Genomic DNA, 72,089 nt, shown 5'->3' with positions numbered 1-72,089 from the left:
GATTTGAAAAAATCTTTCAGTGTTAGATAACCCATTTATCGAGAAAGGATATAACTATATTTTATCACGCTATAACTAATAGGAGCGAAGGAATAGAGGAAAATGTGGAAAAAACGGGGGGAAATTATTTGAAAGGGCTTACCTCACGATCTACTGGAGCAATTTTTCGGTTATTTGGCACAGATAAGAAGCCACGTGAAGGATCATAGGATATTTTTTGTGGGCTAATTTGTACATGTGAAATATCTGTTTTACGCGGGCGAAGCCGCGCGAAACGTCTAATATCTAATATGACTATGTTCACGCACAAGATAGGATAATATATCTTCTATCCTGGTCTAGCTGACGTATTACGCCTGCAGCATTGGTCGTCTATCACGCGGTAAATGCACCGATACATTCACCATCCATCTTAAATATGCATTATTGCCCTCAATGTTCTCTCTAAAAATTCGCAAAATATTGTAAAGATTTTAGATCAATATACGCAAGAAGTCGAGCCTGCTGTTTTTCTTCACTCCTCAAGTAAAAGGCCAAAAACAAAATACGCAAATCAGCAAAAACTCTTGCAAACAGACGGCTTCGAGCAGGTACCCAGTATCACTTACAATATTTGCTTGTGGCTGACATTAATCTTAATATTATTATTTATTATCTGAAGCTTAAAAAACTTAGCTTCTACGAGTATGAGAACTCTACAGCATGCCAATAAAAGTACATGGAATACACAGTACATAATGATACAATTAAATGTACAACATACATACACCTGAAAAGCATAACACTCCTGACGCAGTCGGGTAATAAGACGTACAATATTATTACCGTATCAAACTCGGATCGTGCTGAACTAATGGTAATGACCAGCAATACTGAGCGACCATTTAGGCAGAGATTACTTACCAGTACGCTAACGCCTCCAATGTTGTTAGTCCAAATCTCATTGATGACAAGTCTTGTTAAAGATGACCTACAAACTTCAGTTGTGAAATCCTTTGACTTTCTGACGTGCTCGACTAGATAAATAATAATGGGTCACAGAAAATCAGAGACAAATAAGGTTGTGTTTCGTTATGTGTCTATACAGTAGTAACGGAGTCAGCACAATAAGCGTTGGCATAAAACAAGTCACATATAAATATAATCGTTAATATAAGCTAAAATAGAAAAGGTAAAGCTAAATAGATAGAGCAAAAATAGATTAATGATTGTCCCCTAGAGCTAGAAACTTAAAGATATGGGACACGTAATCCTTTTATACTACAGTCTACAGACTTGATTTTTTTTAAATTTTTAAAAATCATAATATCAAGAATATCAGGAGCACAGAAAATTCTAGTGTCTAATAACATTCACGATACTCGTACATACTAATGACTAAACGATAACTCAGTCGTAAAATTCATACCAGGGTCGCATAAAACGAGCTAACGAGCTCGGCTGTCCACGGGCAAATATGATTTTTCTGTAATTAAACCGTTTGCGCGATTTACAAAGTAACTACCACCCTTTTAATTTGTAAGGGAGTTGGGTTTTTCGAGTGCGGTTTCGCTCTCAATTAACAGTGTTTTACAGTCGTTTCATTGGATAGTTAATTAAAAAGCTTCGTTTGAATGTTTGCTATATTTTCTTACTGAGAAACTAGTTGACTAGTGACTACATAACTCTTAAAGTTTATTATATGACAAGTTGATATTTACGTTGCAGAAAAATTCATTTATTGCCTGGGAGCACACATTTTTCCACAAATAGCCACCCTTTCCGGGGTCTACTCTAGTCTCTATAGTCTATACTCTATATCATTGCCAAATTAGTAATTATTTACATAAAAATCCAGTAGTTCGTGAAATCAGTGCGTTGACATAAACAAAGATAGACGTACTCATCAGTTTTATAATATAAAGATTTAAGTAGGTACTAGTTAATGCCCGCAACTTGGTTGTGCCAAAATTTGTTTATGGTGCTGGAACCGTAAATTTTTTCGAGATAAAAAGTATATATTACACAGTGTGTAACAAAAATAAGTGATAATACTTTAGGGTGTGTACGTGTTCCTTGTAGAGAGTTCACTGTGAAAGTAAGTTTTTGTCGGGGGTTAAAAAGTATCTTAATATGTCCTTTAACGGGAATCAAAGTATCTCCATACCAAATTTCAGTTAAATCGGTTCAGCGTGAAGAGGTAACAGGCAGACAGACAGATACTTTGGCATTTATAATATTTAGGGCCTGTTTCACCACTTTCTGATAAAGTGCCGAATAGGCTATTCACCACTTGTCAAGTTAAGTGGTGAATAGCCTATTCGGCACTTTATCAGAAAGTGGTGAAACAGGCCCTAAATATTATAAATGCCAAAGTATCTGTCTGTCTGCCAGTACTCAAGATGAGTACTAACTATTTATACGGGACCTAGAGCTGCTTTACCATCTATAATATCATGTTATTATTTAAAGGCTTTCAACATTCGCAATTACTAGCACCTATTTGCGTTTAAACACCCACGTATCGATTCGTAACGGAACCCACGCCCAGAACTAACGAACAGAATCAAGGTATTGTAAAAATAAATAAACCTGCGATGAATTTATTGACTGTCCACGGCAATTGTGCATGTAGATTGTAGGTGCTTGACTTAGCAATTGAGAGTGAAAAAAATTATAACCTGACTATGCAGTACGCACATTATAATCATCTATCTCAATCCTGGACTACATCAGTAAGAAGACATCCCTCCGCCTGAGGGTCGAACGTCTGCAGTCTCGCCACAAGGTCAACTTCAGTTCCTTTGTGGTGAGAGTACCGACGCACCTTCTGTCGACTTTTGAAGCGGAGGAATTCTGGCCGACTGATGCGGTTTACCGAAGGTTCCGGGGTAGACTCCGGAATGAAGCGAGCGTCACGTCGCCGTTAATTCGTGATAAAGTGTAGTTATTAAGATTATAATTAATATGTATGTTAGACTTTAAGGTATATATTGTATGATCCTACGTAGCCTGATTTAAATAAATAAATAAATAAAAATATAATCATATCATATGTATCGAGGGTACAAGGGTGTGCTTTCCCACTTTCTTAATTGAGACTTTAGCAAGTACAAAAAGGAGAGGAACTGTTGCAAACACACTCTACATAAATATTCTGCATTTCTTTACTCTATGAAACCGCTTATGAGCAGTAAATATACTGCTGTCTGCTGTATAGACGCTTCTGTAATAGCCTTTTCACATTGGCCCAATGGCCAATGCTAATGTTGGACAACGATCGTACATGCTACAGAGAGCTTCATGTTGGCTATCAAGATTATCCATTATGGTTCAACGTGAAGAGGGACCAATTACGTGGAAAAGCCATGCTTCGGCACGAATGGTTCGGCTCTACCGGAGAAATACCAGGTTCCCACAGAAAACCGGCGTGAAGCAGCGCTTGCGCTGTGTTTCGCCGAGTGAGTGAGTTTACCGAAGGCCCGATTCCCTACCCTATTCCTTTCCCTATCCTCCCCTATTACACTATTCCCTCTTCTATTCCCTCCAGGCCGGCAACGCACCTGTAGCTCTTCTGATGCTGCGAGTGTCCATGGGCGACGGAAGTTGCTTTCCATCAGGTGACCCGTTTGCTCGTTTGCCCCCTTATTTCATAAAAAAAATGTTATAGGCAAAAATCATTAGCAAAACTAAAATCAATAATTTCCTGTGGGTAAAAAATGAATTGTCTGTCATTTTTTAAATTTACGCTTTTATAATATTATGTTATTAGACCTTCACTACATAGAGCAAAGTTTTTCGAGCCACTCTGACATTGGCAACTCACCGTGTCAGCCATTTTTAAAAGAAGAAGAAGAATATTATGTCTACAATTCTCGCAACAAATATTCCAAATGTGGATTAAACATACTTGTAAAATGTAACATGACATGACAATAGCTTATTAACACGCAAATCCACAGTTTAAAAGAGACAAATACAATGATATGTAAATATTTTGGAATACCTCCTCTAACATTCCATGTATAAATGACTGTTTTACTGTTCTTTCTCGTGACCCGACATAATAAAAAGGGTATTCAACGCGTATATGATAAAATAAAATGTGTGTGGGAATTAACACTATATTTCACTGACATAGAAATATTTTAAAATTTTGACCTGAGGGGTTAGTGCGAGTTTTATTCGATCATACGCATCGAGCGCGTAAACGCGAATTTATATGGGATCAAAGCAGTATCCATGTTAGCCAGTAGATGGCGCTGCTTTGATCCCATATAAATTCGCGTTTACGTGCTCCATGCGTATGATCGAATAAAACTCGCACTAACCCCTCAGCATAGCTAGCACAAGCACGTAGACAAACGAAAGAAACTAAATTTTGACAGTTTTACCGGAAAAACATTGGAGTAAAAGTTTCTTTCCTATCTCGATATCTTTCGCTTTTGAAAATCTATAAGTCAAGCATGACGATACGCTTTTGACATTTAGTTTCTTGATTCTGTTTTTATTTTTATTATGGCACTTGGCTATAAAACCATGGCCAGTGTCGAGTAAATGGCGGCAAATTCAAAAAATGTCTATAGCCGGAATTATAGTTTTGATCTACAAACTACGAATAATAAAGTTCCTTAGTTTTTATTATTCGTATTTCGTAGATCAAAACTATAATTCTGGCTATAGACAAGGTTGCTACACGTCGATTTTTTTAATTTGCCGCCATTTACTCGACACTGGCCATGGTTTTATAGCCGAGGTGCCATAATTAAAAAAAAAGAACCAAGAAACTAAATGTCAAAAAAAAATAATTGCCGTTGCTTTAATGGTTGCTATGGAAAGAGTTTCTTGTCTTTGTCCACTGAAACTCAAGTCGATGGGTGGTGCCATGCTCGGGAATAAGATATGTAGACATGGGAAAGAAACTGCCATTACTTTCTTCCGAAGAATCGACTGGGAAACCCCGTGCTAGCTACGCTGGGCTGCAGGAGTGGATTGGACTACATTATGTAACATTATTCCTTATATTAGTTATTATAGTTTTAACCAAAGGAACTATTGACTGAAATGGAAACATAATATTATGTATTGTATTCTTGATTCCAAGTCAATAGGAATATATTTATATAATATTTTTAACTGACAACTTTGCAATATTTAAAGTAATAACATCATCAAACTGTTTAAAAACTATTCCTGTTTTTGTTTCTATGACTGACATAGACATATTAGATAAAATCTACAATATCTGCGAGCAAAATAAAAGGTCAGAAATGAAGGGTGTATGCGCAAAACATAATATATACATTTTCGTCGTACAGTAACCCTTCCTGTAGATAAGTATTTTATTCTGTGACGTTAGGCAACCTGCCAGCCACACAGAACTCGAATCTTCATATTGCAATTTTCATCCTACATAATATTTAAGAGGAGTCCACACCGCCCTTTTTTCCATACAAACGTTGTCCCCTGTTTCCTCCCTGGATAATGCTAGTAGAGTTATAATTTTTTTCCTGAATATCTACGACCACTAATACAATGTAGGGACATTGTATGTTTTCTTTGTTTTCATAATTTAATTATTAAATAAGATATGAACGTTCAAAAACCCAAAATACTGGCCAGATTTTACGCTGTGTTCAAACGTCCAGAAAACAGATTTGGCTAGATTATACAAAAAAAGCAAAACATAGGAACACAGCTCAAGCCTTTTTTTAATCTTTAATGAAAAAAGTACTTAGATCGGTTAAGTTTTGGAGAAGGAATCAGGGGACAACGAATCGTTGATTTTCTGGATTTTCTGCAGTTGTCTCTATCGCGTTCTGCGGTAGAGGCTCGAGGTAAGGGAGCTATAGATATTACACGTACTTTTTTTTCATTTCTCTAGCCCCTGGTGTATCCTCTTAAGGGAAAACCTCGTGTATAGGTAGCCCGTACCTACTATACTCGTATACGAGAACGCATTATTATGGTATGTTAACGCTTAATAAAATCCACCCAACACTTTTTTCTACTTAAACTTATATATATTAACTAGCTGTCCCGGCAAACTTTGTTTTGCCATATAAAGTATTTCGCCCGTATTATTTTCTTGAAGTGACTAAATAAGTATGTCACCATGGCAACGTCCATCGCTATCCCGTCGCACAAACAATGGTCGCCGTCAGTCTCGAGTTGTAATAATTAACTGTTATATTTTATTCAACGAATGCACTTCTCAATATAATAAGTATTAAGTATCCAGTAGCCGATTCACAGACCCACTGAATATGCATATAAAAATATTTGGTTAAGTATAATCAGTAAAGCCATTTCGGAGGAGTACGCTATCCAACATTGTGACACGAGAATTTTATATATTAGAGACAGATTTCCCAACTATCACTGGTCTGTGCATCTATCAATACATACTTTTCCTATAAAGAGACACATAGATATCTTATATCTTCAAACGAGTTTTATGAAATTTAGTATATAGGGGGTTTCGGGGGCGATAAATCGATGTAGCTAGGAATCTTTTTTAGAAAATGTCATTTTATTCGTGTTTTATCGAATACCGAGCAAAGTTCGATCAAATAGCTAGTTATACTAAAAACGCGACAAATACCGATTGGTTTCCCCATAAGTATAAAATTTTAATTAAGTAATTACTAATGCACACGACCCGATTACAAATATTGAACTGTCGGGAAAGCAGATGACAGCGACAGACCAGAGTTATAATTTGTTTAGGTAATTTTAAGTCTATGTTAGTCGTGATCCATAGGCCGGGCTTGAGTCTCGACTCTCGACATAAACCGAACGAATTAAAGTAAAAAAAACTTCAAAAAGACGAAGATTACTTATTATATTAAACTGTATAATAACCACAAAATTCATCAACCGTTATTTAATAGTTCCATTAATCAGTAAAAACTTCATCAATAGATTCATTAGTGCCGTCCCAAGTTTTATCGATAAACCATCAGCTGTTGATACAGTTAAAATAAAAAATGACTTGTGAGTTTTAGAAACGCATTTAATACTTGATAAGGGTAACAAATTGTATAAAGATAGCGCAAGATCGTAAGTGCATCGTTTTTATAAAAGTAGTAAGGTGGATACGACTTAAGGCTCGCATTGGGCTGATCAATATCACTTTTTTATTACACAAAATTCCAACAAAATAATAAATAAAAACCTAAATATCTAACTTTATTTTTTTATTAAATAAGTTTTTTCAAAATAATAAATAAAAACCTAAATATCTAACTTTATTTTTTTATTAAATAAGTTTTTTCATTAATTGTGGAGGGTGGATTTTATGTAAGTAGTTTGTAAAATATGTGCTACCTCCAAACTATACTCTTTCTTATTTTATATAATATATTTATATAATATAAATTTTTCGCAGCGTATAACTATTCAAGGTTCGGTGTCATCATCCGTCATATGACTTTTCCAAAGTGCCAGACTAAGGCAAGCCGACTGTGTAATAGCTATTTGCTGAGTAAATAACATTTTTGTTTGGGCTGGATATACACCAAGTATAAAAATTAATTAAAACATTGCGCAAGCGCTTAACGAATTTAACTCAAGTTTTTTAGTATTAATAAATACAATTTTATTATCCACGTTCTTCTTTCGTATGTCCTTTACATAAGTATCATTGATGCTTGTAATCTCGTGATGTCAAGGGCATTTAATTTGAATATCAGGTTTTATCTCTTCCATAATTTAATTTTATCGATAACACGGCATCTTAAAGTAAGGTAACATCGATAAAGTAACGTCGATAAAACGAAATCCCTATTTTACTTTAAGTAAATTCAATCAACGCTTGTAGTACATGCTATTAAATTTATCGATGTCTAGTGATGTGACTTTTAATTAATTGTGGTGTGGTATTTGTTTAATGTGATATATTCCGACTAATAGGTTGAATAACTAAGTAATAGGTTGGATAGCCACCTGCTTAGTAGGTTTAAATGTCAGGTGATAGTAAAATATAATGATACGTAAAATATTATATTTTATTATAACGCAAACCGCACACAAAATATTTCTACACAATAGAAATATAATCTTTAGATAGAGCCGCACAAAACATCTCAATACAGTACAGTCACACTCAGATAAATTACCCGAGTTCCATACAAATATCTAGATAAGTGAGGCTAAGAGTTATTTATTTTGTATGAATAGAGGCCATACATCAAGGCATTAAGCGATACTCGCACCTAGGGCTACTAATGTCCCATTGTTAAGTGCGATGGTTATCGGACTATCTTGCGACCGTTCGATCATTTTATTTTTCAAAGAAACCCTTACTTTTGCGTCTATATTTTTATCCGACTAGGGGAAAACAAAAAGAAGGGATTTTGAAAGTCTATGCAGGTATGTATGTGTCCTCGTAACAACTAAACTCATACTGACAGAATATGAGATCTTTTCACGTGAGAACTTTCCGACGATCGTGCATCGGGGGGCAGTTCCAAATTTAAAAATTGAGATGTTAAAAATTTGTAACGATACCGCGGATTAGAATTTGAACATACTATAGTACTACATCTACTAAATATATTTTACTTTGTTACACAAAACATTTTCCCTAAAACGAAAATTTAATGAAAACACAACAATACATAATTTTATGGGATTCGTATTGTATTCTTTATATTTTGTGAGATAGCGTGTTTGTATGGCTTTTGAAACAATCATCGTCTAGTATTGTCACTAAAGTGCTTCAGCACGAAAGAGCTGACTCGATGGGAGTAATATTGCTTACATTTTAATCATAAAAATACCAAACTGTTTATTAGTTTGTACAAAAGACATAAGTATAGGAAAATTTTAAAATGGTTTTGGCAATCTTTTTGTCGGTGTTTGAAAATCAACTGTCCTGTCATCAGATGATTTGTCCGATCGTTTGCCTGACAAAGCTCTGAAAATAAGTTTTAGGCTGCGTTTCCACCAGAGATGTGTTGCGAGGAATGTGTTTTTAAGATCCAATAGCATCGCCGCGCTGAGCGATCTCATGGCAAGCTCACGTCAATGAAGCGATTCTATTGGTTCTTAAAACACATTCCTCGCAAGATCTTGATATATGTCTGTGCTCGCATAACATCTCTGTTGGAAACGACCAGTTAGGCAAACGAATAATTATTCATTTCAGATCTTCCGCTAGACTTCATACTGCTTTAACTGAAATAACTACAATGTCTGCTTTTCTTAGGGCCTGTTTCACTACTTCCTGATAAGGCTATCCACCAATTAACTTGACAGATCAAGTATGGGGAATCTGTCAAAAAAGTTGTGAATAGCCTATTAGTCACTTTATCAGAAAATGGTGAAACAGGCCCTTAGTCTGGCATATTGGAGTGTTACAGAACCATAAAGTTAATATACCTAGCGGAATAGAGAAACAAAGCGAGCTGAGCAAGCGAGATGTCACTATCAGTAACACTGCGTGGTAAAAAGAGACGTGGGATACATGACAGCAGCACTCTTTTTTTGACGTCCAGCCGGCACGTGCCGCACGTTGACAATTTAATCTCATAGAAATCATGTTCAATCATGCTTGTGTAAGTGTATACGTACACATATTTTTACACACAGATGAAACCAATTTCGGTTTCGTTTGACAGCTCGAGATTGTTGCTCTATTCCGCTAGGTATATTAACTTTATGGGCATATTGGAGTGTCACAGAACCGACAAAGACTGAAGCTTTAGCTCTGAAAAGCTAACGCTACGCGTTATATTTTTTGCTTACAGCATAATATTCACCTACATATTATGCGAGACGACCTCTGTGGCTCAGTGGGTGGGCTGTCGGTAGCTCAAGCCGGGGGTCGCGGATTCGAATCCCGCCGACGGAACAAAAAGTTTTCAAAGTTCCTGGGTCATGGATGTGTATCATACGAGTATAATAAAAATCTTAAATATATGTATAGTATAAAAAGTATTAAATATATTTCCTTTGTCTGGTACCCGTAACGCAAGTCCTTCAGGTACTTACCACGGGGCCAGACTGACGTGGTGTGTAGCGTCCATAGATATTATTATATACATAGATATTATTATATGCATTTAGTTTGGACGCATTTGCTCTACGACGCTTCTATATTTTCGTAACAAAATTTTGTTTAAATAATAGAACAATAATTGAGATATATAATAGAGATGAATATGCTTTGGCGAAAATCATGACGCGTCGCGTCGACTTCGTTGCAGTGTGAGTTGAGCCTAAGAATATACATAAAATATACCAAGACAGACAATAAATTTCATGTGACTATCTCCCAACTAATAAGTAAGGTATAAACTACGACATACGTTTAATCAAACGCAGATAAGTCGAGGAAAGTCGTAAAAAAGATACTAGGTCATGTCATATGGAAAATATCTTATTTTTCTTAGGCAAAAGTTATATATAGTTATTTCTAATCAACAATTTTCGTTCTCGGTTTTGTTACAACTCTTCGATATATCGATATGTTGTTATTCACATATTGTATTTCATATATATTTTTTTTAATGAAATAGGGGGGCAAATGAGCAAACGGGTCCCCTGATGGAAAGCAACTTCCGTCGCCCATGGACACTCGCAGCATCAGAAGAGCTGCAGGTGCGTTGCCGGCCTTTTAAGAGGGAAAGGGGAGGGTAGGGAAGTGAAGGGAATAGGGGAGGGTAGGGAAGGGAATAGGGTAGGGGACCTCCGGTAAACTCACTCACTCGGTGAAACACAGCGCAAACGTGGTATTTCTCCGGTCGAGCCGGCCCATTCGTGCCGAAGCATGGCTCTCCTACGTGTAAACCTCATGTTTTTAGTAAAAACTAGATTTTGTCTTTTAAATACTATTATTTATTAGAGCTGCAATTTTCACGATGAACGTAGCCAATGTGCATAATATCTTAAACTCAAATGAAATCATTTGTTTAGTAGGTATCCATCCATCCAGTATCTTTATCCATCCTTTGTCAAATACTTTCTCATATGTTTTAGTGTTATGCTAAGTACTCACATACGGTTTTGCTCGATCGAGCAATAACGTCGAGCAAAACCCGCGGATCGGGATTTTGTCCACACATTCAGTATTGCTTGGTAGTTTTATTCTAAATCGATACATGCCGGCATCGAGCCTTTGAGCTGTGAGATTTGCGGTCCACACAGTAATTATTACTCGATTTGGAATAAAACTATCGAGCAAAACCGCATGTGAGTACTTAGCATAAGGTAGTCTTCTTTTAGGTGACATAAGAAAACGTCTGGCCGTTATTATCTATGTGCATCCCATAAAGTTAATATACCTAGCGGAATAGAGCAACAATCTCGAGCTGTCAAACGAAACCGAAATTGGTTTCATCTGTGTGTAAAAATATGTATACACTTACACAACTGATAAATGATTGAACATGATTTCTATGAAATTAAATTGTCAACGTGCGGCACGTGTCGACTGGACGTCAAAAAAAGAGTGCTGCTGTCTGATACAAGAGTATCACACGTCTCTTTTTACCACGCAGTGTTACTGATAGTGACATCTCTCTTGCTCAGGCCTTTGTTTCTCTATTCCGCTAGGTATATTAACTTTATGGTGCATCCCTACTGGCTATTATTCCAAGACCTATTACACTTACAAAATAAATACATGAATACCATTTTCGAATGTCACATTAAAAGTCGATAAAAAATCATCGACAAAAAATTCACGGTGAAACCGAATACTAAAATATCTAAAAAATAATGGATATAGCCGTCATTATGTCGCACCCAGTCACTTTACACCAGAATCACACTTTCCACCTCACTTAGCATCACTTCCGCCGTAATCGTATATTTTCATCCAAAAATCAAGTGTCACTTTGTCACTTTGACATTCGAAACTGACGTGTAGATGAAACCATACGACGTTGGGTATATTTTTGTCTATGTACTTTGGGTAAATATCACGCACCCTACCTTAGTGGTTATTTAATACTAGTTTAATATACTTATTAACCGCGACAAAACAGAACGGTATTATTTGGATATGGCTGTATCCGAAAATATGGGTAAATAGGGATAAAATTAAAGGAGATGTTGAATTGAAGACAACCCAAATACAAAACCCTCCTTCTACCACCTTCTGGGAAAATATGAAAGTTATTGATAGTTTTCGCCTTGCTGTCTGCTGCTTCCTTGCTCTGAAAAAACTTTTAGTAGGATTATTGTAATTTAAAATATTGGCTTATTGTTACTCGTTAAGTACACATTACAATATTTAAACAGTTTTTTTTAAATAGACACAGAAACTGAAACTAATGAATAAAACATATCATCAAAGAATCATGAAATAATTTTTAACGTGGGAGAGCCATGCTTCGGCACGAATGGGCCGGCTCGACCGGAGAAATACCACGTTCTCACAAAAAACCGGCGTGAAACAGCGCTTACGCTGTGTTTCGCCGAGTGAGTGAGTTTACCGGAGGCCCAATCCCTTACCCTATTCCCTTCCCTACCCTCCCCTATTCCCTTCCCTACCCTCCCCTATTCCTTTCCCTTCCCATCCCTACCCTCCCCTATTACCCTGTTCCCTCGTAAAAGTCCGGCAACGCACCTGCAGCTCTTCTGATGCTGCGAGTGTCCATGGGCGACGGAAGTTGCTTTCCATCAGGTGACCCGTTTGCTCGTTTGCCCCCTTATTCCATAAAAAAAAAAAAACAACGTAATCGAATTCATGCAATCGTGGTCATACTCAGTAATAAACTCAATAATATTTTAATCCAATCAACATATTGTAACCTTTGTAACCGTTACAGATACAGATTTTTGTGTATAACTCATAAAAGGCACAGGTAAAGATTTTTTTGAGTCTAACACACAACATTTTTAGTTAAAAAACTTGAATATTTATTAGATTTTTTTTTTATGAAATAAGGGGGCAAACGAGCAAACGGGTCACCTGATGGAAAGCAACTTCCGTCGCCCATGGACACTCGCAGCATCAGAACAGCTGCAAGTGCGTTGCCGGCCTTTTAAGAGGGCATAGGGTTAATAGGAGAGGGTAGGGAAGGGAAGGGAAGGGAATAGGGGAGGGTAGGGAAGGGAATGGGGTAGGGGATTGGGCCTCCGGGGAACTCACTCACTCGGCGAAACACAGCGCAAGCGCTGTTTCACGCCGGTTTTCTATGAGAACGTGGTATTTCTCCGGTCGAGCCGGCCCATTCGTGCCGAAGCATGGCTCTCCCACAAACCCTTTAAATCACAAATTATTGTGATAATCTTCCAATAAAGATTTGTATAATGATTGACTTATATTATCTGTTTAAGTAAATACTTAATATGAAATTCATATACATGCTAATCCATTGTAAACTGTCTGATCTTAGTTTCTTAACCTTAAGAATAAAGGAAAAATTTAAATGGAATTTTGTTTATTTCTTGCCAGGAAAAAGGACATAATAATATAATCTTTATTGCTATAAATTTATAGGTACAACGTAAAACATTTTGGGTACAAGGAAATTGCTGGAAATATCTAGTAAATGACATAAATCCTCGAATTTGACACCAAATCAAAAATTTAAACACTCTACTTTAACTTTATAGCCTACTAGATGACGCCTGCAACTCTGTTGCGCCAAAATTCGTTTATTGCGTGGAAACCGTACATTTTTACGCGATAAAAAGTATCCTATGTCCTTTCCCAGGACTCAAAGTATCGCCATACCAAATTTCAGCAAAATCAGTTCAGCGGTTTGGGCATGAAGAGGTAACAGGCAGACAGACTGACAGATTGACAGACAGACACACTTTCGCATTTATAATGTTAGTAAGTATATCCTTTTCGCCTAAACTTTTCCCAATCGCTTGGCTAGCGCCAGTCTCGATTGCATCTAATACCATAAAATGAACATTAGCTGTAAATTATAATAGTTCCAGAAGTGGAACTGGCAAGAGCGATGGCACAATTGGCAATCGCTGGCAAAATTGGCAATCGCTGGCATTTGGCAAGCTTCACTGGCAACAGTCGTCTCTTAGGAAGTGATTTTTCTGGACATAAACACTTTTCACTGTGTCAAAACTGCTATTTATCTATTGTTATACTTATCATATTACTCTGTAAGTAAATTTCAATGACTATTAAAATATCAGTAGCTTTCGACTTAAGAATTATGCTTTTATTCCATTCTACATCTTAAGCTTAGAGTCTAGGCTCTAGGACCTAGATAATAAGTAAATCGAGCATTATATTGACATAAATAAAATGCATATATTATGTTAATTGTTACCGTTAATGTGCATAAGCAAGTTAGATTGCCGATTATTAAGGTATTCTGCAGATTATCTGGGTGAATGAGTTAAAGTGCAAAAAGTTTATTCTATTCTCATTAAATTATATAAAACAGGTTCTTGTTTGAATAAAACATATAGTTATTTAGTTGTAGAGAATTATTTAATATAATTTTGTGGACATAAACAAATTAGTCATAAATTATTAAATTTTAAGTAAAACTGCACTAATAAAATATAACAGTCAACAGATCGTATCAACTAGAAAAAAAAACGAATAAAACCAACAACAGTATAAGCCAAGCGTATGTGAAGTTCGTTCGTACTCTAGCATCAACCTAATAAACCCCAACATAAAGTGAAAACTAAAAGCAATAATTAAATTCGAATACGTCGTTTTGTAGTTTTGTTAATATACTATTACTGTTGTGGTGAAACTTTACTAATAAATAAACCTTATTCTCTGAAACGCCCCTGTAGTAGGGGTATGTTTTTGTGAACATAACTTTGTCCCTTCTCTATGAGTACGGTCAGACATATGTACTTATAATCGTAGTCTAATTAAGTTTTAAAACGTTAGGGTAACACGAGTGACGTACAAAATGTTTAGATGATAGAGTTTGTTCGTAGAGCGACTCTACATTTCATTCATCTACAATTCAAGGCTTAATATATTCTTTTAGGGGTAAACTGTAACTTCATAATACATAATTATTAGAGTTGTTCTACTCGTAAATGTGCAGGTTTTATAAATGATTCTTAAACTAAAACATGTAAACATTGTATAATAATAATACCCCCTACACCGGTTTAGGTGACGGTGGCCGGTTTCATTAAACCAGGCCGCAGGAGTAATTTATAGTGCCCAAGTGTGTGCGCAGTACACACGAGAACTCTCTATTTCTTTACTCTCATAACCCAGTGGGATGGCAGACCGACACGACTGGCGACTTTTTATATGTCCATCCGACGCATGGATCATCTTACTTGTCAGACAATCAAGTGATCAGCCTGCATTGTCCTAATCAAACTTGGAAATAACATGTGTGTTAACACAACGCAGGAATCGAACCCACGACCTCTGAATCAAGAGCCACGCTCTTAACCACTGGACCACGGAGGCGTAAACATTGTAAAGTATGTATGTTTAACATACTAATATTGTAGTGTGTTATAAAAAAAATACTCATATAAAACACAATAAAGTAAGTCAGTCTGTCAATCCGTTGTGGTTTTACACTTTTCTATTCGATTGCGATAATAAGAATTTCACCTTCTTCAAAGTTTTATTTTTCTTAGACTTTGTTACATGTTTTCGTAAGTCCTAAACTCTATTGAGATAATGGTATGACCATACTCAAAAGATTATTCCACTTTATACAATAAAATTCAAATTTAATATACAATGTGGGGTATGAATAGAATAGAAATTGATTTGAAGTATCACATCCCAGTAGGTGTTCTATGAGCTTTTTCCATAAACAGCCACAAATTATGTCTAATTAAGCAGTGAATAAGAATTTAGTCAATTCAATCACACTCAAATATACATTTAGATGCAACCAATTTGTTTTAAAATAATTAAGAAACCATAAAATCTTTATTGAAACTATTAGGTAATATTATTTAATTTAAAATGTTGATATCTTTAGGAATGTATTATCTATTGAGCTGATTCGAATACCTTTCGAGGAAGGCAGCGGCCATTTATGACTTATCGTGAATTAAATTAGATAATTTTAAATTAAGGAATTAAAAACCCCTGCAATTTTCTTGCAGCTAGCAAACTAACTATGACAAAATATGGTTATAAGAACAGGCTAATTCATGCGAGTGTTTTAACGAAAAAATAAATCAAAATCGATGCACACAGACGGACAGACAGTCAAACTTTTTTTTTTAAATTAATTTTGGGCCGTCTATGGGCTCTGCGCCCATATCCTTTTTTTGCTATCTTTGTATTGTTTGTTGCACCAAGGATAATTGAAATAATATTATTAATTGTAATAATTGTAGTCAAATTCACAGTCAAACAGTTTATAACACCCTTCCTTTTGTCAGGGGTTAAAAATGGGGGTTTATAAAGTGCACGCAATTTGTGTAGCAAGATTTAGTAGTTCTCTTTAGGTACCTAACTTTCTAGAAACTTTTTTTTCTAGAAGGTTACAAAACATTGCAGCGAATATTTAGTTCCTATGAAATAGGGCATCTAATTGACCTCACTTTTCACGGCGATATTCATAAGGATCAACTCTTACAACTTGTTACACTATCAATTACAGTTAGTTTAACTTAACTATAAACAACCATTAATATCAGTTAGTGGTATCGTTTAGGTAAACTATTTTATGGGTTATGTGGTTAAGGGGTTTAAATGTGGGTGTTTAATTTTACAATTAACTTGATGATTTTTTAATTTAAATTTATTGTAAGTTGTTACGTTATGATTTACAATTCACGGTTAATTATAAGAAATGATTTAAATATTGTAAGAAGATATTTCGTTATTGAATTTGTTATAATACGGTTATTGTATGCTTCTAAATCTGAAAAAGTTTTTAAAATATCACTGTGCGTTCTCCGTGTACTCCATATTTGTGCCAAATTACAAAACAATCGACCCAGTAGTTCGTGAGATTAGCGCCTTCAAACAAACTCTTCAGTTAAAAATATTAAGAGGGCGACTAGCCCGAAAAATCAAATATCGTCCTTTCCTCTTCATACTCACGCCCGTCTTTCAAATGCCAGGTGAAAAAGGACGATGCGGAATCATCGCCAAGTTAGTTTTCTCTTAATGACTCAATAAATATACAACATTTAAAAAATCCGCCAGGTCAGTGTCCCAATGATAGAATTTTATTGAAATTACATGCATTTTTGTGATTTTTTTTCTATCGAGAAAAATTTAAGATATAGTGTTTTCGCTTAGATCAAATTCTTAGAAATATAATGTAGTACGTATCTATGTTTAGAAAATGAAACAATTCAGGGCTTGTTTTCAAGTATAAAAATGAATTATAAAATCGACAATTTTGGGTTAGTCGCCCCCTTAAGAGGATACACCAGGGGCGAGAGAAATTGAAAATAGGTATTTGAAAATGTATTGCTGTCTCACCAATCTCAAGTCTTCCAGCGCAGAGCGCGATAGAGACAACACGACAAAAGTTCTAATAACAAACAGAAAATCTTTGATTCGTTGTCCGCTGATTCCTTCTCCAAAACTTAACCGATTTAAGTAATTTTTTCATTAAGAATTAAAGCAAGGCTTGAGTTGTGTTTCTATGTTTTATTTTTTTTTTGTATATTCTAGCCAGTTTTGTTTTCTGGGTGTTTGAACACAGAGGAAAATCTGGCCATTTTTTTTTGGGTTTTTGGACGTTCTTATCTTTTTTAATAATTAAATTATGAAAAAAAAGAAAACATAGGGACATGCTAATAGTGGCCATAGATATTCAGAAAAAAAATCATAACTCTACCGGCATTATCCAGGGAGGAAACAGGGGACAGCGTTTGTATGGAAAAACGGCGGTGTGGACTCCTCTTAATATTGATTAAATTATGTCAAAAACCATCTGCTAAGCAATGAATAGGTATCCCAGAGCATAATATATTATGTTATTTTTTATTCCAACATACTAATAATTCAACGGTTTTGTATGTAAATATTATAAACATTATAATATGATTTTATAAATCATGAATTTGAAAAGAATAAATAGTTGAGGAGATACGGGGACAGTCACACTGACAATTCGAATGTGTATCAATAGGAGTTTCGCCCATATCATCATCATAATAATATATATCTACTTGATATAAAATAAAAGATCAACGTACTCATTACAATATATTGGGGGAAATAGTGTATCATAGTCTGATTGTTTTGCTTGACTTAACGGATAGAGTATGGAGCATGTGTCAAATAAGTTGTGGATAGCCTATCCGGCACCTTATCAGGAAGTGGTGAAAGGAACTTTTCTAAGTAACAATTTTTAAATTACTTTGAAATGATAGTCATAGTTGATGGTATTAGGTATATGATAAGTTTGTATAAAAAGCGTTCCCCTTGGGGACTCTAATAACTAAATTAGCCTAGGCCCCGCAGGTAGTATATTTTAGACTTTATTTTTATTTATTTGTATATTTTAGACTCAGATACTTAGGTAACTCATTTAGGAAAATCGCGACCAAAAACTAAATTTTTACATACGAATTAACATTAGATATCATTTTTGACACAATTTTGACTAAAAAATACAATTTTAACAAAACCTTCTAATTAAAAAAAATGCGAAACGATTTAGTGAATATAAAATATACTTAATGTTAAGTCTGGGTTAAAATATCGATGTGATCCACATAAAAGGGCGGAATGCACTGCATTACCATATCGACGGCATTGTCGCTACGATCTTCGATTAGTTTTTGTGATTACTATCTTTAAAAAAAAACTAACATCGGGACATTTAACAGCGAGACGTAAAATAGACTTTAACGTCTAAGTAACAAAGTTAACATTCTTTTATATTAGTATTTCCTTGGTGAGTCACTCTTTGAACTTAAGAAGTTGCATATAAAAGTCAATGATGTGTGAACGATAGTATGTAATAGTCGGAGGGTTTTTAAGTTTCATTAGGGAGGTTTGATTGTCCGCTATAACCAGTAAAAGTCCTAAATAAATGGTCGATTTGCATGATTCCAATTCAGTTATTGAATGAACTGGAAATGCACTGGTATACAATTCAGATTTTAACTGACTTCCTAAGAGGAGGCGTTTATTTTTTCGGGGTTTATTTTGCTTTTACTACTTTAAATGGCACATCCGAAGTTCTAATCAGACTGTAATTTTTTGTTGATTTTAGTCTTTTATTTTGCCTCTATCTCCTTATAGGGATATAATATGCCAAAGTTGGAGCAGAGGGTGCTAAAGGCTACTAGCACAATATACAGAAAAATATAATTCAACCAAAATCTGAGATGTTGCACACGTCATATCAGAATCAGAGTAATGAGAAAACCGTTGTCAAACGTCGAACAAAACTTTCTGTTTACTGTCTATGCTGGAGCACCAGCACCAGCTAGAGGTAGCAATTGCATTGCATTAAAATTAGAATTGGCGAAGTATTACCCCCAAAGGTAATTCCCAATTTTCTTCCGCATAAAGATTTCAAGCACAGTTATCATTAAAGAAAATTGAACTCTATTTGGTAAACACTTAAGAAAAGTGCTTCTTAACGTTTAGCAAAACAACCGGATTCGGTAAAACAAACTCACAATGAAAGTTAACTGCTGCTATTATCGTTATCATCTAGGTAACTGCAGTTTGAGTCCCTTAGCTTGCCTTACCTAATTGCCGTACATATATTACCATTTCGTAATTGGCACGAGTGGAAAATTTCATATAATTAGTTAATTTTTAAGCCTTTATTTGTTTAAACTTTAAACACATTAAATAATTGCCTTTATGTTATAGGTTATCAATATTATATTAATGTTATGTAAGCATTAGTTCGACTCATGGGAGGAAGTTTGAAAACATTTTTTTTTTTTTTAAAAACGACTTCAAATAGTATGGAACCACCTCTGAAATGTCCCCTTTCTAACAAAAACAGAATAATCAAAATCAGTTCATAAACGACGAAAGTTATCCACGAACAAACAAAAAAAACATATTATTATTGTGATACTTACTGCCGAATTCAGAAAACTCTTCTGTTTTTGAAGTCGGTTAGATGATCAATTTTTTGTTTGGTTATTAATTTCATAAGTAAAAAAACCCTTGATTATATCAAAAAAATATATATTCCAACTTCGAAACGGTCATCGAAACTGAGGCAGACCCAAGAAAAGGTGGCGCGACAAGCTAGACGCTTCAGACGAAGAGTGGCCAAATACAGCGAAAAATAGAGACACCTGGAAAGAGGCAGGGGAGGCCTTTGCCCAGCAGCACTAACGGCTCCTAATAATAATAAATCCTTTCTTACCTCTCAATAATACTATGCTTATTGCTTAGCAATATATTTCCACTAAAAAGCTAACTTAAAATATACAGGTTACCTAATCCATTCTTGATAAAAATATATTGCGCATAGAAGCATTCAATAAAAGTTTTTTTTCCTTAAAGCCATACAAAGAAATATTCATTTGGTGACAAGGAAATCTCGACCTTATACTCACTTGTTCAGCTTCTATTTTCGATCATGAATAATAAATTGTCGTGAACCTGCAAGCCTAAGTAACTGAATCAGAACCAACGCCCCAAACTCTACGATACAAACTTTCGATTTGCAAGATTTGCGAAAACGCTAGCGGCTCAGTCGTAAGGCTGAGTACATAATATTAGAAACAAAGTGTCGTGTTTTCGTTCGTAAAAATTTAAAGCTATCAAAAATTGACAAACATTTCTAAAACACTTAAAAAGGAGCAATATTTGGATGTACATTTTATAATGTTAATATTATAATGGACGTTACATGATAAAATTTACATTTTTAACAAAACACAATTTATGACAAAAAGTTATCAAACCTTATGTTTGATAACTATTATTAGCAGGTAAAATAAAATACAAAATATAACAGATGAAAAGTAATTACCATTATAAAACAGCGACAATGCTGCTTACAAAATAAACAACACCATACACTTTCTTAATGCTAATCTTAATTTAATTAAAGTGTTCATATTATAATTTCAGAAACATTACACAGATAAAGTACGCATGGCGAAACAGATTGCCTAAAGTAATTAGAATTTGTTTAATTTTAAACACTTTTGTTCATTTATCTTCGTTTTATTTTTATTTCTTTTAATCAACGCATTCAAATTACGAGACACAAACGCATAAAAAAGTTCAACCATAAAATAAACCATTAGTTCCAAACGATAATTACATAAATTGACCTTAAACAAGGACTTTTCGGGTAATTTTAGATAACAAGGCATAAAATTATTAATTGAAATTTGTAAATACCCACTTTAAGTTGGACGTGGTGATCAAAAAATGATGGTCCATAAATACATTTTATTAATGATGGCAAAAAATATTTATCAATCAATATAAAATGATTATTTCCATTTATACCAACAGCAATAAAACGGCATAATATGGCATAATGAGAGTGAGATAACATATTATTATTACAACACTAAATGACGAAGAATTTTTCTTTTCTTTCCAAAATCCGTTTATCGCACGGGAACCGTACATTTTTCCAGGATAAAAAATATCCTATGTCCTTACCCGGGAAGTATCTCCAAATTTTAGCAAAATCAGTTTAGCGGTTTGAGCGTGAAGAGGTAACAGACGGACACACTTTCGCATTTATTATATTAGTATGGATTATTATTTTTAAGACAATAAAATTATTATGTTATGAATTAAAATAAAAGTTAGATATCGTGTAACCGCCTTTATAATACGACACCTTTTTTGTGGGGCTTTCAAAGTAGATTTAGAAATACCTCCTCATGCTTTATGTTTTAAACTACTATGTCGCGTTCAAAATAAATTACTTCCTTTCAAACATTATGCATACAGTATACAAGATTCTTACTGGGAAAAGCTTTCAATGATACATCTTATAATACTTATTATTTTATATAAATTGGTCTAATATATCACAACTTGAAATTGACAATGTGTGACCTTTAGAAATGTGTGACCTTTAGAATTGTAGAATAGATGGTATAAGACAAAGACTTAGTATAATAATTATTATCTTTGGAACTTGTGAAAATAATAATTTTAAATTGATAAAAAAACTACAACATAATATTATTTTCCAACTTTTGTGAATGTCAGCAAGTCAGTGGAAGAACGAATCAAACAAATCCATACCAATATTATACATATGAAAGTGTATCTGTCTGTCTGTTTAACCTCTTCACGCCCAAACTACTGAACCGATTTTGCTGAAATTTGGTATGGAGATACTTTGAATCCCCTGAAAGGACAAGGGATACATTTTATCCAAAAAAAAAATGCGGTTCCCGCGCTATAAATGGAAATCGGAGAGGTGTCAAGGGACACCCGAATGGAACGAAGTTATTTGTTATGTTCAAAAAAACCTGTATACTGAACTTCGGTCTAATAGTAAAAAATATATCTACTCGAACAATGCAATAAAATCCAAGTCTCTATAAATAAAGTAACTGTATTTACATACAAAGAACATACGGTTCTAGACGAGAGCACATTTGGGCGGAAAGCTTTAAAAATGGGGTGGAGACTGCCACACCTTATTTCCATAAATTATTATTTAATATCCATCAAAATGAGATTCTGAGGACGATAAAAATTATAGTATTTGTAACGGAAATATTAAAGGCTAATTGATTTACATTTGAAGTGGTGACGAAATCCAGAAAAATTCTAAGAAGTCTTGTGTTGTTAAATTATGAATTATGAAATTATTTTAATTCTTCAACTTATAACAAAATGTTTCCTTCCAGATGTGACTTATCATCTTATATTCATTGAAAATTTCTACTTTATTCACACGACCGTAATGACTCACAAAATACGCTCGTTTAGCTTCACTCTAAGAGACAAAGAGTACTTCATCTCCGTATTTATTGAACCTCCATGATCGCTTAAACTAAGGAAATAAAACGAGGTCGGGATTAATAACTGTCGATATTGAAAATAAATTATGCTTTTATTGTCGTCGGTATTTAAAGTAATCTCCGATGAGTTCGGTATCGCACGACCCGCTCGCGCTGAGCACGATCCACAAACAGGAGTTTTATAGAGATCTCCTGATTGTGAGTTTTATTGGTATACTTGCGATTGTTTTTGCGGAGAACGGATTATGAAGGATTTTTAAGAGATTGGGGGTATGCAGATCACTTGATGGAAAACGTCACCTATGTGCAACATCTGAGGTGCTGCTTAAACTATTAGAGAAATAGATGTTTGACTGGGGGTAGACCAACGTAATTTTTTCAACTGTGTCAACCCTGACGGACCGATTTTTTACCCTAAAATACCCTGAAGTACAATTTGAAATGACATAGGTCCGTCTTCTACCTACGGACTAAGGGAAAAACGCTTTACCTAATATTTGATTAACATAATATTGTTATAAATAAATTTTAAAACTTGGCACCCATCATCAAATTTCTTTTGTCTCCGATTGAACTTGGCTCTTGTTTTTAATGGTATTAACCAGGGACTGAAAGCAGTACCGTTATAAAGGGTATATACCGGTATAAAATTACGGTATTGCTTTGATTTAAAGGTTGAGTCAGAACGGTTGAACTTCACCATTGCGGTACCGCAAAATAATGAAATATAACTTTATTTTTACGGTACCGATATATCTCTTTATTTTATTGCTACCGCAACCGAAATTATTTCGGTACCGAAATAATGCTAGGTGACGACGTACCTACGCACCGGTGCGGCGTTGCCAATTCGCAACTATCATATCAAAATATTGTACAATCGAGGGTACAATAATTAATATTCATTTCAAACTCTTCCTGCACTTGAATGGAGTGGCAACACTATATTATTAGGTATTGTTTTAAAATTAACGTCCTGCTTGACTGTAACCTTCAAGAAAGTATAAATGCAACTCAAAAAATTTGAGTAAGGTACGCGTACGTGCGTATGCCACGTGGTGTGTGTTGAACTGTAAATGGACGGGATGAATATTACAATAATTATTATTGCGAGCCCTGACGTGATATTTCGGCGGGAGGCGTAGCCGGGTGGAAAGAAAACCTTTATTTTACAGATTTAGATATCTAAAAAAATAACGATACCGTAATTTTGCAATAACGATATATATCAGTACCGTTATTTAAAGGTTACCGTAATTTAAAGGTATAACGTCATACCGCAAAATGTCTCTACCTATATTTTCCGGTTATTCAGTCCCTGGTATTAACTATATTAATTTATTTCATGTATAGCATACCACAGCATGCAATTGCCAGTTTCAGAAGGAAGTCAAACGCAGTGTCACTTCAGGCTTAGTTACTGAAACAGTTAAATTAGTAACACTGAGGTCTGAGTGTTACTATGACATACACATCGGCCTTTGTAGTCACATGTCTACCGCAGACAAGTCACAGACAGACATACGGCCTGTTAAAGTTACATAATAGACGGTTACGACGAAACTCGAGCTGAACTAGCACTCAGGGCTTTTCCTATAAAAGGAACTATAGTTCCGAGTATTTCTCATGAAAGACCGTAAGTTCATGTAGAATATTGGTAAAGGCTGAATGAGAACTTCGTTGCCCTAATATAAAAATCTTAAAAGTCATTTAACCTGTTATCTACAACTTATGCGACCCTCAACCTAATACAAGTAAATATACGAAGGTGTATGATATTCGTGTATGATTGCCTACGACCGTCGATCGATAATACATGCTATAGACAGCATTGCAATCATTGTGGCAATCATAATATTATCATCCATCGTGGACCAACATTTAGAGGAGCATTTAGAGACCACGTCGCAACTCGGAGCCATATAGCTTCACTATTGCATTTTATACATTTTCATACATTTGTTATAGGTATCTGTTGTTTGTATAACTAGGTATATAATACATTCAACAGATACAACAAAATTTATATAAATGGACTACATAATATAATTACGCGCACCTACAGAACCAAAAAAAAACTAGGAACTAGAAATTAAATCTATCGAAAGCATCACAACAAACACATATAAACAAACATCGCGAAGTTAGTATTAACAAGAAAAACTAGACGGGTCCATAGCTGGGTAAATGGAAAAGAAAGTTGGCAACACAAATAATTGATTCGGTGCCCTGTCGTCAAGGAAGTCTCAGTTCTATTTAAGTTTCCTAAAAGGAAATGAAAGGAAATCAGAACCCTGCCTTTGCCTTTATCGAAACTTATCGGAATATTCCCTAGAAGAAATGCCAGTAAAGCGTTTTATTAAATCGACTTCAGGAGAAAACCAACATTCATTGTCTTCGCCGCCTTATTATTCATGAAGATCTTTTTAGAATCACACACTTAACTTTTCTTCTACTGTCCGTATAAGGGTCAATTCACATTGCAAGGTGACGAGACGATGCGATGTAAGTAATTTTAATTATTGAAGCATTCAAAATGACAGACGCACGCTTAGTGATATTAATTCAAGATGTACTTTCTTGTTCAAAAGATAAAGTTGAGTTTCGGATAGTAAAATCGGTTCAGTTAGTTCAGGGTCATTCTTTCATCACAAAGGTACCGTAAATTTTTCCAAGATAAAAAGTATCATTTGTCCTTTCTTAGGGCTCAAAGTATCTTCATACCAAATCTCAGCAAAATCGGTTAAGCGGTTTGGGCATGAAGAGGTAACAGACAGACATACACATTTTCGTGTTTTTCTGCATTGTAACGGTAACATGGATACTACACATATCAAAATATATTGTTCTACATATAGTCAATATTTACTGCATCATTTCGGATAGAAATACCGAATGCGAGGGTAATTCCCAAATCTGTATTATTTTCTGATTCCTTTGATATCCTATTTCGAAAATATTACAACGATAATACCAATCGAGTGGGGTGTGAGCTCATTATCCTGTCATATACACTCCATGTGCTGACATTGTAACGAAAGAATACCCCATCCCCCATCCCCCATGTCAAGTATGGGGTCTCACAATGCACTAATCACTTACAGGGGCTTGTCACGTAAATGTCACAAATGCGACCGATTATAAGGTGACAGCCAAATTACAAAATTGCAGTTGCTAATAGTGAATTAGTGAATATTAGCGAGGTGAATTAGAAACATGAGTGTAACCAGAATCTGATGGCAAAAAGTGAGAAAATAAATTGACTCTAGCAATACTAGAGTAATTGGAATAAAACATTTTGATCCTTTTTAGGGTTCCGTAGCCAAATGGCAAAAAATGGAACCCTTATAGATTCGTCATGTCTGTCTGTCTGTCTGTCTGTCTGTCTATCTGTCTATCTGTCGCCAGGCTGTATCTCAAGAACCGCTATAGCTAAGAAACTATAAGAGCTATACTATTGAAACTTGGTAAGTAGATGTAGTCTGTGAACCGCATTAAGATTTTGATACAAAATGGAAAAAATATTAAAAATTTTAGGGGTCCCCTAAAATTTTTAATATTTTTAATATAGGTACAACTGAAACAAAAAAAAAATCATCTAACCTATGCGTGTGGGACTGTGGGGTATCTATGGATAGGTCTTTAAAAATGATATTGAGGTTTCTTATATAATTTTTTTCTAACCTGAATAGTTTGCGAGAGAGACTCTTCTAAAGTGATAAAATGTGTGTGTCGCCCCCTCTAACTTCTAAAGTAGGGGCATGATAATTCAAAAAAAAATATATGATGTACATTACGATAAAAACTACCAACGAAAATTGGTTTGAACGGGATATAGTTTATTTAGTATAGTTTTTTTTATACGTCATAAATGGTAAACCTTAATTTAACTTTCATTAAATCAACTGAAATATAAAAATAAATCAAAAACCTTTTAATTTCATAGAAATAAACCTTATTGCTGCTGCGGAACCCTTCATGGGCGAGTCCAACTCGCACATGGCCGGTTTTTTTTCCTTATAGCGGCTTATTCTGTGTGTTAAACATGCAAATATAAAAATGTATCCGATGATCAAGGATATTTTTTGAAAATCTGCCATCATAATTTGCCATCAGATTCTGGTAGACCTATAATAATTATTATTATGCGAGGGTTGGAGCAGAGGGCGCCACTAGCACATAAATAAATAATCCGACCAAAATCCGACGTGTTGCACATGTCTTATTTATAAGTTTGTGCAACCCACCCTGGGTTGCACAAACTTAACTGAAACTTTAACTTTAACTACATTGCAAGATGTTAAATCTTTGGTTAAAGTAAAAAATGGACGCCATATTTAACCATAACCATAGAGCTCGACAAGGCTTTAAATGCACGTGGTGAAAAAATGGAACTAACACTGTCACCGTTTACCAGCAGCGCCCCCGCCCACGTTCATTTAAAGCCTTGTCGGACCAGCAACGTCTTCTGTCAAATTCTGTGGTCAAAGTTAAGGTTAAAGTTAAATTAGCCTTTACCATACCTAACCATAACTTTGACCATAACTTTAACTTTAACCACACCTCTGGTGCAACCCACCCTTGGAATGACAACAAAAGTCGAACAAATATTTTTGGTTTACTGTCTGTACTGGTGCTGCCTCTATCGTGAAAACATACAGTAATCTATATATATAAAACTCAAAGGTGACTGACTGACTGATTGACATAGTGATCTATCAACGCACAGCCCAAACCACTGGACGGATCGGGCTGAAATTTGGCATGCAGGTAGATGTTATGACGTAGGCATCCGCTAAGAAAGGATTTTGATAAATTCTAACACCAAGGGGTTCAAATAGGGGATGAAAGTTTGTATATAATAATACTTCTGAACGCGAGCGAAGCCGCGGGCAAAAGCTCGTATATCCTATTAGATTTCAATCTTGCCTGCATGGTGCTAGAAGTTGCAATGAGCATTTCAATATTTCATCTCGCTATTATTGCGTCCCGATTTGTAGACTCAAAAACTAATAAACTGCTTTATAAGGAGATTTTGCTCTTAAAAAGGCAATTTTGAAAGCATTTCAGTTTTCAGAGAAAAAGCTGAGAGAAGAAATAAATAATATTATGCAAGATGTAACAAAACTAAGTAATAACACTTTAGGGTGTGAATGTGTCTCTTGTGTAGAGTTCACTGTGAAAGTAGCAGCGCTGAAAGAGTAACTTTTTTTAAACTTTTGTGTGGGAAAATCCTCGACGCTGGGGAAAATCCTATTGCCCATACAAATCACAAAAAATTGCTCTTTCAGCGCTGCCACTTTTACAGTGAACTCTATACAGGGGATAACATCATCTAAGTTACTTTCAAAGGAATTTGAACGAATTTTTTTTTAGTTAACGACTATTACACAATAACTTATATTATGAAGTCTTCTTAGCCGTGATAGTTTTCCTTTTAAATTCAGCATACTTCCTACTCCCGTGAATTTTTTCACATTTCCAGAAGCAATTACTGTTTAGCTGGTAGAAGGGGGGGACACTGGACTCTAACGATTTTTTCCACTTTAAAACTTAATATTTCACAAACGAATCCCTAAATCGGAAAATTATATAGGAAAATTCATAATATTTAAAAAAAACCTATCTCACGACACCCCACACGATGGGGTGGACGCGAAAAAAATCATCCCCGCTTGATGTGTAGGGAAGGTACCATAAAAAAATATTTTTAAGATTTCATGTATACCATTTATGCATCATTAAGGGTTCATCATCATTAAACTATAAGGGTTCCTTCATCCTTGTTGACTACGGAACCCTAAGAAACGAGGAAAAACATATTTTGTTTTCATTGATTTTACGTGCAAAATAATGTTGTTTACTTTTCCTATTTTTTTTTTGTTAATGAAATAAGGGGGCTTTCGAACAAACGGGTCACCTGATGGAAAGCAACTTCCGTCGCCCATGGACACTGGCAGCATCAGAAGAGCTGCAGGTGCGTTGCCGGCCTTTTTAGAGGGAATAGGGTAATAGGGGAAGGTGGGGATGGAAAGGGAACGGAATAAGGGAGGGTAGGGGATTGGGGGTAAACTCACTCACTCGGCGAAACACAGCGCAAGCGCTGTTTCGCGCCGGTTTTCTGTGAGGACGTGGTATTTCTCCGGTCAAGCCGGCCCATTGGTGCCGAAGCATGGCTCTCCCACGTCTAAAATGTATTGCTTTATCTTCACATTATTATAATTTATACGTGGGAGAGCCATGCTTCGGCACCAATTTGCCGGCTCGACCGGAGAAATACCACGTTCTCACAGAAAACCCCTTATTTCATAAAAAAAATATATACTAGCAGGCCCGATGGACGTTGTCCCGTCATTTATTTTCTTCGAAGTTTAAATAATTTTGTAAGATGGTTTAAATGATGGTTTAAAATTACAAACTTATTTAAACGAAGTTTAATTAAGTTTGTAATTTTGTAAGATGGTTAATTATTATTATTCTTATTTTTTTTTCTTCTCTCTATTACTTTCTCTCTCTGTGAAAACCATCCTCATATTTTAAGGACTACTCTAAAAAATCCAAATTGGTTGAGCTATTCATAAGATTAGCGCTTAGTAAGCTGTTTATTTTAATTACATTTTTGGTCTATAGTCCGTAAGTCAATTAAGTATATATGGCCAAAGTGTAATAAGGGGTAATAGCCAGACAACCAGTGTTTGGCCAGACAGCCTGATTTATTAATTAGTGCGATCAATTTCGCCCTTTGTCTACCTCGATGATTTCACGGGCAATTTCGATTGGCATTTCATTTAAAAATTCATGAAAATTTTACGTCAAGGGCCCGATTTTCAAGGTTCGAATGTCGTTTTGATCGCAGGTTGTCTCAGTCACACACGTGATGTCACTTTCGAAATGACACTCGATTCTTCAGAATCGGACCCCTGATGAAACAAGATAGTTTACGGGTAAAGAATGAAAGTTCCAACCTTTACCCGTTCCAACTTGGAACATCATAGAGGACCATGATTGCGAAGCTATATTCTGTGCATAATCCATATCGATCGTCGGCATTAATATTATGGATAAACATTAAACGTTGCCTTTAGGTACACGTTACCTTTACAATAGCTTGTATTGGTCTATCAAAATTCTTGAACTTTAAGTTTATTTATCTTAAATTATCTTACAGACATTATGCAGAGATGAAAATACATTTCTTTAAAATCAGTACGAAATGTAGAGTCTGCGTTTTCTATTTATTTGTATGTATAGAGAGAATTATTGAAAATTCTTTTGGAGCAGAAGAAATTAAACCTTTCGCCCATTCCTCTTAACTTACATTCTGCGCAGTAATTGGTCCGAATTAACCAAATCTACAAAACTGCCAAACAAAAATACCACAGACATGACAGTAACACGGAGCATGAATTTATTATGTCATTATCATACGAATGTCACGTTGCATTTGGGAAATCGGGAAATAGTGGTGTCACTCATTTTACCTGCCACCTGCCAACTGACAGTTGAATTTACAATCTATTCCTAGCCTAGACATAGAGGACGGACTGATCTTTTGCTTTTGCCCGCTCTATCAAGATTTTTATATTGATTATATCACATAACACCTGACAAGTGACAACCGTGTAAAGAAATACTAGACACGGCCTCAGTCAGAAAATTGTATAATTATTTAACTTTAATTAAATGAAGGTCTTGACAATACCTCTGTATTTTCTTACAAACTGCTTATTAAAGTGCAGAGTCAAGCTGTGTCCACTAATTATGTCTGCAATTAAGATTCTTTTTTTTATGAAATAAGGTTGCAAACTCGTATAATTCCCCTGATGTAAAGCAACTTCCGTCGCCCATGGCCACCCGCAGGTGCGTTGCCGGCCTTTTAAGAGGGAAAAGGGTAATAGCTGGGGAGGGTAGGGAAATGAATAGGGGAGGGTAAGGTAAGGAAAAGGGTAGGGGATTGGGCCTCCGGTAAACTCACTCACTCGGCGAAACACAGTGCAAGCGCTGTTTCACGCCGGTCTTCTGTGAGCCCGTGGTATTTCTTCAGTCGAGTCGGGCCATTCGTGCCGAAGCATAGCTCTCCCCCGTCAAAAAATGTTAATGGTAAATAGGTTTGTTTATAAGTTTTAATGCTATCATTTTCAGGTTGCTGGGCAAGGATCTCAACAGAGGGGGCACCCGAAGATGGATGATGCAGGCGAACTCGGCCCAGGAAAAAATGGCGGGATGAGCTGAAGCCATGCCAGCCAGAAGGGCCAGCGGTGCTACGGGAGAGAGAAACATGAAAGTCTTTCGGGAGGCCTTTGCTCAGCAGTGGGCCAGTTTGGTCTTTTATTAAACATTTTTATTTTTAGAAAAGTATTTGCATCCAAACCTTTATTTTATTACCAAAAGATAAAACTATTAATGTCTTTAGAGTTCAAATGTAATAATCGCTTTGGGCTCTTTTGCGTGCTATAAAATGAAAATACACAATCAAACATACATAACCCCCCTTTTGGCGCGGTTAAGCAAAAATTCAATATTGTGTAGCAGTAACAAATTTAAACTGACAAAATGTAAGCATAGTATGAATTATTAGGTTCTTTCACCCCGGGGAAATTATAGTTCCTTGTTGCAACTTTAACTCACCTAGATACTGGTTAGTAAGACAAGTTCGAAATAAATTATTCTTCTACCAAATGGAAAAATATTCAAAAGTGATTTCGTGGAGGTGTTCTAGAATTTTATTTCAACATTTTATGACTTTTATTTTTTTGTTTACTCGCATATTATGTCTTCGTAAAGTTTTTTAGTAAAAATCTTAAAAAACTTTAAAGGGAAAATGGATTGTTAAAGAAATATTTGAAAAAACCAAATTCAAAATGCGGGTAATTTATGACGATAATAATACAAGCATAGCTATTTCTAAATGTGATGCAAACCTACTCTTTCAGAATCAGTATGCAGAATAAACACATTAAAATCATAATTATTTTAGGCTTGAACGTAGATTACAAAATTTCTCATAAAAGGTAACACAAACATTCTGCATAATAGTCAATTGGTCACTTCTTTAAAAGTCTTTGTTAAATCCTCATTTAATACGTATTTAATATACAAAACAAGACAGCGCATAAAAGAAAAACTTTAAAAACGTTTAAATCCGTATTTTCAGAAGCGTATTTAATACAAATAAAGGCTTGTCAGAGGAAACTACCAACTTAGCCGCGGACCGCTCCCATTGTCCTGGAAAATAAACCCGCCTCTGAAGCCACTGACCATAAAAACTGGGAAGCTATATTAAATGTGCTTTAACGAATACTGAGAAACTGTACCTCGATTCTCCTATTTCAATTTATACAGCAACGATATTGTTTCTATGCAGTACTTATATATTATACTATTCGAGGAATTGATTTATAGACAAATGGCGGACCTACAGCTTGGCAAAACAGAGTCTGGGGCGGTGACAGCTGCTGGAAGTAAAACTTTTTATTTATAGCAACATCACAGTAATTGTCAACAATAGTAGGTATAATATTTTGTGTCAAAAGTAGCGTCGGGTTGCCTATAATAAAAGAAAAGCGCCCTCATTTAAAACGTACTCTTTTTTGCCAGGCTATATGTTTTTTGGTCAGGTTGTGTCGAGTCAATTGCTAGTCGTGATCAGTCGAGTGTGTTTGACATAACCCAACCAAATTATGTAGGCCTACCATCTATCTATGAATTAATTTTTCTGGTAGTAGTTACAAATTACAATAAATATACAAAATGGTAACCCATAATTGGGTTGGAAGTTTGTCCGAAAGTTTTTCACCTACGTTATACCTATTACATAATATTATAGGAGACCGGCAACTAGCTTAGATAATATGATTTCGACGCTGTCTCGGTCAAATAAAAGTACAGAATTGTGACAGACAAACAGATCAAACTCTAAAATATCATTTGACGTTTGATAATTGAGAATACCATAATATTGTTATATGATAATATCCGGACTGGATTGCAGTTGATTAATGGTGAATCGATATAACAAGAATCAGGGTATTGAAATAAAATTGTTAAACGTAATATTGCATAATTTAAACTTCTGTTAAGATAAGCCAGCTGTGCCACAAATCCATACTACCCATACTAATATAATAAAAGCGAAAGTGTGTCTGTCTGTCTGTCTGTCTATTACCTCTTCACGCTCAAACGGCTGAACCGATTTTGCTGAAATTTGGCATAGAGATACTTTGAGTCCCGGGAAAGGACATAAAATACTTTTTATCCCGGAAAAATGTATGGTACCCACGCGATAAACTAGTTTTGGCGCAACGGAGTTGCGGGCATCATCTAGAATCTAGATAATAAGATACCGTACTTAATGCACATTTTTAGTCTTACGTAATTTAAAAAAATATTATTTTCATCTTACACCATGACCCATTGGCAAGGCTTTATTAATATGTACTGTGGGTTTTATGCAAAATTAGACTTTAATATTTTATTAAAATTAATTTAATAGTTATGTTCCATAACTCGCAAGCACTTTATTAAAATGTCAAAATCCCAACCCCATAACAGATGCAGCCCATTAGTAAAATGTATGGAAGTTACAAAAATATCCAAGATACTCATATTCACATACAAATAGCCTGTCCTGATCTGGGGCCGACGAATACGTTTCGTACTCTAGGGAAATAATTGTATCCTGATTGTACGTTATTAAATTTTTGTGTGTAGCGTCGTAACAAATGAGTGTGTTTCCACTCTAATGTAGGCAAAACAAAAGGTTGGATTGTATTTACCCAACTAGCAATTTCCTCTTACAAAATATATTATGCTGAATTAAGATCTAATGTCGGCACTACATATAGGCGAACGCGTTGGCCGCGCGGGCCCAATGTGTAGAACGGGCGTTCGCGCGTTGGCGGTAGGTATTTCGCCCGTTCAATACATTGGGCCAGCGCGCCGGCCAACGCGTCGGCCAACGCATTCGCCTATATGTAGTGCCGACATAAGGTATTAGAGCAGACTTACATTTGTCTTGACTATGACATTACATTTTATAAAGGTTTAAAATAAATAAATAAAAATAAAATAAAAATTGTTTTATTTCTGAATAAATTTGAATCAAATATTTTCAGAATGTTGAACTACATGTTGCCTACCACCGGTTCGGGAACTAACCCGGCGAGAAGAACCGGCGTAAGAAACTCGCACGGGGCCACTTTTTAGTAAAAAAGTGGAAAATTTGTCTTTTAAAAAAATAAAATTTACAATGTAAATAACTTAATCTATACAATATGAATACACAATTGTAAGTCACATATAATAAATGTAGAAGCAGCCTTGCAAGCAGCCATCCTACTCCCAAGATGTGCTATCGTTTAGGAAATCTTTGACCGTATAGTAGGCTTTGGCACACAAACGTTCTTTAATTACTTTTTTAAATTTATTAATTGATAGATTTTGAACGTTTTCTTTTTTTTAATTAAGAGTTTGATTAAGAGATTATAATCCCCAGTCTCCACTGTTTTGCTTTATGATGAGACTGCACAAATCGAACTGCGTGATCACTTGATGGTAAGCGCTAAAGAGGCCATTGCCCATGGACCACAGATCAAACAAACACTATCATGTGCTAACTACTCAAGTACTGCGAATCGAGTTCCTGAAGACAGATCTTCTTAACTCGAATATCACTTCAATCGGAAACTGTCTTAAGCTAACTCACATACGGTTTTGCTCGATCGAGCAATCACGTAGAGTAAAGCCCACGGCTTGGGCTTTCGTCCACACATTCAGCATTGCTCGATAGTTTTACTCCAAATCGAAGGAAATTAGATATATTTAATTCCACTGGCTTGATTCCGCGAGTCTTCGAACTTTTTTTTTTTTTTATTAAATACGGGGGCAAACGAGCAAACGGGTCACCTGATGGTAACAAACTACCGTCGCCCATGGACACTCGCAACATCAGAAGAGCTGCAGGTGCGTTGCCGGCCTTTTAAGAGGGTATACGCTCTTTTCTTGAAGGTTTGCAGGTCGTATCGGTCCGGAAATACTGCTGGTGACAGTTCATTCCAGAGTTTTACAGTGCGCGGCAGAAAGTTACGCGAGAAACGCACGGTGGAAGACTGCCACTCATCAAGGTGATGAGGATGGTATGTTTTTCGCGTGGGACGATGGCGAAAAGTTGCAGGTGTTATGATTCCGAACAATTCCTCAGAGCACTCCCCGTGATACAACAGATAGAGGATGCAGAGTGAAGCAACATCTCGGCGTAATTCCAGGGGGTCCAAGCTGTTTGAAACATTATGGCAGTCAACAATTCGAGCAGCCCTTCGTTGGATACGATCCAGAGGGAGCAGTTGGTATTTTGGCACCCCTGCCCAGAAATGAGAACAATATTCCATATGAGGCCGAACCTGCGCCTTGTAGAGTTGTAGGCGTTGGTCCGGACTGAAGTACTGTCTCGCTGTCGAACTGGTTCGATGCGAGCCTTTGAGCTGTGAATTTTGCGGTCCACACTGTGGTTTTTGCTCGATTTGGAGTAGAACTATCGAGTAAAACCGTATGTGAGTACTTAGCATTACACACACATACTGCACGCACACGTACTGTGATCTGTCTCAGGCGCGATTGAGACTCGTGCAGTCTCCGGCTCGAAGCGACACTCAAATCATGAGAATTAGTCCCCTGATTTTAAAAATCATATTTTTACAACAACCTACAAAACACAGTTTACCACAATAAAAAAAAACAAACTCGAAATCCTGAATATAATCTCAACTTGATCTTTTTTCCAAGTGACCACTGGAATGTGAACTCCAATTTACATTTAAATTTGCACAGTTTTTGATTGGAAAAGTTTTAGGCCCCCGCCCATGTGGAAAACTTCACGACTTCACAATTTTAGAAATTCTATTATTCAAAACAGCTTGCGTATTCTGATAATTTTGCTTTGTATTATTTCGCTCTATCTACCAACTTTTGGTATTTTCATCAAAATATTTGGATAGATAAAAATAAAGTTCAAAAAACTAAAACCCGACTACTAAAACACGCTCTAAAAAGTACGAAACAAGAAAACAGTTTATAGGGATATGGAAATGTTTATAGGATAGCCGTGGGTTTCCAGCCCGTCATTTTAACGTAATGTCATGTAGCTTACGAGTATAACCAGCGGACAGTCAAGAGGCTTCTAACGACACCTCATTTGTCCAAATGCGTTAAGTAGTTTTAAAGTTACGAGGGAACAGATGAACATCCATATCCACATACATGCATACATACATACAGGCCAAAATCATAACCCCTTCTTTTTGCTTCGCCGTAGTCGGGTAAAAATACATTGTTACGTTTAGTATAATTTTTTTAAAATTATCAAATAAAGGTTATGGCGTCACATCCTACTAATATTATCCTACTTCCTACTAATCCTACTAATATTATAAAGGCGAAAGTTTGTTTGGATGTGTGGATGTATGGATGTTTGTTACTCTTTCACGCAAAAACTACTGAACGGGTTTTAATAAAACTTTACAATAATATAGCTTATACATCAGAATAACACTTAAGCTACAATTTTAACCGACTTTCAAAATGGGGGAGGTGTTATGTTCGTTTTCTTATATTCAACGATTACTCCGCCGTTTGTTAACCGATTTTCAAAATTTTTCTTTTGGTATATAGGGTATCATCCCAATTTGGTATTATATTCACAAAATTGGTGATCTGATGAAGGATCCATAAGTAATCGAGGGAACTCCTCAAAACTTATAGGGAAACATGCGGTGACTTCGGTTTCGTGAGAAGTATTCTAAGCATATTCTAAGCTACAAGTAAGATTTTGCACCGAGGTATACCTGGTATACCGTGGTTCGGAAGGTGCTGAGAGAACTCCTGATAATTTATAGATACAAGTTTGGGAGTTTCGGCGTTGTTTTAAGAAGGGAAAGCATATGCTACTATGCAAATTACATTCATCATCATCATCATCACTACCATATTATACCATTTCATAGTCTTTTAGATCGAGACTCGAGTTTGTCAAGCGATAATTAAAAAAATCTATACCTACCTAATATTATAAACCTGAAGAGTATGTTTGCTTGAACGCGTCAATCTCAGGAACTACACTCAGGAACTACAGGTCCGATTTAAAAACTTATCTCAGTGTTAGATAGATCATTTATCGAGTAAGACTATAGGCTATATTATATTATCATGCTAAGACTAATATGACCGAAGAAACTAAGGAAAATGTAGGAAAAACGGGGGAAATATTTTTTATGGGAAAATGTACGGTTTCTGTAAAATTCCTAATTTACGCGGGCGAAGCCGCGCGGGACATCTAGTCTCATATATTTTTCAGAGATTCACCCATGCAGAGTAGACAGAATTGTCGATTGTGACCCATGTGTCTACGATATGAAGTATAAACTCATCCAAAATCGAAAGAATTAAAAAACTTACGCTTATTATTATTATTAACTTGTTTTATGTTAATAATAATAATTATTTAACACTATTATTAACGTGTTTTATGTTTATTAGCGGAAATACGGGTTGGAAATTATCGTTTCCTCTCCTACGCCGTCTACTAGTCTTCCTCAGTCTTACGAATTTCCGATCAGGTTAGTTGTCCTGTAGGCCTACTACGAAACAATTTTGATCGGACGAGAATGCCGCGTCCTGCTCTAACAACGTCATTTCACGTTTGTTAGAGCAGGACGCGGCATTTTCGTACGATTGTTTGAGTCTCAAAACGGTTTCGTGGTACGGGCCCTGATACGAGTTTAGCAACCATCCATAATGTAAGTCACACTTAAAGAGGGAGGAGGGGATCGACGAAGTTTGACATGGTGTGACAAGGAGGAGGGAGGGGTCCTAAGTTTTGTGACATCACATTTCAAATTTAATAAATTCAATAGCGAAATATTGAGTTGGTTTTTATTTTTTGATGTAAAATTGTAAAGTGACGTCAAACTAGGGAGCCTTGCGAACCTTGTGAAGAGTGACCACCTGTGACAAGAAGATTCAAAAAATCATGAAAATCGTGTGACGTACTTTGTGGATGGTTCCTTAACATACTTTACACATCCAAAAAACTACAAAACTCCCCTACAAAGTTTCCACTTAAGAAAAAGTTTTCACTTAAGAATTGCCGAGACTACTAAAAATAGCCAGAATATTTCGGACAAATATAAAGTACGTGTATGAATTCAGGTATTTCTAACGGGCACCTTCGGTCAGACGGCTGGAGGTCGCAGGTAGGACAAGAAACCACGGTCTTATCTAATTCTTACAAAATAATTGAAATGGAAATTACTTTATAGATGCTGTATAGCATTTTGGGATGGGTAAAATATTACACACATGGGCCACACCATACTTGATACTTCGATGGCCGCCGCGGCCTGGCCGCTGCGGCTTGGCCGCTAGTGCGCGCCCGGGCTTAAGTTTTTTGTTTTACCAACATAATGTTCACAATATATCAGTCTGTTTTTGATAATCATTAATTATTATGAACCAAATAACATTACCTACACTGTTTTTCCTGCGGTTAAGTATTATCGAAAAAATTGATTCATGGGCGGATAAAACGGGCCCATTCACGGCAGGACTGCACGGCAATCCTGCCGTGAATGGGCCTCACTGATTGGTTCACACTCGGTGTTGCCTACCGGAAACACCGAGTGTGAACCAATCAGTGAGGCCCATGATTCACTACCGCGGTCACGGCAGGACTACCGTGCAGTCCTGCCGTGACCATTCACGGCAGGACTGCACGGTAGTCCTGCCGTGAATCATGGCCGTTAAAGGGCCCATGCCCTTTAACGGATGTACATCATTATTTATTATATTATGTCTATTCAATATTAGTCGCGACCTCGGTTGGGACTTGGGTTTGAAATAAAGCGTTGTGAAGGTCTGCCTTCTGCCTAAGAATCAACTTCTCTGAAAGTACATAGGCCTCATCTAGGACGTTACATTTTTTAGCGTAGTTTACCCAAGATTTCTGACTTACTGTAGGCTGTAGCTGAAAATAACAAGCAATCACAGAAGGTAAAACTAGCCGAAACATTAATATCATTCTCCTAATAGTTTCCTCTAGGACCACTCCACACGAACTTGTTATAAAAGTAAATTGAGTTGAGGCAAAACTTTATTATTGTTTATTTTTCTGAAGCTCATTTCCTAATTGAAGTTTGGTTTGGCTTAAAAGTATTTGGGCAATATTTCTTCTATTACTCAATAGTGGGTAGATATGAAAAAAGTTTCAAGCTGAATTGATTGAAGTTAGTACGTATGTTGGGATATTAGTGGTACATCACTATTATGTACGATCGTTGAAATTGACTATTTAAATTGAAATTGAATAGACATGGGAGAGCCATGCTTCGGCACGAATGGGCCGGCTCAACTGGAGAAATATCACGTTCTCACAGAAAACCGGCGTGAAACAGAGCTTGCGCTGTGTTTCGCCGAGTGAGTGAGTTTACCGGAGGCCCAATCCCCTACACTATTCCCTTCCTTACCCTCCCCTATTCTCTTCCCTTCCCATCCCTACCCTCCCCTATTACCCTATTCCCTATTAAAAGGACGGCAACGCACCTGCAGCTCTTCTGATGCTGCGAGTGTCCATGGGCGACTGAAGTTGCTTTCCATCAGGTGACCCGTTTGCTCGTTTGCCCCCTTATTTCAATAAAAAAAAAAGATTCATAGGCAGTTGACAGACCAACGTCATTTGGTCGCATCATGTCAATTCAATGTTAATTATTGTGATCTGTCGGCTGAATTTGACGTAAGTCATAACGCGACCAAACTACGTAGGTTCCTCATCTGCCTAGGAAGCAACTTCTCTTATAGTACCATCGACGAAATTTATTCATAGGCAGAAGGCCTTCCCTGATAGTTCAGGGAAGTAAGTAAATGAGAGCTTGGTTAATGGTCAACTGACCAATCCTTTCGAATTCAGGTCGAAAAGGAATCGTGAATAGCACCGCTGAGCTAGTTTTAAATTAAGGTGGTAAATAATTTAGGAAATGCTTCAGGGTCCCGTAGTCTTGTATACTTAAATATTACAAGCCGGTTGTAAAACGTAGTGAGCGTTAAATGTTCTACAATATATTTTACTATCTAAACGTGATTTGATAAGACTTGCAAGTAAAAGTTCGTGGAATGTATAAAGGCTTCTTTCCACTTTGATTAGTGCACATGCCAGTAAATATGGTACGGTACGGTTGACGGTTGTCGTATTCCTCGTGAATGCAGTAAACACTTAACACAAAATATACTTAACACTCGCACCTGCACTAATCAAATTGGAAACAAGCCTTAAGAATTACTTTTTATACGTACACTACACATAATAACAAAGATTTTTCACAGATTTTTCAGCCCCGTTGGTGTAAGAATATAGCCTAAAGCCATCTTCGATAAATGACTATCCAATACAGAAATACATAATTAATAACTATTATAATAATAATCATTCAATGCGAACCCGTTCCCGAGGTTTGCACGTTCATAAAATTGACAGATGGAGTTTTCGAGATAACACTGAAATAATAATAAAAATCGCTAAAATGATGTTAAACCGAAAATGCTGAATGTGTAATTGAAGTTTAATTTAACTAATGTATACTTTAAAACCTTTATTACGACAAAGAATAAACAGTTACCTACAATTTTATTCCAATTTCAATTTTATTCCTACGTTACATCAAGACCAATAAAATTATGCTTCTTCCTTATTTTCTTCACAATAAATAAATACATAACTAATATTAACATCCTGGGAACGTTTAGGATAAACTAACAGAGAAACTTCCTTGCACAAACCAAGACATAATTTCCCATGAGAATAAAACAATACAAGACTTGTAGGAAAAGAAAGATACACAATTTTTTCGATTTCATAATATTATTACAGTCTCGGTAAAAGTTTGCTTATATTAAACAAAGTTCTTACGCTACGTTTACATTGTCAAATATTATGTTCAAATATTAGGTTTATAATTAACTCTTGCAATGTAAGCTGTAGAGTGTAGGTAAGCTGTAAAGAAAAATGTAAGTGGTGAAAAGGTGCATTTAAAAAAACCAATACTATTTAATTATTATTATTAGCTGATTCTTCCTTTTTTTTCTTTAGGAAAAAGCTGAAGGTACTGCAAATGCATTACCTTCAGCTTTTTCGCAAATGCGAGTAATAAAGAATCATTGCCAAATTTGTATAGGAGCTGGACTCGACTTTTATTTTTGATGTCCCAAAATAAACTATAGTTAGATTTGGTTGTTCTAATGCTCTAAACATAATTCCGTTTGAGAATTATGTCTAAATAGCCACGATTTTTTATAATAATTAATAACGTTTACAATTATTTTAAGGTTAGACGTAAGAACTACCTTTTTCCCGACTGCGGTGTGGCCTACAAGTGTATATTCAGCGATCTCGTTTCTAATTATTTAAATTTTTCCTAGAGTATTACCCAAAAAATAGAACGATTGCGAATGATCGCCGGCTGTCAGAACATAACGAAACTAAAATATATTGATCTTTTTTTTGTGGCTATTTATAGACACATTTCTAATGATTTTCGATGCCTTAAAATATTAGGGAATTTTTGCTACTAATGGCATATCGGGACGCCACCGCCCACCTGGTACGATTTGGCCATTGTTCTTTTTCAATTCGCTTGCTAATTGCTATAGGAATACAAAATTGAAATGTTAGTGGACTTTTGTATCGCTGTTATGGATCTAAGCTTCTCGTAAATTATGACATGTCTATAAGTACCCAAATAAAATTAAAAACGCTACAATGGCCCTCTTCCCTCACAAAAATGCCAAAATCTAACCTTTTAATGTTATTAAATAAAAACGCATTGCGGACTTTTGGAAACCATTTTTGATAATCAGTCTGGGCATGTAATATGTGGAATGGTCAATCCATTAAGGCTTGAGGTCCATCGGTGCGTGAGCTGCATCTGAAGTTTTGTGAATACATATCCTTGTAGCTATGTTAATTGCATTTGCAAAATCAGAATGTTATGTTTTTTAGGTGTTTTTAATAAATTAATGAATTTTTTTATATAAGAAAATGTAGTAACTTAGACATTTTTGGTAGCGCACTTTAGAAATTTACAGGATTAAAATTGTTGTTCAGCCTATACACTTTCTTATAAAAAATCTACACTGTGTGCAAGATATATCTTTGTTCCTCAATCAATGTTATTTATCTCAGAAATTAGACTAAGTCTCTCATTAAGAACTGACTCAGTTCTTAATCCCCTGAGCAAACGACCTTGACCATACATTTGCCGCGTTGCCGAGATCGCGCCAAAATCCTATTTTTTTACTTATCTTAGTTCAAAATTGGCCTAAAAAAAATTCAAACGTCCAGTCCAGTTAATGAAATTGTCGATCTATTTGCGTTATTTGTAAATACTAGGGAGATACTGAACGTATGCTTAAATTGAAATAAATTGGTATTACTTTGGAAGCTGTTAACATGAGTATAAAAAACAAAAATAGAAAATTAATAACTATGAAAGGAACGTGCATAATATACTGAAGATTATTGCTGCATTCTTATTATAATTTTGTAGCTTTCAAATTATGAGTTAATGAGGCTCTAAAAACGGTAAATTACGGCATCTCCGTAGTAGTCTTAGAGCCATGCTTCGGCATGAATGGGCCGGCTCGACCGGATAAATACCACGTTCTCACAGAAAACCGGCGTGAAACAGCGCTTGCGCTGTGTTTCGCCGAGTGAGTGAGTTTACCGGAGGCCCAATCCCCTAACCCCTACTCTATTCCCTTCCCTACCCTCAACTGTTCCCTTCCCTTCCCTTCCCCACCCTCCCCTATTACCCTATTCCCTCTTAAAAGGCCGGCAACGCACTTGCAGCTCTTCTGATGCTGCGAGTGTCCATGGGCGACGGAAGTTGCTTTCCATCGGGTGACCCGTTTGCTCGTTTGCCCCCTTATTTCATTAAAAAAAAAAAGTCTTAATGTTAGGCCGTATGCACATAATATAGAAAAGTTTGATTATAACGCAGATGATGTTTTTGATGTGGCAGTGCTTATGTACTCGTATCATACTATTTGAACAATGCACGAAACCATAATCACCTATTCAAAGGAGTCTAAAACATTGCAAAAGTTAAACACTAAATATAAATAAAGATAAGTTATCATAAAGTATGAAGCTAAATTTAAAATTACTTGCATTTTACGAGATACATAATGGCCGCATGTAAAGTTTTTGCTACAAAATACCAAAGTTCTGGAACTTTCCATATAGTGCAGTTCATTAAACAAAGGAAACTTTGTAGAAACATCCAAGAAACTGTACTTTAAATCGAATTTACATTTCAGTACAATCAGTGACGCTAAGAAATTCCAGATTGGATTCGTGCAACTGGAAAAGAAAGTATTCGGATACATGTTTTCCGTATGTTACAACAATGATAAAAAAGATTTAAGTTAAAAAAACACAATTTAGAATACTTATCAAGATTTTAAGAAGTAAGTATGCGAATTAATGATGAGGATTCAACTAAGAACTAACATTGAGAACATCAGATTCCAACTAAAGGAAGAAGAATTAGAGTTTTTTTTAAATTGAAAATTAAATATCTTATATCTTTAAACGAGTAATTCTTGTATATATGTTTATCTATATAATTGGAATCTCGGAATCGGCTGCAACGATTTTCACGAAATTTAGTATCTAGGGGGTTTCGGGGGCGAAAATCGATCTAGCTAGGAATCTTTTTTATAAAATATCATTTTATTCGTTTTTTATCGAATACCGAGCAAAGCTAGTAGGTATACATTAATTACTAACAATCCTATTTTTGCGTACCATCGAGGGGTAAAAAAACTGCGGTACCTCTTTAATTTTCATTTGAAATAAATTTCATTGAGATCAGTACATTATTCTCAACGGAATTAGCTTAATGTCAATACATAATCTGAAACCAATTTTAGAGCCCTTTCATAAGGGTATGCACACATTCCGAGACCAATTCCATTTGTCTGCAGTCTGCACCCCAGTGCAATTTCAATATTATGGAGGGCCAATTCACAAAAAGTCAATGTCTACCAACCCCATTCATCGAACCTTTTTGTGGAAATTAAAATAAAGGTTTTCATTTATACCCTTTCACCTCTATAAAAGCTCTAGAAAAACTAATTAGTAGACGCTACTTGAGGTTTACGAGAAAAATCTTCTGTTATAAGCAATGATAAATATTGAATAGCTAAACAAAATATGAAAAAAATGATTTTTACTTCCTTAATAATATTATTATAAACTGTTGCCCGCGACTTCGTCCGCGTTAGCATAGTAGGTCCCAAGTATTATTTTTCAAAAATATTCAACGTACAAAATTGACTTTCTTATGATTTTATTATATATGTAGATATGTATAGATAAAGTGAATGTATGTCTATTAATCTTTTATGCAAAAACTATATATATATATATATATATATATATATATATATATATATATATATATATATATATATATATATATATATATATATAGTCCTCCTTATCGATTTCGATAACGGCGACCCCAGAAATTAAGGATTGTTTCTATTATGAGCCCTAATATGACTTGCTAGACCGAACTTGGTTTTGAATGTGCTACAGTAGAGTTGGCCGGCAGAATTAGATGTAGGAAGGCTTAGGTCTCTCTTTACACAATTGGCGCTTAACTTCAAGCGCACACAGACGGTCTTTCTCAAAATTTTTGATCTTGGTATTGGTCGTAGAGCGCCAAGATATCCGCTCAGCAGCAAGCTTTTCCCAACATGCAGGGTCAATAGCACAGGCATTCAAGTGTCTTTTGAGAACATCCTTATATCGCAGATGTTGTCCACCTTGCTTACGCTTGCCCCCTGCCAATTCCGAAAAGAAGACCTCTTTAGGCAAGCGGCGATCATCCATGCGAAGGACGTGCCCGCACCATCTAAGTTGTCGCTGCATCAGTAGAGCTTCCATGCCATACGTCTCGGCGCGGCGCAGGACCTCAGAATTAGGTATATGGTCCTGCCACTTTATTTTAAGAATTGATCTTAGACATCGTAGGTGAAAGGTGTCTAGTTTCTTTATGTCTGGCTTATAGAGGCACCATGTCTCAGCTCCATATAAGAGAACAGGTATTATAAGTGCTTTATAATCATTAATCTTTGTCTCTAGCTTGAGATCATGGGACCTCCACACACGGTTAGTCAGTCGCCCAAAATTAGCAGCAGCACTAGCAATACGTGATGGTATCTCCGAGGCTAGGGTGTTGTCGTTGCGAATGAGACTTCCAAGATACTTAAAGTGTGAAACCTCTTCTAGTATTTGTCCATTTAGATACAACGCAGCAGGGTCAGCAGCGGTTTCACCTCTAGGCATTTGCTTAAGAATTTGTGTCTTAGAGGCGCTTATAACCAGTCCGAACCGCTGACAAGACTCTTGTAATGCGTCAATGTAGCTCTGGAGTTGCTCCATGCTATCGGACATGAGACATATTATGTCATCAGCATAAAGTATTTCCAATACAGAGATTCTCCGAGTTTTTGATTTTGCCCTAAATCTTGCGATATCAAATACACCTCTATCAGTCCGAACATTCAATTGGATTTGGTCCTTGCAGTGTTTTAATGCATCTCTCAATACAGCGGCAAAGTAAATAGCAAAGAGTGTAGGAGCCATGACACATCCCTGTTTAACCCCACTAGTTACATGGATCTCCTCGGAAAGGTCGTTTTCATGTTGAACCTGTGCTTTCATGCCAATATGAAATTGGCGAATCAGGTTTACAAACTTCCTAGGATATCCAGATTTCTGTAGAACAAGCCAAAGAGCCTCTCGCGGAACTCGATCAAATGCCTTCTCTAAGTCCACGAAGCACATAAAGAGAGGTCGTTGATGTTCAAGGCTTTTCTCTTGGAGTTGACGTAATACAAAAATAGCATCAACCGTTCCCCTGCTGGGTCGGAAGCCACATTGGCTTTCTGGGAGATAGTGCTCAGCTATTTCACTAAGGCGGGTGTTAATAATATGAGCAAGGATCTTGCCGGCACTGGATAGGAGCGATATACCTCGATAACAGCTGCAATCGGAGACATCTCCTTTCCCTTTGTACAGCTTACATATTACCGCATCCTTCCAGCCCTGTGGGACCTTTTCACTTTCCCAAGCTCTTATAACAAGGTGGTAGAGAGTATTAACAATATTTTGGCCGCTGTATTTATAAACCTCTGCCGGAAGATGATCCAATCCTGGTGTCTTCGAGTTTTTGAGACGTTGTACCGATTTTAAAAACTCCTCAAAAGTTGGTGGGTCATCTAAGTGCTGGTAGGCTGGTACTTCCTCGAGCTCATTCAAATAAGATAGCTCTACTCTGAGTGTATCAGGATTTAGGACGTCGTTGAAATGTTCTGCCCATCGCATTAGTATACTTGCTTTATCTGTAAATTTGCATTGCCTATCCTTAGAGTAGATGGGAGCTATTTTCTTGACTTTCGGCCCAAAAATTGTTTGTATCGACTCGAAAAATTTACCAGTTTGGTGAGTATCAGCTAATTGTTGGAGCTCAAAAGCTTTCTCCCTCCACCATTTGTCCTTTAGTTCGCGAACCCTAGATCTTAGCAGCTTTTGAGTTTCTTTTTTAGCTTGTGTATTCGGAGATTTTGAATTAAGTTGTAGCCGATACTGATCTAGAAGCATCTTAATGTCATCATCTGATGCGTCAAACCAGTCTTGGTTTTTCTTTTGTACTTTACCGAAGACCTCAGAAATACAAGCATTTAGATGTTCTGCAAAACACTTCCATTCGTCGTCTATGGAAGAAAACTCCGCCGGAATATAAGAAGCAAACATAGCATCAAGAGATTTTCCCAACCCCGGCGAGGCAGCAAGTTTGGAAAAGGCTTGTTTTGATGTAGTTTTATGTGGTGCACGTCGTGGAAATTTTAACTGTAGACGGACATTTGATCTTATCAGACGGTGATCGGTCCAGCCCAGTGCCCCACGCATCGCTCTCGTTAACAGAACATCGCGCAAGTCTTTACGGCGGACAATGACATAATCCAATAGATGCCAGTGCTTAGATCTTGGGTGCATCCACGAGGTCTTGTATTTGTCAGCGAGGCGAAAAAAGGTATTTGTAATACTAAGATCAAATTCTGCACACAATGACAAAAGTCGAAGGCCATTTTCATTACAGTTTCCAACGCCATGTTTTCCAAGAACACGGTTCCAAAGGACGTGGTCTGTTCCAACACGAGCATTAAAATCACCCAGTAAGATAAGCTTGTCGTGTCTTGGAACATCTTCAAGGGTTTTACGGAGTTGTTGATAGAATAACTCCTTTTGCTCATCCGCTGATGGTAGAGTCGGTGCATATACGCTTATTAGGTGGATGTATTTGTTGTGTGATGTTGGTAAACGCAGAGTCATAAGACGGTCATTGACACCTTTCGGCAAATCAATAAGATTTCTTGCTAGGCTATTGCGAATAGCAAATCCTACACCATTAGCAGCCCTCTCATTTCCGGGGCGTCCGCTCCAGTAGTATGTATAGCCACCAAGTTGTTCACAAAGTTCTCCGCAATCACTCAAATGGGTTTCACTTATCGCTGCTATGTCGATCTTGTAACGGGCCAACTCCCTGGGTATAATAGCAGTTTTTCTTTCAGGACATAAGTTGCGGTCGCTATCTAGTAGAGTTCGCACGTTCCAAGTGGCTATGGACAGATGTTTCAATGATGGCGTTATATTAACTTTGGTCTTGCCTTTTCTTCGACCGCTTTGTGTCGATGTCCAGACGCTCGCGGTTTAGCATCTAGATGTGGGTTGAGACGAACTATGTTTAGGCCACCTTTTCTAGGCCCCCCCTCTGTGCAGAGGAAAGCAGAGCGATCCTGAATAGGGCTGCTTTGTCGCCAGTCGTGCTGCCGAACCCAGAGTCTCGCCTCAGTCGACTCCAGGAGCGACCACTCTCTCCAGGCCGCCTACGTGCAGAGTGTCAGCTAAGGCATTGGTACATCGTTACCTCGGCCCCACCACCTTCACCCCATCGCCGCAGGACTTTTTAACTTCAATCCGAAAAGAATTGCCAGGGTCATCTGCGCGTGAACTTATTTTAAGTGAACAAGCGGTTGCGCGGGTGCAAGTCCACTTCACTCGGCCCTACCCCTGTTACCCAATGGGCCGGTATGCCGGCACGATTGGCAGGTGCTGGGCTGCAGCGAAAAGGCCGTTAGCCACTGTATGGATCCTGACTAAACGCCCTTGTGGTTTTTCGCATTACCATGCTGCGCTGATAGTTAATATAAAGGTATCACATCAACACAGACTTAAAATATTCGGGGATCAACCGATAACCAGTATACAGATGTTAGGTATGCTGGTCCCCTTCTCTAGGTTTTGCCCACTAATGTGGTTTCCCGGGGTGTGGCCGCTGTGTTTTGTTACTACAGCTACTTGGAGCCACTAGAGAAGAGATTATGGAGGTTAATAATGCTATGGAAACCCCCACTACACCCCAACCCCAACGCAAAAACTACTTACTCGATGACTCTGCACCTATTTTTGTAACTTTAACCCCGAAAGAGATAAAATTTACGAATCAAAGTTTTCATCCAGGCAATTCTAATCTAAGTAAGCCGCGGTATAAAGCCATGTTTTTCTCGGCAAACAAACTAAAAATATTCTAAGTAATGCATAAAATTATGCTGATAGCAAGAGAAGAATACGTTTTGAAAACTTAATTTTCCACCCACGGGCCAAAACGGGAATACGAAATTGTTGCACAGAAAAAAAAAAACTTTAATTTAAACTTTTCTACAAGTCGCTATTCCTAGACGGTATTCGTATACCAAACTGCACTTCCTTATAAGCTTATTTTCTTTACAGGACTCGAAAATTTTTCTTTAGATTAGTTTCTCTCTTTGAGGAAAACAAAAAAGAATAATATGATCAGAAGTTTTTTACTTACTGTTTTGTTTATACTTAAGTAGAGACTAGAGTTAGTGTTAAACCCAATTGTAATGATAGATATTCTTCAGGATTTCATTTAAACTTTGGAAACATTAATCCGATTTTTGTTATTAGAGTGAATAAAATCAAAAATATTTATACAGTATTTAAAGAGCGAAGTAACCACTCTTTAAATACTGTAGTGCCTGGGACAAGATTTAAATGTTCGTATGGTTGCCCAAGCACATACGGCATTCTCGCCACAGTCGGCCTAGTCCAGAGGTCTGGGACCAACTATTTTTTTTTTATTTTTTTATTTTTATTTTATCAGGAAAACAGTGATTTGATTTACAATCTTAGATACTACACAAACACTTAACACCATTTACACGTTTTCACAGTTAAACACTCAATAATAACAAAAGCTTATGATCTAATTAATTAATTAATGACTACTGATAAACTATGTGCGGGTTCCTCACGCACGATGTTTACCTTCACCGTACGCGGTACGAGCGACCGTATTATTTTTTTTAATTTCTTTATTGTAACAAAAAACAGCTACATGTCATAAGCATAAAGTAAGTACAATTACATAAATAAAAGAGATAAACACATAACCCACACCATTGTTCGCGGCGTATCAAAAATAATATAATATATTATTATAATGGTAGAGGAGGGAAGGGTGCTATTTTTGTAGTCACTCGAGCGTCATGCCTGCCTAGCATACGCCAACGAGATATCTCACTCTCGAGAACTACTCGTCTCATAATGTCAAAATCTCGACATTATCTCGACAAAATTATTTTTTCTTTTCTTACAGTTATTTCGATGATAGATCTACGCGAGAAAAAATGTTTGTCATGCTAGGGTCAATAGAGATGAAGAGACAAACCATCAAACATCGAGAAAACATGTAGAGTGAGATATCTCGTTGTCGTATGCTAGGCAGGCAGGAGACCTAGTAGGTTTTGTACATTAGGTAAAGCTGATAAAAAAATTATAAGAGCGTTTTTTTATTTTAGCGGTGGGTTCAGAAACTGCAGCCATTTTCAAGTTATGAAAAAGAAAATATAATATTCAGAAAATTGCTTATTTAGGTAAATAATAAACATATTTTAGACAACAAGGACTATCATTTAGTTTAGAGCAAAATAAAATATCTGCGAAGCTTAGTTAAGAAAATATGAAGCTTTATTTTTTATATTTTAAAAATATGTCCCTACAGTCTTACCTAACCTTTGAATCGTCAGTGCTTTGTATGGAAGCTTCTTTGGGGTATACTAAACATCCCCTATCTTAAGAGGATTCCACACCGCCATTTTTTCCATACAAACGTTGTCCCCTGTTTCCTCCCTGGATAATGCTAGTAGAGTTATAATTTTTTTCCTGAATATCTACGGCCACTAATACAATGTCCCTATGTTTTCTTTTTTTTCATAATTTAATTATTAAATAAGATATGAACGTTCAAAAACCCAAAAAAATGGCCAGATTTTCCACTGTGTTCAAACGTCCAGAAAACAGATTTGGATAGATTATAGAAAAAAAGCAAAACATAGGAACACAGCTCAAGCCTTTTTTTAATCTTTAATGAAAAAAGTACTTAAATCGGATAAGTTTTGGAGAAGGAATCAGGGGACAACGAATCGTTGATTTTCTGGATTTTCTGCAGTTGTCTCTATCGCGTTCTGCGGTATAGGCTTGAGGTAAGGGAGACAGCTATAGATATTACACGTACTTTTTTTTCATTTCTCTAGCCGCTGTTGTATCCTCTTAATCTGACAGATCCGACGACATTTCAATATTTAAAAAAAAATACCCACCACGTGAGAAATCTGATCTAAACCATAATAACTAGACACATGTCGGAAGCCTTTGCATTATGCAAACTTAATCTGACACGCTTGAGCTACACCCGAAATCCCCTCTTCCCCTCCCCAACTTGCTGTCTTCGCATTCCACTTCGTCAGTGTGAAATATTGGCAACTCTACTTCGATAAACTGTTCCATCATCAGAAAATGTTTCATTGGTACACCCCGCCCCCACCCGGAATCGAACCTGCATAGCTAGCACGCCGTTGCCCAGTCGATTCTTCGGAAGAAAGTAATGGCAGCTTCTTTCCCATGTCTACATATCTTTTTCCTGAGCATGGCGCCACCTGTCGACTTGAGTTTCAGTGGACAAAGACAAGAAAGTAGAAACTTTTTTTGACATTTAGTTTCTTGATTCTTTTTTTTATTATGGCACTTCGGCTATAAAACCATGGCCAGTTTCGAATAAATGGCGGCAAATTAAAAAAATCGACGTGCAGCAACCCTGTCTATAGCCGGAATTATAGTTTTGATCTTAGAAATACGAAAAATAAAAACTTTGTAACTTTATTATTCGTAGTTTGTAGATCAAAACTATAATTCCAGCTATAGACAGGGTTGCTATACATCGATTTTTTTAATTTGCCGCCATTTACTCGACACTAGCCATGGTTTTATAGCCAAGTGCCATAATAAAAATAAAAAAAGAATCAAGAAACGAAAAAAAGGTTCGTCATGCTTGACTTATAGATTTTCAAAAGCGGAAGATATCGAGATACGAAAGAAACTTTTTCTCCAATGTTTTTCCGGTGAAACTGCCAAAATTTAGTTTCTTTCGTTTGTCTACGTGCTTGTGCCAGCTATGCTGCACCCTCTACGAGTGCGAACCATAGGTCTACCCATTAGGCCACGGACGCTCATTTATCTAGAGTGAATAGATAATTATACGTCTTTCTAGAGTGAATAAACCGTATATTAAACATACATAATATCCTCGAAAACATAAACCTCCGTCTGATGTAGTCGGGTAATGTCATCTTACTCCTACTAATATTGTAATGGCTAAACTTTGTTTGGATGTATGGATGTGTGGATGTGTGGATGTATGGATGTATGGATGTTTGTTACTCTTTCACGCAAAAACTACTGAACGGATTTTAATAAAACTTTACAATAATATAGCTTATACATCAGAATAACACATAGGCTACAAATTTAACCGACTTTCAAAATGGGGGAGGTGTTATGTTCGTTTTTTTATGTTCAACGATTACTCCGCCGTTTGTTAACGGATTTTCAAAATTTTTCTTTTGGTATATAGGGTATCATCCCAATTTGGTATTATATTCACAATTGTGGTGATCTGATGAAGAATCCATAAGTAATCGAGGGAGCTCCTCAAAATTTATAGGGAAATTGTGGTGACTTCGGTTTCGTGAGAAGTATTCTAAGCATATTATGCTACCAATAAGTAAGATTTTGCACCGAGGTATACCTGGTATACCGTGGTTCGGAAGGTGCTGAGCAGCGTTGCCAGACGTCCCGATTTTGACGGGACGTCCCGATTTTTTCATCAAAATTGAATGTCCCGCGCGGGACAGGCTCAGTCCCGCTTTTCGAAGAAAGCCCGAACGTACGTGCAGCGTGCTGAGAAAGAAAAGTACGTAATGAAGATAAGAGTGTGGGAGGTAGAGGGGTGGATTTTCTTTGGCTACTTTAGCTATCTATTGTCACGTAAACGTTTGATTTTATACCTTTTTTTACATTGTCCCGCTTTAGACCGAAGAATCCCGCTTTTTCACTCAAAAAGTTCCAAAGTCCCGACTTGGCACAAAAAAAATCTGGCAACGCTGGTGCTGAGAGAACTCCTGATTCTTTATAGATACAAGTTTGGGAATTTCGGCGTTGTTTTAAGAACGGAAAGCAGCAGCTGTGTAAATTACATTCATCATCATCATCACAATAATATTATAACATTCATCGTCCAATGGGACGATATAATAAACTCATAATAATGATTATGAGTTTATTATGATCCTGTTATTGGTACTTTTCATAGTCTTTTAGATTGAGACTCAAGTTTGTCAAGCGAGTTAAAATAATAAGTATAGATTTAAAAAAATCTATACTTATTATTTTAAACCTGAAGAGTATGTTTGCTTGAACGCGCTAATCTCAGGAATTACATGTCCGATTTAAAAACTTATTTCAGTGTTAGATAGCTAATTTATCGAGTAAGGCTATAGGCTATATATTATCACGCTAAGACTAATACGACCGAAGAAACTCAGGAAAATGTGGGAAAAACGGGGGAAATATTAGAAAGGGTTTATCTCACGAACTACTGGAGCAATTTTTTTGGCAATATTTGGCACAGATATAGAGTACACCACGTGAAAGGATTTTTTATGAGAAAATGTACGGTTTCCGTAAAATTCCTAATTTACGCGGGCGAAGCCGCGCGGGACATCTAGTAAAATATAAAGAATTGAAACAATGTCCATTTAGACTGTTCACATAAACAAACACAAGTAATTCTTTATTCGGGTATGTAAAAAAATCCAATAAAGCCCAAACGGCGTACAATGAAACTTGGAACAATCAACTGAAAACATTCAGCGCAAGTTTTTGGCGTTTTAAATAAATAAAATCTGTTGATTTTGCAAATAAAAAGAATTTGAGTCGATGTGAATGCGAAATTCAATTTTCGACCTTGTTTTTCGCTTATTGATTTGTCCTATAACATAATAACTATCCTTATTTCCATACTAATAATATAAAAGAGAAACTGTGTCCGTCTGTCAACCGATTTTCCTGAAATTTAGCATGGAGATAATGTGAGTCCCGGGAATGGAAACTGCCCTAGTAGACAAGTGGCAAGCGATTATCGTAAGCGATAACAAAATGTATGCGATTTGACATAAGTCATCGCTTCGCTAGCGAATACTAATTTCAAATCCCATACATTTCGTCATCGTTTTTAACGAAAGGGACTTTGGCTACGGCCTCAGGATACTTTTTATCCCGAAAAAATGTACGGTTCCCGCGCGTAAAGGAATTTTGGTGCAACTGAGTTGCAAGCATCATCTAGACTCTAGTAATAATATGTTTTTTTTTTAAATAAGGGGGCAAACGAGCAAACGGGTCACCTGATGGAAAGCAACTTCCGTCGCCAATGGACACTCGCATTATCAGAAGAGCTGCAGGTGTGTACGCGATTCCGCTATTAGAATAACCATACACGGTTATTCCCTTTTTTAACGGGCAACATCTGTCAAGACTGGCAACACAGGACTTCCTTCAACTTAGTAATCTGTGCTTCAACTTGACAGTTGACACTTCCTTCTATGAAACCACCCCTGCCGGGGTACAAGTTTCTTTTATTCAACGTAATAACCTTTTTATATATCTTATATTTTTACATCTTAACGTCTAATACAGTCCACAAGTAATTAACACAAACAAGGTGCGTTACCGGCCTTTTAAGAGGGAATAGGGTAATAGGGGAGGGTAGTGATGGGAAGGGAAGGAAAAGGGGAGGAAAGGGAAGGGAATTGGGCCTCCGGTAGACTCACTTACTCGGCGAAACACAGCGCAAGCGCTATTTCACGCCGGTTTTCTGTGAGAACGTGGTATTTCTCCGGTCGAGCCGGCCCATTCGTACCGAAGCATGGCTCTCCCACGTATAAGCTCTCCCACGTATGTATTATAAACTAGCTGTCCCGGTGAACTTCGTGTCACTTTAAAACCTTCCCTGGACTTCTACGAATATTTTAAGACTAAAATTAGCCCAACCCGTTCAGCCGTTTTCGAATTTTAGCGTTACTAACACAATTGAAAATCCATTTTTATATATATAGATGTGAAAGTCTGCTACTAGTATACGCTTAAGCCGATGAACTCCGTCATATAGAGGTAGAGTAGTTTTTGTTACGGAAAATTTGTACGGTAAGTTAACATAATTTAGACACAAAAGGTCTCAGGCAACATTTTTATCATCCACTACTGGATAATATAATGCCCTCCTAAAAAGCTATACAGTTACCTAACCATTAATTGCTAATAGAAAGCTTTGGTGAGAATAAGGTTAGCTTCAAATAATTGTTTCCAGTGCCCCAATATTGTTGATAAATTAAAGGAGTGAGCACACTGAGACGGGCCGTGCCGGGGCTCAGCGTGCCGGGGCTCATCGCAAAAATCCGCCTCCATACAATTTGTACGGAGGCGGAAAAGTCCGCCTCCATACAAATTGTATGGAGGCGGACTTTTGAGCCCCGGCACGGCCCGTCTCAGAGTGCTCACTCCTTAATTGTGTGAATACTTCTCACTGAGGAGAATGCAGCTGTATCAAGACTATCTGACTAATGAGAATTGGTGAAAATAAATTAAGGCTGGATTTATGTGCGTCCGCGCGAACGAGCGGTTTGGCCGCTGCACCGCGAGATCACAATAAATAGTATTAACGAATTATATTTTAAAAAGCGCTATTGTTTACATACAATTGCTTGTGATCACGCGGTGTAGCCGCCAAACCGCGAAAAAATTATAAATGCGAAAGTGTTTCTGTCTGTCGGTCTGTCTGTTACGTCTTCACGTCCAAACTGCTCATGCGATTATGCTGAAATTTGGCATGGAGATACCTTGAGTCCCGGGAAAGGACATAGGATACATTTTGTCCCGGAAAATGTACAGTTCCCGCGCGATAAACGAGTTTTGGCGCAACGAAGTTGCGGGCATCATCTAGTAATTATTATTTTGGTTGCTGTTTTAGGTAGTAATGAGCAGCAAAATTGTCACCAAACAACAAGTGTAAAACATTCTCATACAGCTACATAAGACGTAATACTGTATACATTTGTAAAATTTCATAAATATCGGTCAAGCCGTTTTGAAGCGTTAACAATACTGACTGTTTTGTATAGCAGTTTAATTGCAATAAAATGATTTCAACGTTCAACACTGTTAAAGCCCCCATTACTTCATTTTCTGACCTCTTCACCACAATAACACTTTTAAAAATCGATGAAATAAAATAATAAGTCACGTCCACAATGGGTGCGATTTTCGCAAATGAGCTTATCAATATTCCGTCGGCAAACGCCTTCCAGTAACAATAGTACGAATTCGAGACGAAGTACTGACAGCGGGCAGCCATAATCTTATTATAATAATGGCGACTAATAAAAGAGAGGTTCCGAATTCGTGACACAGCTTTAAAAGTACCATCAAAGGTGCTTAAGAGGTGTTTACAATGGAATATCTTGACGCAGAAGAGGGACGCAACGCGCGCGTAACTATTTACTATCGTCATAGTTTTGCTACCGGGTTGTTTGTTGTGAAATATTATGTGTCATATAAAACTATGCAATGATGAAAAATGCAAGTAAAATATTCTAAACAATATACAACAACAAAGTATATTGTGCAGAAAGTGTTAGTGTTAGTTAAATAAAGAAAAATTAGCTCCAAAGTCGACGTCGATCGTCAAATATCTATAAAAGTCTTCCAATTACTGGCAACTTCAATTTAACTCATTTTATGATCGAAGAAAGGTAAAGTCTGACGAGAACCTTTTCACAAAGGGTTAGCCGTTAGTCCATATTGCGTAAACTCACTTATTAACTGCGTCAAGATGACAAGAGTATACTCATCTTTAGGAGGAAAACGTCGTACCTTATTTAGCACCCTTCAAGAGGGTCTCACCGGTTTATCTAATCACATTAAGTACAAAAGAGCTAAGATAAAAAGGCGAAACAGATTTGCATCGGATGTCAGAATTGATTAAGCATCGGGACATGCTCGAAATAAAGGACGACTTGAGTTTTATTAGAATACAGTCACTTTACTTTGGATTTGCATATTTTATGAACTTGGAGAAAAAAGGGGACGCGTTATATTGTATTCAAGAATACACACTTCTGATACATTTAAATTAGTGAGAATCTGTAAGAATTTACGTACTAAGTACTTTTATTGAAGAGTTTTTTTTTAATTACAGTTGCCTTTACCAAGGCAGTAGCTAACCTAACTACAAGCGACTGCATAATAATTCACAGTTCTATAGTTTTTTTCCAAATTTGATTTTTGTGACAGTTTTATTACAATGAACCTTGAACTGCAGTATGCAATTTCAATAGGGTACTAGTTTGCCCTACCAAAAATTAATATTAATAACACGTCAAATAAAAGAAAAATAGAAATTTAATAACAAACGTTGCACCCCTGGCCAATTTTTTTCCCATCCGACTCCGATCGGGCGTGAAGTCTTTATTCGAGGTCACGTGTCGACCGCCGTTCAGGAAACCGCCTGCAAGCTGGAGCGAAACTAATGTACTCAATACAGGACAGGGATAAACAATAGTACCAAATGAAAAGATATTTGCGGAAAAATCCATGGTGAAACGTTTCCGATGGCGGATGAATTACTGTCCCCCGCTCGAGACGTTTCTGCTTCCTTTATGGCTTTTGATGGTGAATCGGATGTTATTTAGCTGTCATTACTGGAGCGAATATAATTTCGAAAGCCTTATGTTTCAATTCATCTTTCAATTCTTTCTTCTTCTTCTTTCTTATTTTAAATTAAATTGATTTCAATTGCAACATGATTATGCTGAAGATCGGTTTCTGGAGTTTTTTTTCTAGAGTTTAGCTTTTTGATGGCGTTTTCTATGTTTATGATACAACAATGATAATGAATAGATAAAGAACACCAAAGGAACTCAGAATAGAGCCTTCCTTCATTCTTTATTTATTCCTAACTGAGAATACTGAAATTGTAAATTTTCTTCATGCACCGATGATTACCAAACATCAGACAAGCTTCACGCAGTTATGTCTAAATCAAATAGCAAATCAAATCAGGACTGACGGGAAGGGAGACAAAGATCATGGGGTATTTTTTATTGGAACGTGTCAGAAATCAAATTCGTGCCTATTTTAACGCGAGGGGTTCTTTTGTTCTGGTGTGTGATTATTCCTCATCATGAAATTGTCATCTGTCCTTGTATGTAGAATCTACTATTGTAATATTATTGAGTGAGCAGTGACCGACGTACCATGGTCTATCAAAGAGTCCAGTACATCAAATTTCCAAGAGCATGAAATTAGCATTGTGTAGACTATAGACTTAGTTTATAGACATACTAGATGATGCCCGCAACTCTGTTGCAGCAAAACTCGTTTATCGCGCGGGGACGTTACATTTTTTCTGCACAAAAAGTATCCTATGTCCTTTCCCGGGACTCAAAGTATCTCTATGCCAAATTTCATCAAAATCGGTTCAGCGGTTTGGGCGTGAAGAGGTAACAGACAGACAGACAGACACACTTTCGCATTCATAATGTATGGATTACGTTTTCATAAGAAAAGCCGGACATCCGCAGCTAAGAAACTAGCGTATAGTAACTGTAAATTCTCTATTATTTTTTCTTCTTCATTAAACTGTTTTATTATAATAATGTATGTTTTCATTGGTTAGCTTGCTTGTAAACCCGTATTTTTTTTAGTTCATTCACTCAAACATTTATGTATAAGTGTTGTTTTTTATTATAATCATTAAGCTAACATACTTTCATGTTTTACTGCCCTTTCTACAATTCGGAATGTTGATTAAGAGCCGTTTTAATGCTCCTCTAACTCAATTCTGGTCCCCCAGTATGTGATAATAATTGCAGATGGATCTAACCGCCCGCATGTCCGAATTGTAATTACTGTGTGGGGACGAACAATCACAAAGTTTGACACTACTATTACAATTTAGCAGCATTAGTTGAGGTGAATAGACTGGAGTATGAATATTCCTTGCTACGAATAAATTAATTCCTCTTTGTGTATCATTATACTAGATTCGACTAGCATTTTCGTCTATGCGTTTATTAGAACCCTAAGCTTCTTCTATCTATCTTTACATGAGTGTTATAATACTCCCCACACTGGTTTCGGTGACGGTGGCCAGTTTCATTGAAACCAGGCCTGTTACGCAGGAGTAATTTTTATAGTGCCCAAGTGTGTGCGCAGTACACAAGAGCACTCTCTATTCCTTTCACTCTCATAACCCAGTGGGACGGAAGACCAACACGACTGGCGAGAGATCAGGCGCAGGACCGACTTTTTACATGCCCATCCGACGCATGGATCATCTTACTTGTCAGACAATCAGGTGATCAGCCTGCATTGTCCTAACCAAACTTGGAAATATTATGTTTCCAACGCGGGAATCAAACCCACGTCCTCGGAGTCAAGAGCACGCTCTAAACCACTAGACCACGGAGGTGTAACACATTTTTTAATCACTTACGGTTTTGTTGAATTTCTCTTATTGCCGACGCTTCGTTTCGCCAGATCTGACAGCAGCCTTGCAGTGCTTCGTGACAAAATCCGTGTTAAAAAATATATATTATCTCAAATGATGTGTAAGCACACATACTTCATCTTTTCATAAAACAAAGAGTGAAAAAGCGCCAGAAGTGTCATTAGATCATTGATTGCTCACTCAGCCCCATCCCTCGCTGAGAGCCCTATTACCAGATAAATACGTACAATTTATCACATTTACCAATTTACATACACTTTAAAATACATGTTCCTCGAGCTAAAACGTCGTTAGACTTAAGAGGGAGACTGTAGAATGTGTAGATGTAAGAAGTGTAGACACGTTACTTAAAATAATGATTCGAATTTGGGTTGTGTAATTGTGTTTGGATTTTCGAAATTGTTTTTTTTTTTATTTTATTTCCTTTGCTTGAACAAAGTCTCATTATTATATTTCTTTCTTTTCTTGTTTTTTTTTTTATTTTATGATTATTTTGCTGTGTTTACTTAAAGTAAATCATTTTTATCCTTCTGTTTGCATTATAAATACATATTATTTTTTGCAATTGTCGCACAGTATATTATGATCATGTAGTAAATAATTTAAAATTTCCATTCAACTAAATTTTGATTCATTCCAAAAAATAATTTTCTATATTTAAGGACATAAACCTATTATACCTTTTTTTACAATTCACAAGCTTTCGAATAGAAAAATAGTTTTGGGGTCATGAAAAGAGCCAAAAGTACTCTTATGAAACATAAGCATGATATAAGGCAGTAGTTATAAGTCAGAAGAATACTAATGAGCCTCTTATGAATTAAGAGGGTCCACAGGGTTTTTAAGTTTCCCCATACTAAAAGCACTCCCGTTTCGGATGCTGATATTTTTGATCCTTAATAAACGATTGATCCTTTTCAAACATTTTTTGTGTACCATCTTAAGAGCGAGCTTTCAGGGATAGAGAACCTTTTGTGATAAATATAGAGACGGAAATGTGGTTACTGGTTCCATATTAGAAGGTACCCGGGTTTTCCGATAAAACCATAAGTACACATTTAAGGATTAGGATTTCCTTGGATTTTATGATAATGTCGAGATATATTTTACATATTGAAGTTGTAGCTAAAGTAATATTGTTTAAAAAAGATCGGGGGGATGCACAATATTAATTTAATTTTGAGAACTATAATATTGTAAAGGGGGCTGCGGTTAAAAATGATGGATGCTTGACAACCTTATAATATGAAACAGTATATTAAGGAGTTATTTCACATAATGTAATAGTCAATATTATTTGAAATAAAATGTAAATAAGCTTCCCCAAACTTAATAGAATTGCTTTATGCATGCGACAAGTGGACATTTTAAACGTATACGTAAGTACATAAAAAATTGCCATCAAACAGTCTATTTTTAAACATGCAACGCCTTCTATACTTAGCAATAAGAGCGTAAAACAAAAATCGGACTGCTGGACGGTAAATAAACGTAATTCAAAAACGCCCTTTTGCGGGGAATCCCCGTGTCGCCCGCGGCAGTCGCGTGTCTCGCCAAAACGAATTAGATAGGCACTTTAAAGGGTTTTAAAAGAACAAATAAAGCGAACGCGACAGTTTTTAATGTGGAGTTATCGCGATGTTGCCAGCTCGCAAAACGTAAAATTACGTGCTTCTAACGAATAAAATATTATGCTAAATACTCGTGTAACATGTTTTATTTCATGAAAAAATAGAATTGCAAATGGAATTCTCGACTTGACATAGTTGACAGAAACAATATTTCACCATTTTGAAATTAATGCTGTTATTTTTTTTATTGGAGTTCGGAAGTAATACTGCTGTCCTTACGATAAGTGCAAATATGACTGAGTTCATAAGGTCTAAATTAAATTTGCCAAAAATACTTATCGTAAGGACGGCAGAATAGTAAGGATATGTTGCTAATTTGAAAGTTAATTCAGGTATCATCGAAATAACGTATCACGCAATTATTATATACTTAGCATACTAATTGTGACATATTAGTGTAGTGTGAGTTTTGTGCCTCGATGCGTCGTTTAAACTTTAGTTAACATTCCAACTAGCAATTCTGACTGTATGGTGTAAGTAAAGTGTATACTGTATAGTGTAGTAAGTGAGCAGGTATATAATAACTACGGTATAAACTTACAAGGTAAAGGTCGTATACAGGCACAAAATCAGTCGTGCAATCTTTATCAAGATATCTAGGATTGTGTTCACATTGGTGCCTCGCGACAAAATATGTCGCGTTTAGTTTCTATAAATATTATGTTCTAAATGTTTCTTTTAAGTATCAGAAATGGTTTCGATAAAGACTTGAAAATACCAAAGCAGCTCAAAAGTTGGGTATCTGAATATTTAAAATGACAATATGATTAGGGGCATTAAAAAAAGGGGTAAGTATAAAAATTATTATTTCAGTAATATTGACATTTCGCATATAAAACGTAATATCCTAATAGTATTTAATATTAATTTAAGTAAAAACTTCTTTGTATTGTGGGCGCCGGGCGATGTACACTTTAATTTCAGTATACATGTCTCGATACTTCGTAGTTCGTAAGACGGAGTTGACAACCATTGCGGCATAGGGGAGGCAGTAAAATTCCACTCTCTTTCTTCCATGCACAGTGAACTGTGAAACAGCAGCTCTTTCGTCAGCCAACAAACTGTTACGCAGTTTGGCGATTTGCATTGTTTATTATAAAATGTTTTATTTTGAATAAAGGAAAAACAGCTTCTGCCGGCACTCCCGGTCTCCGGATAACATTTTTTCTTTGCACGAAGTCGCGTACAATATGCGCGTGGCCCATTAGACACTACCGACTTAGTACGGGGAACGAGATGGCCAGAGTAATGATAAACTTTGCCTCCATACTTTATACACTACATTAATTCTTACGGGCATTTATTGTTATATCGCAATATTTTTTCCTTTATTTGTTTCTATCGACGTTGCTAACAAGTTCGGTACAATTCATCTTGTACAGAAAGCTGATCTAGCGGTACTTAAATAAGTCATTTACAAAGAACGTTATTTAAAAATATAACTTACTTAGATATAATTAATTGTTTTAGAATATTTTTTAAAGTTCAAACGACGAATCAAGGCAAAAAACCTTTGTTTAGCCAAACTGCTGAACCAATTTTGCTGCAATTTGATATGGAGATACTTTGACTCGCGGGAATATGATACTTTTCATCCTGGAAAAATGTACGTTTCCCACGCGATAAACTAATTTTGGCACACCGGAGTTGCGGGCGTCATTTAGTTTAAAAAAAAATGTCGATATTATGATGCATTTGTTTTGTCCCATCCCTATAATTATTATATCCTATATGTAGTGCTTGAACGTCTTGTAAACCTGGTATTTCTTTTTTTAAAAAGGCATTAAGTTTCTGTCCAATTCCCGGGCGAAGGTAGTTTCAAAATATATGTCCACTAATGAACTTTATACACGCGTAATTTTATTCATTCAATCCTAGCATTGTTGATCTATTTCTATAAACGGCTTTCACCAGGCCATTAAAACCTCGTTCGCATACGATGAAAACTTATTACCAGATCGAAAATACCTGGTATCGTATGGTATGCTAGGTACAAAAAATCTGTCTCGCAGTTAACGTGTTAAACTAGGGGCATTTAACCTAAAAAATAAAATGTAGGTTCCATTCTTAACACGAAAGTAAGGTTCAACCTTCGTTTTCCATACTACATTACATTACAGTTCATAACAATTTATTAGGGTCCACCCACACTAACAATTGAAATGGCAGCTTAAATTCCGGGGGCAGAAGTGCCGTATATCACAAAAACATAAGGGCTAGCACACAAAATTGCGATTTTATATTTTTTGTAGCCATAATTTTTCCTCGCAATTTTTTAAACGAATAGTAATCATGAATTACTTTTCTTCAATATTTGTATCACCTACGTGATGCTCTATGTTGTGATGTACCGTGGTTCGAATTGTAAAGCATATTATACTATCAGAGAAGTTGATTCATAGGCTGAATCTGAATAATCACAGATGGCGGACCTACCTAATTTGGTCGCGTTATGTGAAATCCCACCGCCAGATCACAGCTAACATTATGGATTGAGGTAGTCCGACCAATTGAGTAGGTATGTCGACTGCCTATGAATCAATTTATTCAATGGTACAACCAACGTCGGACTTGGGCAATCATTGGCAAACATCCCATTTCATAATCGCTTTTATGGGCCCATCACGATTAAGAGAATTCATCTTATCACACGCTGGCATAGAAGCAATCGCGTAGCAGATTTAGCAGATCGCGCTTACACGAACTTCAGTGTGCAAGCCCTAATTTTTGGTCCATAAAAAGTGAATTTCTGTCTGGTACTGCATCGGGCGTCTGTTTCTTATTTCCTGGCGACAAAGAATTGAAGCTGATTGTTTTTTATGGCTGGCCGGTTGGGAACGGTCCTTAACTTTGAATCTATCCGAAGCACGTGTGGAAAATTACCCTTTGAAGTTCTTGGGGGGATTTATTGAGTGCGTTCAACTTGTAAGACAGGTGAATAAGAATACTACAATATTCCATTACCGTTTTTATAGTACCTAAATCGGGCCCAATATTTTTTTATAAAATATGGGGCAAACGAGCAAACGGGTCACCTGATGGAAAGCAACTTCCGTCGCCCATGGACACTCGCAGCCTCAGAAAAGCTGCAAGTGCGTTGCCGGCCTTTTAAGAGGGAATAGGGTAATAGGGGAGGGTAGGGAAGGGAAGGAAGGGAAAAGGGAAGGGTAGGGATGGGAATAGGGAAGGGAAAAGGGGAGGCTAGGGAAGGGAATAGGGTAGGGGTATTGGGCCTCCGGTAAACTCACTCACTCGGCGAAACACAGCGCAAGCGCTGTTTCACGCCGGTTTTCTGTGAGAACGTAGTATTTCTCCGGTCGAGCCGGCCCATTCGTGCCGAAGCATGGCTCTCCCACGTAAAAATTAAACACGTAGGTAGTAATTATTGTAGAAAGATTCGTAATGCATTAATTCTACTAAACAATAATTATTATTATGTGCAATGGAAAATGTTCATGGGATACAATATGTTTTTATTAAAACTATAAGCTGTCTGAATGGGTCATTAATTGGAGAGTAAGAAATAACAGACATGCTGATAGACTGATCACTTTCTAATATTTTTAATATTATAATAATCTGTAGAAATTACGATTAGGTAGGTACGTCGTCGTTTATATTATTGTATCGTGTTTTTTTACTTTTTAGTTTTTAGTCCTTTATACATTTTATTTACCGATTTCACCTGCTACAGGAAATCGTCATCCACCACCTGCATGTACCAACTTTATCCAATGTTGTTTATTCTTTTTATTTTTAAATTTCCGATCATTTCCAAACTATTCTGTTTACCCCACCGTAACAGAATCAACATGATTTGACAGCGAGGTCTCGTAAAATAAATCAGTCCCATCCTTTATAATCCCCGCCACAATTCGTCGCAACCCCTCGATTTACCCTAAATCAAAGCATTCGACGCATCGGGACTCGACAATAAAACAGAATACATTATTTGTTGGTAAACATAAAAAATCACGTTGCAAGAAATTGTCAACACCACACGGGAGAAAGGATTCTGCAGGGTTGGTATTTGCTCATTTTGGATTGAAATAAGTTTAGATTTGTGTCGTGTTAACTATTTAAGAAAAATTAAGATATCTGATGAATATAAGAAAGTTTATTTTTCTTTAAACTTGTTTCCAAATAAATGTCACTCATTCCAGCCAGCCCATTTTTATGGATACAGGCGATGACGAACGTTTTGAAATATGTAATTGTGCATACTGTAGACAGCAGCATCAATATGGCAATTATGGGTATCCATTATAATTTTTAACCTTAACATTTGGAGGCTTGCTAAGACATTTTAGTTAATTTCGTTATCATTTCTAGTTTATCTATCTTTTATCATAATACTAGATTACACCCGCGAATCCGTTGCGTCAAAATTTGTTTATAGTACAGAAACCGTACATTTTTCCGGGATAAAAAGTATCCTATATCCTTTCCCGGGACTCAAAGTAACTCTACACCAAATTTTAGCAAAATCGCTTCAGCAGTTAACAGATTAGGCGTGAAGAGAAACAGACAGACAGATAAACTTTCGCATTTATAATATTGTAGTAATGTATATAATATAGTATGGATTATCAGCATCATAAGTCGTTATATACTTCAGAATCACTTTTTAATGACACCCAGTCTATAATGTAATGAATCGAACAGTATTGTCACAAATGTTGCTCTCAGCAGGCAGCAGGCACGTGCAGCCTGAGGCTACATTACACGCTAATGCCTCGGCAAATTGAATTATTTATTTGCCAAAAGACGCTGCAATAGCACAATAGAAATATATACAGTAGCGTAGCTAACGTAGATATTGTGTTCTTGTCTCTTGAACTCTAATTCGGTACACAGTCAAATCAAATCAAATCAAATCAAAATTATTTATTCACATATGTCACACAGTAACACTTATGAACGTCAAAAAAAATGTAATATAAATTAATTGTAGTACATAATATATTCGTTAAATTATTATCACAAAAACCTAATAACTTATAAGAAGATATACAAATTACATTCATGTCACCGATTATTATTATATGTTACCAATTACAATATAATATTTTACCATATTGTCATAAAAATAAGTCATATGTACTTAATAATTATTATTTAATATCATACTTTATTAAATTATAATGTCCAAAATTAAAAAATAAATTACCAAATAATTATTAATCGTGAATGTCATAAATATTATAAATGATGTCAGATAAAGTAGAGCAAAAATAGTAATAAAATAATTAAAATTAACATTTAACAATTACAATAATTAGAACTAACATTACAAATAATCAAAACCTAATCATTTCCATGGTTGAATGTCATTAAAATATTCATTTGTCGTGTAATAACCTTTATTCAATAATTGATTTTTGATACATCCCTTAAACTTAGTAAATGGTAAGTCTAGAATCTCAGCAGGCAATCTATTATAAAAACGTATGCCAAGTCCCACAAATGAATTTTGTACTTTATGAAGCCGTGAATAGTTACTAGCTAACTTGTTCTTATTTCTGGTATTGAAAGAGTGAATATCAGCTTTTTGGTCATAATTGTGAATGTTTTTTCTAATATACATGATATTGTCAAAGATAAACTGAGATGCAATTGTCAAAATATTTATATCTTTAAATTTTTCTCTCAAAGAATCCCTGGGTCCTAGTCGATATATTGCACGTATTGCTCGTTTTTGCAGAATAAATATTGTCTGAATGTCAGGTGCACTACCCCATAATAATAAACCATAAGACATGATACTGTGGAAGCAGCTAAAATAAACCATACGTGCTGTTTCAACGTTCGTCAAAACCCTTACTTTCCTAATAGCAAAAACGGCTGAACTAAGTTTCTTAGCTATGTTAGAAATGTGAGGTCCATATTGCAATTTACGGTCAAGCGTAAGACCTAAAAACATTGTAGAATCCACTAAGTTTAAATTATCTATACCAATTTTAATATTAATTGTGCTAGTGGACTTAACATTGGGCATAGTAAATTTGACACATTTAGTTTTTTTTTGGGTTTAGTAGAAGATTATTAGAATTGAACCATTGTAGTATGAGAGTAAGTATTCTATTTATGCTGTTGATATCCGGATTTTTACGATTGATTTTGAACAGAACGGATGTGTCATCGGCAAATAACAAAATTTCACATAAATGTTTTATAAAAAATGGAAGATCATTAATGTATATAAGGAACAAAAATGGTCCTAAGATGGAACCCTGAGGAACTCCCATTTTGGTATGCAAACCCGATGATTTAACACCATCAACATCTGCGAATTGTACTCGGTCCGTCAAATAATCTTTCATTAGATTAAGTGCTGCATCTCTAATACCATAGTACTTTAGTTTGAGTAGAAGTGTGCGATGATCAACGCAGTCAAAGGCTTTTGACAGATCACAAAACACGCCAATAACATCGTGAGAATCTTCCCAAGCTTTAAGTATATATTTAATCAATGTTATACCAGCATCTGTTGTTGAGACACCCTTAGTGAAACCGTATTGACGATTGTGGAATAGCTTATTGATATTAAAGTGACTCTGTAACTGTATAAGTATGGCCTTCTCAAATATTTTACTTATTGCTGGCAAAATAGAAATTGGTCTAAAATTAGTAGGGTCACTTTGTGAGCCTTTTTTAAATAATGGTATAACTTTAGACTGCTTCATGAGTCGGGGAAACACCCCGACATCTATACAGCGATTAAATAAGGCGGCTAAATATGGCGATAATTCAGTTATAATATTTTTGAGCAATGTAACTGAAATACCCCATAAGTCTACAGATTTCTTCATGTTAAGAGTCTTGAATATCTTTAAGATGTCATTAGGGTTAATGTGTTTGAAGTTAAACAAAGTCACATTTTCCTGCACATTAGCTCTCAATAATTCATTTGCTTTTATTGAAGAAGAATCAAGGGAGTGAGTTAATTCTAAAGGTATATTCACAAAATAGTTGTTAAAAAAATGAGCTAATTCTAGATTATCAGATATTGTCAAACCATCAATGTTAAGTGCTATTTTGCGTTCATTTGTTTTAGATCGCCCAGTTTCGTTGTTTATTATATTCCAAGTGCTACGAATAATATTACTAGATATCTTAATTTTATTACTTAAATATAAGGATTTGGCAGCCAGACAGGTCTTTTTGAATACTTTGGAATAATTCTTAACATACTGAGTAAATAGAGGGTGAAAGTTATATTTTTTTAAGTCATACAAGTCATATAATTTGTTTCTGCTGATATAAATGCCAGGTGTCGCCCATTCACAAAATTTTATTTTCCTATCAATGTTAAACGTCTTAGTCTTAAAAATTATGTCGTGTTCCTTTATAATAACATCATGCAATTTATCATAAAAAATGTGTGGATCTTTTTGGGTAACATATAACTTCTAAAAATATTTATTTTAGCTGATGTAATCGGTCTACATGTGATTGTTTTAATGGGATTATTAGTAGTAACTGGAAAAACCGCTAGCTGGCCTAGGTGGTCTGATGTTAGATCACTAAATAAGCACTTTTCTATGCAACTTGCGTTACAGTAAATGTTATCCAAGCAAGTTGCTGAGTGTGAAGTTATTCTAGTTGGCTCCAAAAATAAGTACTTAAGATCAAAGGTTGCAAATAAGTTAAGTAGTCTGTCACATTTTGATGATTTCTCCAGTAGATTTACGTTTAGGTCACCACATAGTATAATCTTTTTCTGTGTCAGCAAACGATTTAATACACTATCTAATGTCGAGTCAAATGATTCCAAATCGCCCCGAGGGGGTCGGTACACACAGATTACTATGTATTGTTCCAGTTCAACGCACGAAATTTCTGCTGTACATTCAGAGGACAGTGTAACTATATCAGTACGTTCTTTATATTTAATATCATTTTGTATATAAATAAGAGACCCACCGCGTATAGTTTCCTTTCTTATAAACGAACTAGCAACATTATAAAAGTTATTATTTAAAGTATTAATTTGTTCAATTGATAACCAATGTTCTATAACACAGAAAATATTTATATTGCGGCTTTTAAGAAATAGGTCTATTTCCAATTGTTTACTAAGCAATCCCTGAATGTTAATATGTGCCAAAATTATAATATTAGTAGTTTTAGAGGAGCTATTCTCGAAAAAATATACTATCATTTGGAGTACTTTTATCATTTTTGAAAATTGGGTTTATTTTTTTGAAGTAATAAGGAATTGTGCCCTTTTTTATTCCATCTAAACACTTAGTTTTTGTGTTATGGGATTCATTATTAAGATTTTTAGACGATAGACCAAAATAATAAGGTATTGTGCCTTTTACATTAACTTCCTTCATATAAGATTTCCTAACTGGTTTATCCACATACATTCTTTTATAGTTTATATTGTCAATTTCTACCTTACATTTAAAACACAAGTACTGACATAAAGATTGGAATTTATGTCCATAACAATTCATATTGTACTGTAGATTTATGTATTTACAGTTAGAAAAGTTTCTAGAAATTTGTTCAATATTGTAATTTAACAAATTTGTGTTTAGAAATAGATTATTATATACCCCTAAAATAAATACATGACAATTTTTTAAACATTCAAGTGTGCAGCAAAGGTCTGATAATAATGAGTAGGGATTTTTTTCATTTGTCCTGATACTTAATATTACAATATCATCATAACATAATATATTACTTAGATTACGACAGCTACTGAGTATATGAGAACCAGAAGCAAAAGGTTTTATAAAACCATCTATACTATATACGTCATTCCACTTATTTTGCCTTGATCGATACAAATTAACTGGCAAATTTACTAAATGTTGATCACCCAGAATATAAATATATTTTTTTTTCGAACTACCCACAATTTTCTGTTTCTCCACTTGAATTGCCGTTGTCATTTGTGACGTCTGACATATTTTGTTAATGTCATGTCGATCATTCTTTGGACTCTCCAGATTTTGTTTATTGTTAAGTGTTTGCGATTTACAGACATTATTGTTATTTTCTATGACTGGTGAGCTGCACTGTGTAATATTATGAATAGTTGACTTTCGCATCTTCCTATTTCTTGGCGTGGAGTATATTTTGTTCGGAGTGCGTGGAATCTGTATCATCTGATAACTTCTTTAATATGGATATAGTTTTATTTTTTTAATCTAATTCTCGCTTCAGTGATGTGACTTCCAGATTAAGATGTGATATTTCATCATGGGCGCTGGTGAGTTCAAGTTGTAATTTTTCAATGCGTGACTTTAGATTGAGTGTCTAACTTCGACTCTTAAGGGGGCGACTAACTTGAAATTTCCGATTTTATAACATTCACTTTTATACATGAAAATAAGCCCCGAATTGTTTCATGTTCTATAATTAGATTCTAAATTATATTTCTATAGAATAAAATCGCAAAGATGCATCTAATTTTCACGAATTTTTCATTTATTACCATAACCGTACAATGAACTAAGTTAATATTTTAACCCATTGTATAAAATTATATTATCGAGAAACCGACCTAGCGGATTTTCAAAGTGTTTTATATTTATCGAGTTATTGAGAAAAAACTAATTTTGCGATGAATCCGCGTCGTCCTTTTTCGCCTGGCATATGAAAGAAGGGCGTGAGTGTGAAGAGAGAAGGACGATGTTTGATATTTTGGATTAGTCGCCCTCTTAAATTGAATTTAACTCAGTTGTTACTGGATATTTATTAATATAGTTGTTACTTAGATAATTTCAAATAAAATTATAAAATACTATTATAAATGACGCCCGCAACTCCGTTGCGCCAAAACGCGTTTATCGCGCGAGAACCGTACATCTTTTTCGAGATAAAATGTATCCTATGTCCTTTCCCGGAGCTCAAAGTATCTCCATGCCAAATTTCAGCAAAATCGGTTCAGCGGTTTGGGCGAGAAGAGGTAACGACAGACAGACAGAAAGACAGACAGATAGATAGACAGACAGTCACACTTTTGCATTTATAATATTAGTATGGAAGTATGGATATTTATTATTTATATATTGGACCCATTGCGGTCTCTTCACGAAAAGACCAATACAATACCAACGTGTAGACTGTAAATGGTTTGTTTACGATTTCCCCATGATTGTCCACGATCGACGCTATAGACAACTTCACAATCATGGTAATACATTATGTCTCAACATGAAGAGGTGCCTTTATAGCAATTATTTCATCTCTATTTAGCTAATACCATTAAATCAATGACTTAGCACCATTACGGCAATAACCATATCGTGCCATGTCGCCATTGCAACCTCCAGTTAACACTGTCTACGCTCAAGTACAAATTACAGAGTAATTAATAGGCGTATTCCCGTTAGTAATTGCGCAGTCTCCTGTACATTACTCTGTGGTGCCTAATGTAGGTAATGATTCGTTAATTGTCGCTATTAAGTTTGGAGCAAAGATTACGAATGCAGGTTAAATTGTCCTTTATTGTTCAAATAATGTATGGAATTTAATTAAATATGCCTTGCACATTATGGGTCATTTTCTGGAGATATGGCAAATAGTTTTTTTTTCATTTGCCCATTTTTACTTTAAACGTAAACTTTGATTTTTTGTATTATTATCAATTTAAAACACTAGCTGACTGGTTGTTGTTTTGTCATATCTATTTTCAATGTTGATCGAATCGTAGACCTATCGACAAAAACATACATCAAAATCAGTCGTTTCAAAGGATCTTGGCAACTATAACTATTGGCAAAAAACTCACAAGTACAACAATTTAAAATTGAGTTGACTGTAGAGCATTCTTTGTGCTTTGAACGTTTCACATATCCTTACGGCATTCTAATTCACTTTTGCAACAACATTAACAAATTAGTGCATTAACAATTTATCATTTACCCTTTATGAGCGTAGCTTCTGTCCTGATGGGATGGGATGGTTCCACATTGGGGTGATTTTCATTAACTTTACCGATGAATACAGGCGTTTGCTTCCAATTTGCTGCAGCTATCGTCAACATTTGGTTCGTTAGCTAACTTAATTAAAAACTAGCCTAGCTCCTACTAATTATTATGGTGTAGGAGTATCTACCGATATTTATTTATTGATGTTCAAAGGAATATAATAGTATGGAATTAAAATCAATTAGAATAGGGTTTCTTTATCATCGTCATAATATTATCTTGCCACAATATTTGATCAACAAGGTCTGTAAAAGGTAACTGCTATATTGTAAGTAATTTATTATTTTAGGTAGAGCCATTACAGTAAAGGATTTCTTATATAATTTACGAGAATTTATAGTTTTAAACAATTACACTTTGTAATGATTTTTATAATACTGTTTTAGATGCCTTAGAAGTCCTTAAACAAAACTTTAACATTGTGGTGTTAAAAATATTGCAAAAAAAAAAAGATAAGCTCGCAGACCTTGTAAATTTATTCGCTGTGTACCTCAATATTTTTAATTTGTAAGGAGGCTGCTATCCGTTTCATTGTACTCAGTCTATACATTTCCTTAGTTTATGGACACAAAATATAACACAACACGAACCAAAATATCAGTGCTCTAATG

The sequence above is a fragment of the Aricia agestis genome, chromosome 14 (assembly GCF_905147365.1).
Source record: "Aricia agestis chromosome 14, ilAriAges1.1, whole genome shotgun sequence".
NCBI classification, from domain to species: Eukaryota; Metazoa; Arthropoda; class Insecta; order Lepidoptera; family Lycaenidae; genus Aricia; species Aricia agestis.
Note: the sequence above shows the minus strand (reverse complement) of the source record.